General features: G+C 40.7%; 3 protein-coding genes across 6 annotated transcripts; 1 reads left to right on the top strand and 2 right to left on the bottom strand.

The window, feature by feature from the left end:
- Window positions 1–4,871: 4,871 nt before the first annotated feature.
- LOC133782912 (uncharacterized) lies at window positions 4,872–8,862 on the bottom strand. Of its 2 annotated transcripts, none has more exons than XM_062222360.1 (9): window positions 8,317–8,862; window positions 7,241–7,324; window positions 7,021–7,055; window positions 6,803–6,917; window positions 5,980–6,095; window positions 5,719–5,830; window positions 5,504–5,625; window positions 5,239–5,287; window positions 4,872–5,152 (listed from the first exon to the last, which is right to left on the bottom strand). In XM_062222360.1, the coding sequence occupies exons 1-9, from the start codon at window positions 8,512–8,514 to the stop codon at window positions 5,075–5,077; spliced, it is 909 nt and encodes a 302-aa protein (XP_062078344.1). In that variant the 5' UTR covers window positions 8,515–8,862; the 3' UTR covers window positions 4,872–5,074. The 2 variants fall into 2 exon arrangements, with proteins under 2 accessions (XP_062078344.1, XP_062078345.1); XM_062222361.1 differs by having other exon boundaries at window positions 5,980–6,041; window positions 8,317–8,858.
- Window positions 8,863–9,949: 1,087 nt separating this feature from the next.
- On the top strand, window positions 9,950–13,592 carry LOC133782913 (uncharacterized). Of its 3 annotated transcripts, XM_062222363.1 has the most exons (8): window positions 9,950–11,412; window positions 11,527–11,882; window positions 11,972–12,056; window positions 12,183–12,275; window positions 12,353–12,448; window positions 12,520–12,660; window positions 12,825–13,010; window positions 13,140–13,592. In XM_062222363.1, exons 2-8 carry the CDS (start codon window positions 11,824–11,826, stop codon window positions 13,266–13,268), a joined length of 789 nt encoding a protein of 262 aa, XP_062078347.1. In that variant the 5' UTR covers window positions 9,950–11,412; window positions 11,527–11,823; the 3' UTR covers window positions 13,269–13,592. The 3 variants fall into 3 exon arrangements, with proteins under 3 accessions (XP_062078347.1, XP_062078346.1, XP_062078348.1); XM_062222362.1 differs by having other exon boundaries at window positions 9,950–11,882; XM_062222364.1 differs by lacking the exon at window positions 12,353–12,448 and having other exon boundaries at window positions 10,251–11,882.
- A 4,434-nt stretch (window positions 13,593–18,026) lies between these two features.
- LOC133785824 (protein FAR1-RELATED SEQUENCE 5-like) lies at window positions 18,027–19,124 on the bottom strand. The gene has a single exon (XM_062225039.1). The coding sequence runs from the start codon at window positions 19,122–19,124 to the stop codon at window positions 18,027–18,029; it is 1,098 nt and encodes a 365-aa protein (XP_062081023.1).
- Between the last annotated feature and the right edge of the window lie 52,965 nt (window positions 19,125–72,089).

The following is a 72,089-nucleotide window of genomic DNA, read 5'->3' on the forward strand; positions in this document are numbered from 1 at the left end:
CAAGCGCTTATAAGTTTCATCGACCTTAGGGTCAGTCCAACATTAATGCCTTAGAGTCATTCAACGCTGATATCGATTAGATCTAATCTTCATTCGGCCCTGTGTTCAGGACGCTTATGCCGTTTCTGACTCTTAGGTCAGTGGTACGCGACCAGTGTCGTCCCTGACTAATCTATGCCATACACAAGTAAACAATATCCGCTAGCATTTAATATGCAATCAATGTCCACATTTATCAATCAACATGCCTTAACAACAATCATGCATGTCATATACACAGGGTGCAGTTTTCTTACCTCTGATTCGAGCGAGAATGAATAAAAGAACGACCCTTGAGAACAATCTGACTTTTAGCCCTTTAGCGGTCACCTATTCATAACCAAATATGGGACACCATCAATGAAATGAACATCAAAGGTTCCCAAAACAAGATCTAGCCTCCGGGACATGAATCCCCACTAATCCAGGTAGTAGGAACAATCCCGAGGCCTAAAACCAAGTTCCCGAGGTCAAAACACTCAAACGGGCTCAAAACTACCCAAGGGCTGCGGCCCTAGCACCTTGAGCTGCAGCCCCTAGCCACACCAGGAGCAAGGGCCGCGGCGCCCAGCAAGGCCAAAGCCCTCCTTCTACTTCTTCGAGCTAGGGCCACGGCGCCCAAGAACAGGGTCGCGACCCCCAACCCAGAACCATCCACAAACTCGGTTTCCATCATCCCAAACCCTCCAAAAACATACCTAAACACTTCCAAATCCACAAATCAAAGTTCCCAAGCTTCCCAATGATCCAAAACCATCAAATCCCGAGGCTCAAACGAACCAAAAACTCAACGATTCACAAAATTCAATTCTAAGCTTAGAAACTCTAAAACTCAAAACTTAAAACTTAGATTACCTTTGATTGGATTGTTTCTCATCAAATCCTTCGGTCAAGAAGCTTCTAATCTTTCCTAGGATCGCTATGCCTCGATCCTCGCTTGATTCTGACTCCTAGAACTCGAGATTTATTCGAAAATGCCTCGAACGGTAAAATGAACTAACGGGAAGAGAATGAGAGGTTTTCTAACGTACGGTTCTATCTAACAAGCTACTTCAAGCTTAAGTAACCTAAAATAAAACCTAGTGCTCGGGGTCTCGAAAACACCCCCCGGGGACACTATAGTCAAAACTCCCAGAATTTCCTTTTGATCTCAATAACTCCCAATTTATCATCAAATAACATTCTCATTACTCAATATCCCAATAAAAGACCTCCGTTATGACAAAACCGCTAATTCATAATATAAGACCGTCTCATGCCGAATAGCTCGAATATATCTCCATAATAATGGGAACTCATTCACAAATCACAATATGCAGCAAAATACACAATTATGCCCTCAACGGGCCAAATTACCAAAACACCCTAATAATCAAATGTGGACCCACATGCATGCATATAACATCATATTATAATATAATTCACATAAACATGCATATTATCATTTAATGGTATAATTAAACAGTTATGGCCCTCCCGGCCTACTAATCCAGCCATTAAACAGCATTACGGATTTCTGGGCATTACAAGGCATGTCTGCAAGGAAAGAAACATACGAACAGTCAGTCGATATAATTAGAGGTGCTTACTAAGTCAAGGAAATAGGAGCATAGAAATTATAAGTAAAGTACCCGAGCTACAACTACTGGTCGCTACATTATTTACAATACTACTGCTACACTCACTCTCTAGCTTGAAGAAGTCTGAATTTAAAATAGGCATGTATGTAAAGTTGTCGTCCTCGTCAAATAAATGACAGGGAATGGGAAAACTGTCTAAGAGTGAGAAGCAGTACCGTTCTCATCCGAAGACTCTAGAACAAGCTTGGGATGCTCAGAAGCCTTCTATTTGCCCTTTCCTGGTGGAGTCGGAGTAGTAGCTGCTTGCGGGACGCTGGAGGGTTCCCTGATGGTCACTCCCGTTGCCCTCCTCATCGGGGGTTGTGACACATCTTGGTGTTGTTCGAGGGCTTCTCCACCAGTGGCACTCCCCGCTGTTGATTCCCTCACATCTTGGTGAGGTACCAAAAGGCCGACCAGCCTCAAATTGGCCTCTGTGACCAGCTCTTTGACGCTTTTTTCTATATCGGTCATGCTGCCCATCTCTGGAGTAGGAGATGGTCGGTGCCATGGACCTAAATGGCATGAAAGTTTTAAGGGGTGTGCAGAAAAGCTAAAGGAAATTGAACGACCAAGGAATAAATGAATTACCTCCTTCTGTGAAGGCCAGGTTGTTGGCGACCAGGTCTGTTGTTAAAAAGTACTCCTGGAAGTACTTTCACACGTTGGACTTGTGGGTGGTCTCACTCAGGAAGGAGCAAGCAGATTCCTGGTGGTAAAAATGGAAGAACCTCGTGTTGTTGTGATTGGGGTCGGACTTGAGATCAAACAGATAGTTGATCTCATGTGGCATCGGGACAGGCTACTTTTTGTGACTGTACAGGATATAGAGAGCAGAAAACACTATATACCCGTTTGGTGTTATTTGAAAGGGAGTGACCTCGAAATAGTTGGCCACCCCCTGAAAAAATGGATGAAGAGGCAAGGTTGCCTCTACCTCAATGTGATATCTCGACTAGGCGCTAAAGGCGCCCCCAGGAAGGTTTGCCCGCTGGTTGATGGAGGGTTTGATTAGGGTTACCCCAGGAAGTCCGTACTTCTTGAGGTAATTTGTTACCATCCTAACAGTAATATTGCTAGGAGGCGCAACATACCATTCAACCTCCGGTCGAAGGATGTCTCGACAACGGGCTTTTGTTTGGATTTCTGGCTGGGATGTGTTTTCGGGTGAAGGGTTGGTCGAAGGATTTTCAGCCCGAGGAACAGGCTGTTTGGCAGGAGGAAAGGTTGTTTTCCTTTTCTTCCGAGCAGTGGATTTTACGCAACCCATGTTAGCTGGAATGGTCAAAGGTTTACTTGAAGAGTTATGAGAAAAAGGAATCTTCGGGATTAGTAACGACGCATGTTCCTAATCCTCGAGCAACTGGACGAGCAAGTCTTCGTCGATCAGCCTCTCACTTCCCCACAGGTCGTGCATGAAAATCTGCGAACAAAGAAGGGGAGATGAGAATCTACGGCCAAAGTACTGAGAAAATGGAAAAAGTTGGAATAACGTTGCTCGTGTATAAAAGCTAACAAAAACACTAAATTCTATGCGAACAGTTTGGAAATAGATTAAAAAGCAGAAGTGAAAAGTTTTTCTGAAAAAACTTTTCAACTCTGAGTTGGGGCGGGAAAAACCCAGTGTTTTCTATATGCTTAAAAATCAAATTTTTACTTCGATTTTACGCCCTAAATTAATAGTCCTAACTCCCGAACCGATTCCTAAGCCTCATGAAGTGTTATTTCTTTATCCTATTATGCTCGGACTTACATACCCATTTACCCCAAAATAGTTTCTTCCAAGAACTCAAGGTCTGAAATAGATATTGTATGGCATCTCAACGACTGAAAAGCTTGAGAAACTTACTTGGATGAAGATTGGAGTAAATCTCTGAGACGCTAAGTCAGGTGGCTGGAAAAAACTTCGTGCAATCGTCAAGATCGTCTGAGTTTCAGAGTTTTTTGCACCTTGTTCTTCAGTGTTCTTTAGGAGAAAGTAAAAAGTAAAAATTGATTTTAGAGGGTTATTTATATTGATAGAGGAGCACTTACCTAAGTAATCATAAGGGGTAACTTTCCAAGACATGGGTAAGTGTGATAGCCATCAGACCACTTTTGGGAAACTACAAAGATATGATTGGTTGCCTTTTTCGAGAAGGCATGGACGACTCTGACAGATTTGACAAGGCATACGAAAGGTCGGTTGTCTAAGTTTACTTTATGCTGGTCGTAATAAAATAAACTTGGGGGTAAATGTTTACCCAAAAACGACTTCTGATGACGTGACAACTTTAAGTGAATGAATTCTGTTCGACCATCGACTAGAGAGTTATTGATTTATCAATCCTCACGCTTAAGTGCGACCAGTCTGGTCGCATACTTTCATTTATTTCATTTTGGATATGCAATCTTGTAATATTTGTATTAATTATATTTTATTTTATTATCTTGATACGCAACTCTTAATTGTAATTAAGGCTTATCGGCCCATGTAACTTTCTTGAGCCTATAAATAAGAATCAAAAGGCTCATGGAAGGGACTTTTGAACTTTTGATCTTGGTATCCTGAGAGAAGAATATAGTGTGATTTTCACCGAAGTTGCAATCTTCTCAAGGCTTGTGAAACTCGTGAACCCTAGTTAATTGATCACAGTGTTGGGATTCAATATCAATAAGAACACTAAGTGGACGTAGGTCATTACCATCCAATTGGGGTCGAACCACTATAAATCGTTTGTGTCTTTTGTTTTCCATTGGATTTTTCTTCTTATTTTCATCTCATTCTCTATCGTTTATCTGACTCCGTGTCGTTGACCAATTTGAGGGTCAACATACATAATTGAGGCATTGGAACTACTTGACATCAATGAGAGACAAGGGACATATACTTAAATTTATGACATGATTTTTTATATATATATATATTGTCTTAACTTAATGGAATGACATTTCATTGTCATTACAGTTCAAAGGACAAAAACTAGAGCTGGATTAACTGTAAACAAGCAACAAAGATTGAATTTTACAAGTTACCACTGTACCATTCTACTATTCTTCTTAGCTAACCTCCCCATTCATGTTCATCGCCTCAGAAACAAGTATGTCACTCTAGCATTTCACACATATATATTAAGTTATTTTTTAATTTCTTACAAAGAAAATTTTGGTTATGTGTTAAAGCATTTTGATACTTCTTTGGAGCCAACATAAAAAAAAGCTGTGCCCAAATAGTTGAGTGGATGAGTATGTGGGAGTCTTAAAGGTTAAGCCTCCTATATATTTCTTATTAATACAAAAAGAAACTGGCTTTTACAACTGCCAAAAAAAGGATTGTGGTGATTTCTCATAAATAAATGGAATTTAGGTTCAAATATTATAATTTACATATATTAATAAAAATTTGAAAAAACTCCCAAGAGTAGGGAGTTAGAGATCTACATGACCTCTTTACCCCTCTGTTGGAGAACACTTCTGTGCACTGCCTCATCAGCTGAGCTAACAAAATAAGTAACCTGACATCAACAAAAAACACAAGTTGGGAATTAGTCATGAGTTCATGGCCTCAACTGATTTCTGAAAACAAACAATGAATACTTACAATCTCAAGGGAGCTGACTCTGTGAAGCAGGAACCCGTCAACTGGTGTCCTAAGAAAACAACCAAAAGGAGAGAAAGTCCAATAAGGAGTTGCCAGCATAGTAGGTCCCATATTATTTTAACCAAGCCAAACTGCTTTCTAGTTTTGTATGTATCCCTAACTACCCCACTTTCGAGGGTGGGTGTCTTATAAGTTTAGGAGATTTCGGTGGCTCTAGCGTTTCTTGGTATAAAAATGTCAACAGAGATGGAAGATGGATTTATACCTTTCAGATTCTGATCTTTCATTTGAAAATGAAAGGAAAGGTTTTTTGACATTTGGGCCCGGATTCTCAATGTAACCAATGCTACCTTGATGTGAGCAATCTTGTCCACTTATATATGCATTCTGGAATAAAAAAAAAATGATGGATTTGGGGTCAAAGTTATTGTTTTCAGTTTCACCCATAAATCTTGAGCATCAAGAATCTCCAAGTCTTACCACTTCAAATGTCATGAGAGTCTGCTGGAGAGTCTCGAAAACTTGGTTTGTCTTAGTTTCCTCATCCCTTTCTTTGCAGACAGCCAATGGGTGGAATCCAACAACAATGCGCCTGATTCCCAGAAGAAAATATAAGCAGCCTTTTAGCCTTTGCAATACTACTTATCACTTGTTAAATAAGAAAATTATTTATTTTGACATAAATGTTTTAAAGAGATAACATGAAAAACTAGGATTGAACTGATAGAGATTGAAATTTACCAGTTGCCACTGGTCTCTTCTAGTGTTCTTGTCAGCCAGTGTAATTGATTGTCCTCAGTCTCCTGGGGGTGTGGGGTGGGTATGGGAAGAGAGAGGTTCAATCGTAAGATGGGTGACTGTTTGTAGAACTTTAAAATTACAAAAAATACTCCACTAACATTGGAAGTAAAGTAATCATCACGTGAACAATGAGTTAGTTAAGATTATGAAAGCTGGCAAACGAGCAGTGAGCATTAACAAGAGGAAACTTAAGACGAGTCTAGTAACAATTGAAATGACTAAGCGATTGAGTGATAATGAAACGATAACGAGTGTCAAGCATCACATACTCCTTTTGAGCAATCTTTAAAGTCAAAGTGAACAAAATTTTGATGCTATCACAGACTCATGCACATTGTAATTGAACATAAAGCTCAGCAAGCTACAGTTTTATTGATTTTGAACGGCAACTTGAATTTAAATTCTATTTACTATTGTGTTTATAAACTTTTATGATTTTCTTAACTAAAATAGCATCTTTCTTATATGCTTCTTTTATTGTCTTTGTTCCTAAAGCAAGCCCTACTAGTTTAAAAGAGCCTTGTTAATCTATTTAACATTACAAAGAAAGAGCCAAAGTGAAAACTCAGCTAATTGCTTAATCATATTTTCCTAATTATCATGAGAAAGAAATATTTCACTTCCATGTTCTATATTGACAATTCAGTTGAGAGGAAAGCAACTATGATTGATTAGAAAGGTCACACATATTGCTAAAGGCTTTATAAATGTCTAGATAATCTGTAGGTTGATAATGAATAAACATCAGCATACTAGTACATACCTGTAATAAACCAGTATTCAGCCCAATAATATTTAAGGTTCTCCCATATGATACACTGACTTGCTTTAAGAAGTAACCCCTTTCTTCATGTGATTTTGAAACTCTAGTGGTGTACCTACATATATTACTTTCATGACTACCCAAACTGTGTGATACAGCTAAATCATTGCAAGTTACACAATCTGTAGAAGCACAATGCCAAGAAAAAAATGGCATACCAGGGAATCTTCGGCAAGGAGACCAACTGAGAAGCCTGTAGAGAAAAGTACATAAATATAATAAATTAACCAGTAAAGAACTAAGATTCTTTGAACAGTGCTACAAGCTTTTCCCTTAATTTTGTCCCATTTGCTAGTTTCATGTTTCAATTAGACAATTACTCTATATGACACATTTACCAAAAGTTGGAATTAAGTTCTGAAATTAAAATGACCTTACATTCTGCAAGAGCGGATCGTTTTCCCCAAGTTCTCCAATATTTACCACAAACCTTGCTTTGTAGGTCTTCACCACCCTCTCCATCTTTATAACAACAAATAAATCCAATCAGTAAATGATACAGAGAAAATTAGATGGAGAAAGAAAGAAGGGATTCAAATAATTTGATAAAATATTGATTTTGATCAAAGAAGAAGAAGAAAAAAGAAAAGGATGTCAAGTTTAAGACTTAGATATTGGAAACTCAAACAAGCTTGTAAAAGTAAAAACTATGAATTCAAACGTAGAATATATACTGAATAACCAAATCTTAATGTCAAAATGCATCCAAATTGTCCATTGTTTTTTCCTGGTCAACACTAAGAAAAACCCAACCCAATACCCTGCCTTCCATTACATTGTTGGATCCAAAACTACTGGGAAGAGGAGTAGCTCAAATGGTCAGCCATGTAGTTTGTTCACACAAGGTCTGCCTAGGTTGGAGTCCCTTTTGACTTTTTGAGTATCTATATGGTAATTGTTATAATTTAGTGGTCCAAATATTATAGGGTTAGGTGGGGATCCTATCTTCAAAACTAATGGTTTGATGAAACAATTCAACTTTGTTTTAGAACAAACCTTTACACCACTGTAATTCAATAAAGAAAACCTAAATAAAGTCCAGAAACCTTTCTAACATTTCACAATTTATGATGCAAAAGCTGTTTTTCTTTTCCCAACAAAAGTGATAGCAAGATTCTTTATGAAATCTAGTCAATAAGAAAAACAACCGGCAACTTCTCTCTTTGATTTGTCATTAGATACAAAACAATAGAACATATAATTTTGAATTGGCATCTCTTAAGAACCTAATTCACGCAAATCAACTACTCAGCTAAGCTTTTTCATTCCAAGATTTGCACAAGCCACACAACATAGTCTAAGCAAACCACAAAGATTACACATTTCAAGTCTCCAAACTGGAAGAAAAACAACCACCCAAACCAAACCCACCAGCATAAAACCAAACCACAACAATAAAATAGAAACCAAGATTATTATACATCTTCTTAAGAATAGAAAAAACAATAACCAACCTGTTCCAGAAGATGGGTCTGTTGGTTTACAGGTCTAAAGCCTCCTCTAACGCTTATAAAATACAAATCAAGAGGTCTACCCTCACTTCTGCCATTGTATACTGAGTTTTGAGGATGACCCAGTTGAAAGGCACAGTAGAGAGCGAAGCAGAGAGCTAGTTGAGCCACCAAAGTACGAACCCAACATGGTATCTCCATCGTTTCTGAGAAAAAAGAGAGATAGGTAACAAATCCGATGTCTACACTAGAAGAGTACTACATTAGTCTCTCTTCAGTTCAGCATTTTGGTATGCTTTTAGGCAGTTTCCATTGCCAAAATCATAGATCTAAATGTAATATATGCATACGCACACAAACACGTAACGTAACCCAAATGGTGTCATCCTCCAACTGGACTTTTAAGTTTTAACTTAAGTGGACGTATTGAAAATAAATTTGGAAGCTTTAATCAAATTACTGTGATTTTATGTCATATTTATTCATATCATGTGTTATGAGATGAGTAGACGAAGACGAGAGTGGTTTTGGATTGGACTGTATTAGTGACACTAATATTCACAGTTTCACAGAAATGGTGGATAACGCAGAAAATGCCCAAGTTAATATTTTATCATCTTCCACGTGTAGCGCATATCCCAAGAGTACGACGCTGTATTTTATTTTAATTATTATTTATTTTTAAACAAATTGTAATTCTAATTACCTTCTTGTTTTTTTTAAAAAAAATTTACCTTCTTGTATTTCTACTTTTCTAAATGACCATTGTAAATTGTAATGAATAAAAGTTACGTTTTCTCTATAAATATATAGGAAATTGCTCATGTGGAGCCGCTAAATCGTCTGCATCCGTGGATACATTTTTTTTGCACCATTAGATTAAACGAAGGGCTGTGATCTTTCCAAATATTTTCTCTATTTCTCTCAGAACTATTCTCTCTCTCTTTCCCTCACAAGTCTGAACCCATTCACACTTAAAGGTCATAACTATTCTCTCTCTCTTTCTCTCAGAGTTCTCTCTTTCTTCTCTTTCAGCTATCTCTGTTTCTCTTCTCTACAAGGTTTCATTTAATCAGTATTGACCTTATTTCTCCCCATCTTCGTCTCTCTCCCATTTCTCTAGTTGTTCCGAAGCTCTCATCGACACATGGGTAAGTTAAAATCTGTTATTATTTTCTTGCCTTTAATTTATCTTTTACTTTCTTCAATGTCTCTGAACCTGCCCATCTCTCTATGCTATCAGATGTTGAATATTAATTTACACCATATATGTGTATAAAGTATTATAGAAATTGCATTGTATGTGAGTTGTAATACACTGGTGAAAATGATGAACTCTTATTATATTAATCTATTGATTTGGGTATATAGTTTAACCCTGTGTGCTTATATAGTTTGGAAGGTGGACATAACTCGTGTGCCCATAAACTGTTTGAGATAATTCATCCGTTTGTATATATGTTGTAAGCCCTGAGTATAGTAGTTAGGAAGTTATACATTAGTTTGTATATATGTTGATATATTCTCTATCTAATGATATGCTCATATAGTTTGAACCCGCATGAGTATAAATTTTTGTATAAATATATATATATATATAATGTAGAGGCAGGCTTAATATATATATATATATATATATATATATGGGATGAATGTAGTTGAACAAAATAGTACATATAAGACCACATTAGCTAAAAAAATTGGAGAAACTTCCTGAATTAACTATTAAGCCTCTTTCTCCATCTCTCTATGATATCAGATGTTGAATATTAATTTGCACCATATATGTATATAAAGTATTATAGAAATTGCAGGTATTTGCAATAGTATTGAATTTTTTAATTTTTTTAATTTTATTGAATTTGAATTTTAAATCAGAACACTATATTTTTCTTTATTTAATATTTATAGTTTCCACTTCATTAATTTTCCTTCCTAATCCAAATTGATTTTCTGCAATGATCCACTCTGATACGGTTTATGTCATCCTTTGTTTCTCTACAAATTAATAAAATATCACATGATTCTTTTAATGTCTTACTAGCTAAAAACACAAGTGACAACCATATACATACATACATATATATAAAACTTCTCAATATGGGTATTAATGAGAAAGATAAGATCGTGTATATACAAACTTTAGAGCTGCACTTGGACCACTTTAGAGGTGTGCTATTCGTTTGGGATTAAATACATGCATATAAAAACCATATGATGATGATGATATATATATATATATCTTTTGTACATAAATAAACTCATACCCCCTTCATGATTAAAAAAATGACTAGGGCAGTTTCTTCTTTCCAAAATGGTGTGAGTTGGCTTACGCTAGCTATATAACTTCACTAGTATTGAAAGTTGCAATAGTATTGAATTTTTTTAATTTTATTGAGGTCAGTTTTTTGGTTAATATTTTTTGTTAATGTTGCAGAAGTCTGATTTCTTCTGTACTATTAGCTAGAGGATAAATATTTGTGTTTATGTCATGTTTCTTTTTTCTTGAAGGAATTAAATTTGTATTAAAATGATTATTGTATGGTTGTTAATATATTTCCCCATTTTATGTTACTATTGATTTGGTGATTTAGGATGGAAGTTTTATTATTGAATTCTATAATGGAATCAATACAGAGGCTGCGTAATGATTATGCTGTGTTGAAAGATGATTTGAGAGTAATTAAAGATGAATTACGTGCAATAACTGAACATGGGAAACATAGACATAGTGAGGCGAATTTTTTTTAGCGTAAAATGGTTGAAAAATTAATTGGGAGGAAGGAAGATGTTGCTTTTGTAAATCCTTTAGGTAAAGACAAAGCAAATGATTTTGATAGACACAAAGATGGTGTCGTTAAATGTAGTGGGGTTGATAGCAAAGTGGAAGATTTAAGTAACGGTGAGTTGAAGAAGTCTGTAGGAGATATTCAGGGGTTAGATGATAGCTCAACTAATATAGAATGCAAAAGGAAGACATGTGTTGGTAATGGAGAGGATAAATGTTTGGGGGGAAACTTCGAGAACTTTGATGATACTGTTTTCAGGATTTCATCCCAATTTGGAGAAACATTATTGCAGCGTGAAATGTCGATGAAAGTAAGTAATGGTATCTTTTCGTAGGTTAAAAGTTGATTATTATTTTTTTTTGGTATTTTTAGCTTTTTTAATTTACTTGTTGAACCTAATTGGTTGTTAATTTTGAGATTGTAGAAGCCTAGAGTTTGTACGATTAACCAAAAATGTTCAAAGTTGTCGAATGTAAAAGTAGGAAGCCAGTCAGTGTCTAGTAGCATTGGTGGGCTTGTTGATCGGAGGAAAAAAAAAACGGTAAATATGTAATTGAGTACGTTTTATATTTATTTGTTATTGTACCTTGTTTTATAATTTACTAGTTTATTTAATCAGGTGAAGACTAAATCACAAACAACTCCACGTGGAGTTTATTTTTCTAATGTTACAATTGGGCAGAGCCAAAGCATAGGGCCCTTTAAAATTCGCACTCCCATAATGGACGATGATATAGGAAAATTAATAGAATACATATTTGATGATAGTTTGAATTCGGAGTAAGTATATTTTTTCCATTAGTTAATAATAAAAAATTTCTATCTGATACCCAATATTATTATAAATTTGTTTTATAATTGTGGCACAGTGAGACACTGGTAGACACGGGGTTTAATCATCTCACGCGTGGTTTGGTTCGAACATTGTGTCCTGGTGTTTTTATTAATGGAGAGGTATGGATTGATAATGTTGGACTGTTTAGTTAGAAGTATTCATTTTATTTATATTTCCCCATCTAAACTAATATTCATGGACGGTAAGGGTAGGTTTCCAATGTTTTTTTCTTGTTTTGACCGCAGGTGTTGAATGTAGTATGTGAGATGAACACACGTAGGGAGCAGCAAGTTTCAACAGAGAGTCGTTCGTCATGGTATTTGAATACTAGAATGACGGTGAGTACTGTTCCCGTAGAAAAATTCAACATAATATAAGAGATATCGAATTAATTCTGAATATTTTTGAGTGACAGTGTATTGGAATTAGTATTCAGAACTTGTTTCCTCAAAGTGGTCGATCTGATTCAGCTCGTAAACTTTTTATTGGAGATTTGAATTTATGTGGGAAGGTATATTTATGTGTGGTATTTTTTTGTATTTTTGGGTTTTTTTATTAGTTGAATATTTTATTATTTTGCAGATTAAGATTCCAGTTCACAACGAGGAGATGCAACACTGGGTTCTCTTTATAGTTCATGTAGGTAATGGGGTTGTCGAAATATGTGATTCGTTCCTGCTAGGGCGAAAAGAATCATTATCACAATCTCTTGTTCCAGTGGTGGTGAGTTTTTAAATTTTTTGGGGATGTTTTAACCTTTTTTATTGTTGGGAGCAAAACTGAGGTGGGTTGTTAATTAACTAGAGAAGGTTTTCTATTTCGAAACTAAAGGTGTAGTATTTGACTATCATTACAGTTGATGTTATCTTGTTTTATCCACACTGTAGTTGCAGCAGCTTGATTTAGTTCTCCGAGATGAGTTATCACGATGGAAGGGACCTGTGAAGTCATTCACATGTTTCAAGGCTTTCACTAATAATGAAGTTGTCCAACAATCAAATGGATATGACTGTGGTATTCATGTGATAAATTGGATGGCACAACGCAACCCTTCTAACTTCAAACCGAAGGGTGTAAGTTTTTATGTTGTACTGTATTAATTTTTAAAGCTATCGAGTTTCTTAGTAGTTGAATAATGTTTATATTAAGTAATGGAAATTTGTTTTTTTTATTTCTTTCACAATTCACAATTTTTGTTAAAGTATAACTCGGATGATGAGAGGGCTCATGTTGCTGTTGGTTTAGTGACATCTCTACACAACAAAGTTAGGGATCAAGTAAGGGCTTCAACGAGGACAAAGACGAATTCTGCTCGATGTGTAGGGAAATAGGTTTGATGATTAGTAATTGTGAGTGAGGTGTGTCATGAAAAATATGTTTAATGGGGTGTGGGTCTATTGTCATGGGTGCTCCGCATATCCTTTTGAGCTAATTTATGTATTGTCATATACGTTTAATTTGATCTTGTTGCCCCTCTCTATATGTGAATGACAGGGTGTTTATTGTGTGGGGTGATGAATTCTGTGTAGATAGGTGTGATGTATTATTAAAATGAACAATGATGAATCAGCCCCTACTTTCATATATTGAAGACAAATAAAATATATTAAAAAAACTACCATGGCATATTAAGCATGTTCTATTATAGAGCTTCATATATTTGTCCCACTTTAATTAAGAATACACATTTATAAACACCACCCTGTCCTATTTCAAGTTTTTATATTGAAGACAAGAATCATGGTATAGCATAGCTGTAACGCCCTGGTTACCCCAGAACAGTTACGGTGAATGGTGGACCAGAAATTTGACCCGCTACCTGAGTCCTTTGGTAAAAAACGTGCTCTAAGTGTAATTAACAGGTTAAGGTGAAAAACTAATAAAAAGGAATGGATATTTTCATTACAAACTGCTCTGTAGAGCTAATCAAAACATTTACAAGTTGTTCTCAGTACAAAATAGTCATTATAGTTTCAAATTTACAATCCTACCGACCTAAGCGGCAAAATAGGGTAAACCCCCTAGTTCCTCTGAGAATGCCTTGGCCGCAGTGGTCAAGCAGCCGCATATGTACACATCACCACCTAAGCTCTCTACTCACAGCTGGGTGAGCTTTTCTTTCCCTTTACCTGCACCACATAGCACCCATGAGCCAAGGCCCAGCAAGAAAAGCATAATAAAGCATGATATAATATCAACAATGACCGTAATAGTCATTCAGGACCAACAGTCCAAACAAATAGGTGACAGTCGCAAAAGTCACTAATATGGGGACAGCCCCCCTCTAGCCATGTGACGTTAGGGTCACTCGGGATTAACTGATAAGTGAGCCTTTCATAAGTTTAACCAGGATAGGTGTATGGTGAATAGTCACCAACATAACCCTCCTCATGACCATAGAGTCATAACTCTGGAACAGCGTTCCCTAGCCATGTGACAAACAGTCACCGGGCCATATGCCCTGGCTCTGAATAACTAGTCTCAGACTAACCAAGCGCTTATAAGTTCATCTACTTTAGGGTCGGTCCAGCATTAATGCCATAGAGCCATTCAATGCTGATATCGATTAGATCTAATCTTCATTTGGCCCTGCGTTCAAGACGCTCATGCCGTTTCTGACTCTTAGGTTAGTGTCCCTGACTAGTCAGTGCCATATACAAGTAATCAACATTCACTAGCATTTAATATGCAATCCTTGTCCACACATATCAATCAACATGGCTCAATAGCCAACACGCATGTCATATATACATAGGGTGCAGTTTTCTTACCTCAGGTTCGAGCAAGAAATATAATAAGGACGACCCCTGAGAATGATCGATCTTTTAGTTCCTTAGCGGTTACCTAGCCACAACCAATTATAACCTCCATTAATGAGAATCCACATAAATAGGGTCTTAACCTAAGCACCACTCTCGGGACCTCGAAACATGCCCACACGGTGAGTAGATTCGATCCCGGGCCTTAAGGATTGAAACCCCAAGTCAAAAACCCTTAAAAACACTCAAAACAGGACTTAGAAGGAATAGGGTAGCGCTACAGCGCTCAACCCCTAGCGCCCCAGCGCTATACTCAGAATCACCAATATGCCAGAAAGCCTCCTGAGGAGCGCTGTAGCGCCCTAGGGTGGGCGCTATAGCGCTACCTCCAGACCAAAACCTCCCTGAACCGACCTCCTTCAACTCCTTCGATTTTAACCTGATTCCCAAGCTTCCAAATCCCATTCTTAATGCTAAATGAACCCAAAAACCATCCTAACACATCCCAAACATCACAAGCATAGGAACCCTAGCCAAAACTCCCAACAAAACCAAGAATTCACCCTAGAAATCTCAGCTGCAAAACCAAACCAAAACAGGGCAAACCAGAGAAATCTATGGTTAGAAACTTACCCAAAGCTCAGCTTATGATGCTCTTCAATGGTGGAACACACTCCCAAACTTCCAAGGCTTGCTTCCCAAGCTAGAATCCTCAAAATTGGTTCAAAAATCTCAAAGAAAGGTAAAGAGAAGAAGGTATGGGAGAACTCTTAAACATGCTCTATTTTTCACTATCTTCTCTCAGCCAACATCAGGTATATCTATCCTAGGGGTGAAATGTCCATTTTACCCCTAGGTCAATTAATAGTTTCTAAAGGCTCCCGAGGGCATATCTGGTACTTTCCTCCTATCTCGTTAATCATAATTAACGCTCTCCAATTCCCGCTATTCTTGATAATCTCAAATATCAGTAATTCACATCCCATTACCCTTTAATACCCGGTAACGCTCTAATCATTAAAATCACCCCGAGATTCAACCCAAGCCCCGACACTTAAACCTGTTGTGACTAAACCGCTAATCAGTACTCTAGGATCGTCTCATGTCGAATAGCTCAAACCAACCCACATTATAATGTGGTCTCAACACATATCATCGACATGCATACAATTACACAATTATACCCTTAACGGGCTAAATTACCATCACACCCTTGTAATTAAAATGTGGACCCACATGCATGCACTAAACATCATATTATAATATATTTCACATATACATGCATAATATCATTTAATGGCATAATTAAGGAAGTACGGCCCTCCCGGCCTACTAATCCCGCCATTAAACCACATCGGAGAATTCGGGGCATTACAATAGCAGTGGCTGTTTGCATAGCAGTGGTGGTTGTTAGTTGTTATGAAAATTATGGTATATGATGTCCCACTTTAATTACTAGTTGTAGTTGCCTTATAACACCTACAACTATATGAAGGTAACGTCTTCAAAATAATGTATGTTTTTTATTATGTTGGTGGAAACTATACTTGTTCTACCTACCATTAAAGGTACCAAATAGGAGCAAACCAATTTTATAGATTGTGCTGAGACATAGCATATGAAAATTATAATTATTGAGCCTTCCCATAACTAACAGATAATATTGTTTTCATTGTACAAGATATATATAACTCATTTTCAGATATAACATGTGTTGTCACCTGACAAACCGATGCAGAAAGTACCATAACGATTTATTCATCTGAAACTTGTATCTTACATCACATAGAACATTCAAACAACCATGTATATATAACAAGTATGGATGGAACCCATTAACAATGACCACAAACAAAGACTCATGCCACTCCACAGGCCAGAGGCACGCCCAATTAATGAATCTGATACAATGATATTCGAGCAAAGCTTTTATACACTAATGACCATTTTTTTGTAAATTTAAATTTATAAATTAATGGCATTACTCCCGATTCAGTAAGTGCAATTACAAGCATTCCCTCGTACATGATAACAATCCAAGACAACATTCAAAAAATGAACTAGCTGGGTCATTAAACTTTGCCATTTTTTCATAACTTAATTGGCAACCAAATGAGATAGAAGAGTACTTAATAAAGCTCCAGACAAAATATCATAAAGAAATCAGAAAGGACTTTGCCACCAATTGTTTCCCTCCTCAACTTGTGTTCCCACTTTATTCACTTTATCATTCTGTAGTTCATTGCCTAAATCGTCAACAACATCATTTTCTTCTTCATTCTCATGTTGTGTGTAGTCCATTGAGCTTTGCCCAGCCCATTCATCATTCAATCCCATTCCATATCATTGGTCATCTTCTTCTGCATCTTCATATTCATCTGACTCTCCAATCGGGTGATCCTTCTTCCATTTTATCGGGCAAGTCAACTTGTTATGTCCACTTTTCTGGCAGATACTACACTTGCGGCGAGTACCTTTTTTCGAGCCAGATACCTTTGTTGTACCCTTAATTTTTGTGAAGTATGGATCCAACACTGGGAATTGAAAATCCCTGTGTAGAGGCAGGTTATGGATAATTTCTTTGTCTCCAATCTCCACAACTGCTTTAAGCTTACTGCATAATCTGTCAATCTCACATTTTGCAATATGGTATGTCGACTGATTCCTCGATCCAAGATAGGCAAGTTCACCCAACTGGCTACTAATTGCACCAAATCTTGCCCTCTCCACCTCTCGTTTGTCTAAGGTAGCGTCCATATTGCCAACTGGAAAATTGTGAGTCTGTTTAGTCTCAACCATCCACCGAGATAGTATTAGTGCTCGAGGCATTGAAGTAATGTGTAGGCATTTTATTGAAGCAAATATATGCCGGCATGGTATCCCACATGACAAAAAATATTGGCATTTACAAACAAAGAGATCACGCTCCGGTGTTACATATACATGCCTCTTCACTTGTTCAGCAACATACTTGTGAAGCTTCAAAATTACTGCATCCTTTTCCTCCAATAGGGTTTTCACCATGTACCGACCTTCTTTCAACATCTGGTGTCGTACCTTGTAAAACATGTTCCGTGTGTAAAGATTTGCTAATTCATCCTCTATCTGTGGCAAATTTGTCATCCCGAGCTGGGGACTAGTGTGAAGTGTAATGTACTCATCCTTTGCTTCACGCTGTCTAATTAAAGATAAGGCCATGTTGACCGCCCTCACGAACTCGTACAACTTCAACTTTTGATTCACTTTTTTCTTCAACACCGCATTAATACCTTCACTTCATTGAGTAGTTGTCATTCCACAGAAGAAATTCCCTCTCAGAAATGTTTCAGCCTACTTCTCCTTGTCTGCATAAAGTTTTGCAGCATATTCAGTGCCTTGTATCCCAAAATCTTTCACTAAGTCGCACCATTTATCTTCAAACTCGTCCTTTGTGTAGTACCAGAATACCAATTTGGTAAACCTACTCGCAAAAGATGGATCTTTCACTTTTAAAACAGCTTTGTTGTGTAAATGCCAATAACACAATCGATGGGGTACATCAGGCATCAACTCCTCTAGCGTGTTAGCAATAGCTTCGTCTCCATCTGTCACTACTGTTTTGGGTAGAACACCTCCCATGCATTCCAGGAAAGCCCTTGTCGCCCACTTGTAGCTGCTGCCAGACTCATTGTCAAGAATGGCAAAGCCCAAAATGCACGTGCTATAGTGGTTATTAATTCCTATCCATATCAGCAGTGGCTTCCCATAACTATTAGTCTTGTACATCGAATCAAAAGCTACTGCATGGCCATATGTTTCATAGTCTGATCTACATCTCCCATCTGCCCAAAATAAATTAAGAAGGCGATTATCCTCATTGTACGAAAACTGTCCAAAAAAACCAGGGTCCTCATCAGCTTTATGCTCCAAATATCCGATTGCCCGCCCTGCATTGGAACCGATAAACTCAACTTTTGAAGCATGGGATATTCGATTGTAAAGATCTTTCGATGTGAATGGAATCTTCTCATAACCACCCATTTGCTTGGCCATGTACGACATGATGTGGAAAGTTCTTATGCCTGACTCCTTCATTATTTGTGCAGTCGTCAAGGTTCCTTCTGAGATTACCCAGTTGGACCGAAGGAATTGTTTATGGTTGTCTGCTACAACGTTGTGAGAATGAATTGGGATGAATTCTTTGTATATCCAATGCCTACTACCCTTCACCAAGTTCACTCGAAAGCAAACCTTGCATCCCACTCGACTAATTGGCTTAGGCTCCCTAGTTCTATCAAGCCTTCCCACATGCATTTCAGACCGCCAGCCCTCGCGGGAGCATACCCACTGACGTTGACGTACATCACCTGTAGTATTTTTTTGCATGATACTTTTACGTAGGCTGAACCCAATGAATCTTGCATATTCATGAATGAATTCTTCAGCCATGTCCAGTGATTGAAAAACATGGCCAACCATGCCATCTCTACTCAACAACAATGGGTTTTCGTGTTTTCGTATAAATCATACTTACAAAATTGGTTGGTATCCTTCATTTCGTCAGTTGCCATTTCTGTCTTTTCCAAAGTTGATGTCCCACCTTCATCAACTGTATTCTCCATGGCATCTCCACCACCTTCATCAACTGTATTCCCCATGTCATCTCCCCCACCTTCTTCTTCCTCATATTCTTCACAAAAGCGTAAGCCAAACCAATCCAAATCATTCTCTTCGATAATGTCTGTTTCAGACCTGTGAAACATAAAATTCTTCAACAGTTAGAAATTAAATTGTATTTTTTAGCCAAATATTCATATGCAAATCTACATTAAAATCAAACTATCCCACTCTTCACATTTCTCTTCATTAACTGTTAATTCCTATGATATTTTCTATTCCCCATAATCATAATTTCAGTCTCATTATGACTCGACAAGTTGAAAACGAATTCATAAAATAACTCACATATTAATTGAGCAAATAATATGTGAGTGATTTAGGGATTTAAAATATTTAATATATAATATGTGTTCTTTAGATTCGGTTATAATATTGTTTCAGTAACAGTGTTTCAATCAAGTGACCCTATTACTATATTACTATAGAAGTGTAAGGTCTCCCATAAAAGAAAATAGAAACACGTTATACACCTTATGTGCTACTTCATTTGTATAGGCCTACCGTCGTACTGGGCCAAATAATGGACTGACACTTAATACTACTCGGCCCAATATTACATTCAATATCGTTTTTCTTCTAATAATGTTCAGGACAGGGTCACGTCTTGATCCGTGACAAACTGAAGGCCTCCATGAGGCTTTCAGACAGGGCCAATCCAAAACTTTACAATTCCTATGAATCTGATGCATTTTTTCACCCACTCAACATTTCACCAGATATAAAATTAGTTACTGTCCAACCCACCCTAAATATAAAGCCATCACGTATTTGACATTACTCATCAAACCCTAACTAACTTTAACAACTAATTCATGTATAATAACATAACATATAGTCTTTTTCATTTACCGGTAGTCCATTGTGCATCCTCAAGTGTGACCTATAATTGAAATGTACTCCTCCTATAGGCGATCTTGCAGTGCATACAAAACAGTCGCCGAATGAGCAACAAAGAAAAATCTCACTCCGCCTCCTCCAATCCAGTTTTAACCAAAGGCGTTTTGTTATGTTATTCAATGGTTAAAAATCAATGGACCATTTTTAATAATATTTAGATTCGACTTTAAATATAATTATCCCATTGAGCCCATCAAAATATTTCATCAATCTTCCTCACCATCAGTTAATTACCAGCAATTAATTACCATGCTTTGTAATGTTGCCTTCCTGACACAATGACAAACGTCACTTAATCCCGTCTCACCTTTCCAAAAATTTGATAGAGATATAGATGATCCTTTTAAAGATATGACAAAACAACATTGGTTTCGGTGCAGTTTATTGACCCACGTTTATTCATCTTGACATGGATGAGTTGTTTCATCATAACACTTTTAAAATGTTATCTAACTCCTACAACAAGTATTGACCTTATTGTCCCATCACTTGGTTGTCAAATGCCATTGATGAAATGCATTTATATATTATTTTAATAGTTTGTCAATCCCACACATCAATAATCCGATTTTAAATGTCCCTTCCTTACAAAAACAAAATTATGTGTTCTATGTGAATGTATACTATGGAAAGAAGATACCACTTGGCCAAACTATACCAATATCAATGTCCTACTATTAAATTCAACGAAGTCACCTCTACTCCATGCCCTTTATTACTAGTTCATACATTTTATAGGGATAAACATGATGTTCTTATTTAATTAACCCGTTCCCAAAAATGTGTCCATATTGTAGGTGTAACATTTCTTATACCCAAATGAAAGAAATAATAATAAATTAAAATAAAGAGTAATTTTGATAAATCATTCATTATATAAAAATATGGTCACTGTTTTATCCCAACCCAACTGAAAGGTAAACATATCTTGAATCATTTAAATATATATTTATTTATGCATGCACATTTCATTTTAATTATAATATTTTTTTATAAAAAAATTATCATGTTAGTAATGATACTTAAATATATTTCATTTAAATTAGTTAATTCATTTTTCATTATATACTTAAAGAATTGGGTCATTAGCTAACGAGGCCACAATTTGTGATTATAAACTTAAAGGATAAAATAATTTTTTTTTATATTATTTGTGTCAAAATTTGTGATGGTATATTTAATGGCTACATTTTATTGTGTAGTGATTTTTTTCCCTCATATAGTCAGTAGGTTTTCAAATTTTGAAGAAATTAAAATTATTGTACATATATTTTTTTATTTATCTTATCCACCTATTTTTATTATATATCTTGGTAAGTGATTCGAATATATATTTTTAGGGAAATTCAAATTCTGTGCGGGCGTTTTTAATTTTTATTTTAATCAAAATCACGAAAGCTTTGTCAGTCAGAAAAAGTAAAGTAAGGGTATTGTCAATCGTAATTAATGCCTTGTTTTTATATAACACTACTGGGATTTGTTATCAAACTAGTGCATCATTAATAATAAACAGTAAGAGAGCAGATAATTTTTTGCTAGCCTGCTTTGCATGCACAGTCAACTTTTGCGGCTCACTAGCTATAATTCAAATCCATCCATACTTGGCTCTCTACATATTTAGCTTTATATTAAAAGTGTGTGTATGTGTTAAAGTTAATAAAGCTAGCTAGCAATTTTTTTTTTACGTAAATTTTTTTAATAATAACATAATGTTTAAATTGCTAAGTGTATATCCATATCCTTCTTTTTTAACATTTTTTATTTAAATTAAAAAAATGACCACAAACACAAAAACAAATTAATGTTATAGAATATAGAAGCGTGGCAAAAATTATAACAATATTAATGGCCTTATATTATCTTATTATATTATAAGGTCAAGTAATCTATTACAGATCCATACATATGTACTTAATTATATATTTACACACACACACAATCAATTTTATCTAATGATGATTGGCATATCGTCTCACAATAATCACAAATCTACTAGCTCTTTTTACAACGACAAATGAGGAATATAATTATGCAGTAGATTTGGTGAACATTGCCTTGACTTTAATTTCCTAATAGATATAAAAATATAGGGGACTTCTGCTATGCGGGCGTATGGAATGCCCGCATAGCTACAACTTTTTTGTTAAATAAAGCTGCCATAATAAGTAGATTTGGTGAGGAATATAATTATGCAGTAGATTTGGTGAACATTGCCTTGACTTTAATTTCCTAATAGATATAAAAATATAGGGGACTTCTTCTATGCGGGCGTACGGAATGCCTGCATAGCTACAACTTTTTTGTTAAATAAAGCTGCCATAATAAGTAGTTGTTGTTGTTTCATCTTAAAAATACATATCTCTATGAAACTGTGCAGTGAGCGAGTAATTAAGGTTCATGGAAGATGATTAAGCCCCTGTGGGCTCCCCTAGAGCTCCCCAGAAGGAAAGCCTTTGTTGGGTTTTGATAATGTGATTGACAATGCAGCGGAAGTATGACATAAGATTTCAATGCGTCTTAGCCTCCTAACCCACCATCTTTCATACTAGGGCTCGCCCAAAAAGAATGAGACAGGTGGATGTCTATGTTATTTGCTAGGATACTCAATAACACTTTTAAATCTCAACATATGAGAGAGTGTTCTTCTCACAATTTAGAGCGAACAAAGTTCTCTATTTTTCTCCGTTAGCAAAATAAAGTGAAATGCATTTGATGTCTTATGTCTTCTCACTTGATGTTATGTTCTATTAATATAACAATAGAAAGATGACCAATCTCTAATCTCATTGGGCCTATGCGTGGGCCACAATCCATTTGGACTGTGGTTGGCATCAACTATAGGGCTATGGGCCATTGTCATATTTTATCTCTATAAAATGCTATTTGTTGAGCTTTCCTTAAATTATTTTATGTGGTATACAATTATACCACAAAATGAAAATTGATTAAATTAATTTTCAATAAAATATTAATTTCACAAAATTATAAATATAATTTTATTTGCTTCATAAATAATATTTTAAATATTATTTCACAAGTAATATTAATTTGTGAGATTAAAAATAATACTTTATTATTTTTAATTATTTCCTTTTAATACCAAAATTCTACATTTGTGTTATCAAGCTAGTACGGGGACATTATGGACCTGTAGTTCTAAGCTCCAATAATTTAATTAATTTCACTAACTCTTAGTTCCATTAATTAATTCATTAAGTGTGATTTATTCCACTAGAAATTCATATTTGAACTCTCAAAACTACAGTCTTATATTATTAGAATGTAACGCCCTAAACTCCAGGGACTGTTACGGTGTGCCTTATAAACAGTGCTAATCGAGTCATGCCCTAATCACATGTTTCTCGTGCATTACATTTAAACATCCAACATGCATCAAGAATAACTATGCATATCACATATACACAGGGTGCAGTTCTCTTACCACACGGTGAGTAGATTCGATCCCGGGCCTTAAGGATTGAAACCCCGAGCCAAAAACCCTTAAAAACACTCAAAACGGGGTTCTGAAGAAATAGGGTAGTGTTGTAGCGCTACCCTCCTAGCGCCCCAGCGCTCTTCACAGAGCCAAACCGCCCCAGCACCCCCTTCAGGTAGCGCTGTAGCGCCCCATACTAGGCGCTGTAGCGCTACCTCCAGCCAGACACTGCCTAGAAAATTCTTCCTTCAATTCCACCATTTCTAATACATACCAAAAGCTTCCAAACATCAAATTAAGTCCCAAATGAACCCAAATACCACCTCCACATGTCCTAGGCACCACAACCCCAAGAACCCTGGCCAAAACTCCAATCAATTCCCAACTTTCCAACTCAAAAACCAGCTGAAACTTAACTAGAAAAACAGAGCAAAAACAAGAGTTCTAACGGCTAAAAACTCACCTCAATCTCAGCAACACACCATCTTCAATGGTGGAGCATAACCCTAGCTTATCACAGCTTGGTTCCTTGGCTTGGTTCCTCAAAAAGAGCTTGAAAATTCAAGGAGAAATGGGGGAGAAAAACCATCGGGAGAGAAAGCAGAAGCAACACTCTGTTTTTAACAAGCTTCTACAACCTTAATGGCTGATATAAATCTTTAAGGGTGAAAAGACCTAAATGCCCTCAAGTCTAAAATAAAACCTTAACAGCCACCAAGGGCAAAATCATCCTTTAGCACATATTTTGTTAATCATAATTAACACCATCCAATTCCCGCTATTCTCAATATTCTCAAATACCAATAATCCATATACCATTACCCTTTAATTCCCGGTAATGTTCTAACCATTAAAATCACCCCGAGACTCACCCCGAGCCCTGAACTTAATCCTGTTATGACCAGACCGAACACTTGCTTTTCATGATCGTCTCATGTCGAAAGGCTCGAACAAATCCACATATAATGTGATATCATTCATAACTCACCCACATGCACGAAAATACACAATTACGCCCTCAACGGGCCAAATTACCAAAATGCCCTTATAATTAAAAATACACCCATATGCATGCGTTTATCATCATATCATAATATAATTCACATAACACATGCATATAATCATTTAATAACATAATAAATCAATTATGGCCCTTCCGGCCTCCTAATCAAGGTCCTAAACCTTATTAGGGATTTTGGGGCATTACATAGAAGCTATAACTATAAAGTCGTCCATTGATTTAGTCATTGCATGAGTTAGTGACCATCTGCTAGTTTCTCATAATTAAAGCTAGGATTAATGTCTGTTAACCTCTCTAATTATGTCTTTATCAATTAGGTTCATTGATTATCTACTGAACATTATTATATAAATTTAATCATAGAATTTACTTTTTGTTCTCTAACAAAAATTGAGCGCTTTATGTTCAAGCCTGACATGGAAAAAATGAAATGGTTGAAAATAACACAAACTTTAAACTATTTGTATTAAAGGTCTTTAAACTATACATGTTTTGGCAAGTTGGTTCCCAAACATTTTTTTCTTTTTTTGGTAAATTGGTTCTCAAACTTTTATTTTCTTCTCATTTGTAACCCAATATTTTTAAATGTTACATTATGTTGTTAGGTTTTATTTTTTCTATTTTTTTCACTTTTTATAACAAAGGGCAAGATTATAATTTTTTTTTTAAATGGGGCATTATGTAACGCTCCAAAACTTTATTAAGATACCTCAATTTTTGTAGTGATTTTTTTTTTTTTTAAAATTATGCTCTTCTTGGGCAACTAATGCATGGTCTAAATCGACCTAAGCCCACAAGGAAACTTTCCTAAAATAATTCTTCAATTTGACAAGATTTCCTGATTCTGTAGCTACAGAATCGTGAGTTATATTTGGTAACAATCCATCCTTTGATGAAGGAATCAAGACTTCCATTTTAAAACTTGATCATGCAATAAAACTCAATTATATTGTCATATATAATGAGGTAATCGGTTGGAAAAAGACAGCTCAGAAAGATTTATTTTTATAATAATAAAGCCACACTATTTTTAGCAAACTTTCCTAATATAGAAAAGTTTGTCATCAATTATACTTTTATTATTTAAAACAAATAAAACATATATTAATAATATATATTTAGATACAGCCGAATATAATAAGAAAATACAAAATATTATTGTCAAATTAAATATGCCAAAAATAGAATTAACAATTTTTATATCTATTAGTAAATTAAAGTCAAGGCAATGTTCACCAAATCTACTGCATAATTATATTCCTCATTTATCGTTGTTAAATGAGCTAGTAGATTTGTGATTATTGTGAGACGATATGCCAATCATCATTAGACAAAATTGATTGTGTGTGTGTAAATATATAATTAAGTACATATGTATGGATCTGTAATAGATTACTTGACCTTATAATATAATAAGATAATATAAGGCCACTAATATTGTTATAATTTTTGCCACGCTTCTATATTCTATAACATTAATTTGTTTTTGTGTTTGTGGTCATTTTTTTAATTTGAATAAAAAATGTTAAAAAAGAAGGATATGGATATACATTTAGCAATTTAAACATTATGTTATTATTAAAAAAATTATGTAAACAAAAAATTGCTAGCTAGCTTTATTAACTTTAACACATACACACACTTTTAATATAAAGCTAAATATGTAGAGAGCCAAGTATGGATGGATTTGAATTATAGCTAGTGAGCTGCAAAAGTTGACTGTGCATGCAAAGCAGGCTAGCAAAAAATTATCTACTCTCTTACTATTTATTATTAATGATGCACCAGTTTGATAACAAATCCCAGTAGTGTTATATAAAAAGAAGGCATTAATTACGATTGACAATACCCTTACTTTACTTTTTCTGACTAACAAAGCTTTCGTGATTTTGATTAAAAAAAAATTAAAAATCGTAGAAGAAATACCCTATATTTTTAAGTTTAAAATTACTTCAAAATATATTGTAGGAAACATTTATTAAAATTCTGAATAGCTAGTTACATTTCCCATTTAGTAATACTTCATGGATAAAGTTATAAAATGGGTCAACGTGGCAGGACCCCCCATTTTTTTTGTACAACAGTCGAGTACTGTTTTACTGACGACCAATCTGACAGAGAATAGTGTAAACAGGGCAGGGGATTTTTCAATAACACTAGTGTATGTTCTACCCACTGCTTAATTGACGACATTGCCATTTTCCCATTCCGAAAGATGATCAGTAAGGTTGAGCAATTTTCAGGTATAGTACGCATGTCGTTAGCCGGTTTGCGAAATGGACTCTAACTCATCTGTGGATTCTTGCAATTTGGAGGTCTTCCCCGACAATATAGGATGGCCCACGTCGTTGGCCGATTATGACGAATTCACAACTGTCCCCTTTAAATTCCTTCCCAGTAATGCACTGGAGGTTATTAACAATCTCAGGCAGTTGGTTGACCAGCAGAAGCTTGAGCTCTTCCAAAGCAATTGTGACCGTCGTCTCTTGGAAGAGTGTAATAAATCCTTTGAAAATAAGATAAAGTTGTTAGAGGCTGAGCTGGTGGCGACGACCAATAAATGGGTTGCAGCAACTGAAGAATCGGCATATCAGTACGATACGTGGATGGTTGAAAGAGAACGGTTAGTGAAAGGCTTGCATGAATTGAAGGCTGAGGCAATGGCCAACTATGAAGCTTGCATTGAGATGAAGATGGGTGCTGTTCTCGGTTTCAGGCTGTTCGGGAGGAGTGATGAGAAATAATCAATTTCGGGGATCACCAACAAAGGCTCAGTGAACTCTAGGATCCTATCTACAAAACTTTAATATCATTTTAATTAGTTATTAGACTGTATTAATGGCATCTTTGTGTTTACTTCTTATGTGTTTGAAGTGTTGTAAAGATTTAGGGATTATGATGGTATTAGGGAATGACTAAACCAAAAATATTAAATATTAACGCTTGTTCTTAGGTCTTCTACATTAGTAGTGAGCTCAGCTCTGTCTCATTCCAATTTATCTACTGAAATGCTTAGCAATGATTTCATTAACATAAACATACTGAATGGTCCAATTTAATAACAAGGGTTAGAGATAACATAAATTATAGGCATCACACAATAGTAAGCCTTTATAATAAAACTCTTCACATGGTCAAGCGCAGTGGTCATAATTATTAGGCGGCAGGGACATCATGAGAAGTAACAAGACAGTGTATGTAGAGTGGCGTGTAGGTATAGGTTATAGTTTCAAGAACTGTGATTGGACTAGTTGTAAGGAGAAATATAAAAAAAAAAAATTTAGGCCACTTCACGTTGCCTAGTTAATACAGAGGTGTTGTTATTTTTTTTGTGTACAAAATCTCCCTTCCTCCCTATAGTCCATGTGTCAGTGGAAATTTAATGAAGGCCTTACAGGTTGTTTCAATTGAAGTGTACTGTGTACTCAATTGAATGATACATGATAAATGGAAAAGGTACTAAAATTTAGTAATATAAAAGTGGATAGTGGTTTAATAATTATAGATAAATTTGTCGAAAAATCTTCAGATGTTTGCATGTTAAAAAAAGAGTGTCTTTGAAATTATTTGAATAAAAAAGTAATGACATAAGTTCTATAGTAATGCGGTGAGTGTTCATAACGTTTTTCGTCAACTTATAATAAAATATCACTTAACACAGATTTAGAAAAATATATAAATATACGATATTTTATGTGATTCATATATAAAAATATATCTAGTTAACGAGTAAATATTACTGAAAAATGAATTATGTAAAAGATTTTACAATAAATTTAGAAGAGTATTCTCAGTATAAATTTTAGTGTATTTACAAATGAATTTATCCAATTTATTTATATATTGATTAATAAAATATATTCTCTCTTATTTCAGAAAGTTATTATTTAAATTTCAAAGAAATACAATTACTTGGATTCATTATCAGATTACAAACCATTGGTTAAACTAGATTATCGACCTCGAACATATCATAAATGACAAATAATAATGTTGTTATAATTTATTGGGGTAATTGAGGCGAAATTCCAGAAGTAGTAGATTTTGTAACACTTAACTTCCTCTAATTATTACATTATTTTATCTTATATATAAAATAATATACATATATATTTCTTATTACATATTAATATAAAAAGTAAAATAGTACTGTTTGGTTGTTTTTGTCGTTGCTACATGTACACCCTGATATTCAGCCCGAGTCTTTTATGCAACTTGAGTAAAGCTGGCTAAGAACAATACTAAGGGACCCACAAGTTGATATCTCCTCAGCGGAGGCAGTGTGACCCCCCAGTTAATAACACGAGCTGAAGAATACGAAACATTTAATTACGAGCTGGAGATGGATATAAATTACAGCCTCCTGCACACGGGTTGGTATTATATTCAGGTCGGAGTACTCTGACCACCTGCCATGCCCATGAGATTTTGTTAGGGTTGGATACGTTATCTTTACAAGTCCGTTATTAGACATCGCATGTCCATTTATCCATGAATTCTCAGACACGTAATATAAACGTGCGTAATCAGACATCACGTGTGAGATTATGGCAGACGGCACATGATCATTTTTACCTAATGACTAGACCTTAATGTTTATCCAAAAAACAGATGTGGATGACGTGGCAAGAATTGTTCAACACGTCGCCGACACATGGCAGAGATGCTGCTTGGCTGTCGACCACAGATACTTACCTTAACATATATTGCAATATTCATCATTTGTAGAAGAAAGGTCACAAAAAAGGATGTATATTCACGTGACGACCCCAACCCCTATCCTGTGATGGTTCCGCTATAAATACCAAGACCTTCGATAGAGAAGGGGTTGGGTTTTCTCGGTGTAATGCAAATATTCTGTCAAAATATAGAGAGGTATACATTAATAATATCGATTCGTGGAGTTGGGGGATTTTAACCTCCAAACCACGTAAAAAAGGAATGAGTGGTCTCACTATATCATTCTAAGCATCCTTAAGAGTCATCAATCCTTTTACGGTTTATCCTTAAGTACTAGTTTATTCCAGCTAATTTATGTAATACACTGTTGGTGAACAACCGCACCTACACTACAGTACCCCATATGTGTCTGACATTGATGTTGAGTGTTTAATTGTGGACATTGATTGCATATCAAATATGATCTTAACCAAAAAATTTACCCCAAAACCACTAATCATACTTAGTTATCATATACTTAGTTCCTCCACCTCCTAACCTGAAGAAAAAAGATGTTTGATATCAAATTATTTCTGAATAAAAACAAATTATTAATGAAGTTTAATTAATTTTGAAGGGTATTTCGAAATTCCCTTATTATTTTTAAAGAATATTTGCTATTTATTATTAAAACTGTATATTACTAATTTTAAATAATATTAGTATTTATATAAATTATAAATATATTACAACTCGCAATAGCTTCCACACCATTGGAGATGGTGGAAAATATCTCGATTAATGATACTTCTATTTGAATATTTATCGAATAACTTAAACTTAGTAATATGCTAAAAATTCAGGTTTCTTATTGGGGTTAATGTGCTTCGGTTACCAATTTTTCGAAAAACTTTACCGTTCAATTGATTTTACCAATCTAACGGCTGTAAATATGGTAAACGATGGCACACCTGAAAATGAAGTCACAGATTGATTAATTGGCCTATTATAAATTACTAATTGCAAGTATTTTTGGTTAAACAAAATTCTCTTCAACTTTTCTTTATAATTTGTTATGTGTTAATTTATTTTTTATAATTATTATTTCATAATTAAATATTGTAAAAAGAAGAATTAAAAATCCAATTTAATTAGAAAGAGTTGAATTTTATAAAAAAACTTAATTTTTATTTCAATTAAAATTAATTAAATATTTTTGTTTGTAGATAATAATATTTTTGTTAACATACATTTTTAAAAGAATAATAAAAAATTATGACAAAAATTTGAAAGTAAGTGAACGTAATCTTTTATAAAGTTCATTAAATAACTTTATTTTTCCCTTTATTTTAAATGTTATGTGATGGTTTTCAAATATTAACATCAAATTTGAACATCACAGTCGCCCATGAGCCCAATAATCCACTTGCAAGTCCGTGTATGACGTGTCATCATTTCCCTCAAGTGCACCCTTTCAATCAAAGCATATGGACAGGCGGCGTCAGTTATCATTACGTTTTCCCCGAAATGGTATTCAAAATATTGTTTACTTCTCATAGACGCTACCACTTACAGACGTTAGGAAGGTGATTAGACACCTTTCATTAGTGTCTGACCACTAATCAACACCATACGCCACAATTTTGATATTTCATATACAAAAACCTTTATTCTCTTCCTTGCATAACCATTATCCTCTCTCTCTCTCTCTCTCAGTCAACCTCCCAGCCACTCTGCAACTTCGATGCCTTCCACCCACAAAGGATCCCGAAGGGGCGACTTCGGTAGCCAAATCCCCAATAATTCTACTGATTCTTGGACATCAGATGGTTGCTCTGACTTTTCTGGGCCAGTTCAAGTTTCCTTCGAAGTGCCACCGGATATCCAACCGAAGAAAAAAGGATATGTCAAACGGACGCCATTCACAACGGAGTATATTCAAAGAAGGGGGGAGAAAGAGTCTGTCGTTGACCTCACCGCTTCATCTGAGGAGTTTGGTCCACCAGAACCTCGCCATACCAGTAAATCCCAGTCAAATATCCCAACTGCTTTTGGTTCAACCCATAATCAAGGTACGTAGTTATTCCCAAGTTCAATCACTGTTTTTGCTCACCATGTTAATAGTTAACTGTTTGTTATAACCGTGTTTAGTAAATTATTTCTGATTAGTTATGTTTGTATTATATTAGTTATTTAGTTTAGGCTTTTAGTTATTTTTTCTCTGGTAGTTGTATTTTTTTTCAATCTGTAATATGCGTAAAAACATTTTTTGTAATAAATTTGTTACCCAAAAAACGCAGGAGTTCCTCGCTGTAAACCAGATAATCAGACAAGTTCTTTTAGGCCAGGCAAAGGTGGTCGCACTGGAGATGATTCCCAACATGCTCTGATGTACGACGAAGACCTGCTGGAGGAGTTGTAGAGTCCAAGAACTTTACTTAGCTAATTATTTAGTAGTATTATAGTATGTTTAGTGTTATCATTGTTACTTTGGATTTTTGGTTCAGACCGGGAGTTATTTGGACACTCATAGTAGTACTTATAGATTTTCTAAGTTTAACCTATAGTTTAAGAATATTAAGTATAACCTAAGGTTTGATTAATGTGTCTGATATTAAGGAATATATTATTATATTATAAGGTTTAGACATCAACCAATAGGATTTTAAGCACATGTTTTGAATGGTAATTAAGGATTTAGTATTGAGGATTAAATTAAATAAGGGTAAAAGTTTGAATGTATAGGGTCAGTCAGCAGCTTTGAGCACGTTGAGGGCTTAGTCAAGGCTGTTTACTCCATTCAAACTCAGCTAAAAATGTGTAAATTCGTGTTTAAATATTCAGCGTATGCCGATATATCGCAGCTATAGGGGGCGATATGTCGCAGCACGTAGATACGGAAAACACGAATCGATGCACGGTCGCCTCGGGAACAAAGGTCCAGGCGATATATCGCCTATAGGGGGGCGATATATCGCCTCCACCAGCATGAATTCAAATACATTTGAATTCTTTTCCCTTCAGCCATTCAAACTCCTTCAACAGTCCAGCATCTTCTGAACGAGTCTTCAGCCTCTGCTGAACGATTATTCAAATGATTTTCACCTAAAAAGCCATTATTTTTATTCAAGTAAAATCAAGATATTTTCATTCCCAAACTCTATAAATAGGACCTAGTACCCAGCCATTATTCACCATTTGCTCTAAGTTCAGAGGCTGCTAGTGTTAAGTGAGTGAGAGAGTGTAAACACTTGGTTTGGGGAAAAACTATAAGCTTAAACATCATAAGCTTATCAAACACTTGGGAAGTAAGTGAGTGCTATAGTATTTCGGTGGATGTTAGATTGATCTTGCAATCTTTGAGGTAAACCCAAAACTCTAGTCCTTTCTGTATTCTATGTTATTTCTTTTCTCAAAACCTTCTACTCAGTCCCCTAACCTTATTCTTATTTTTGGTTAGGGAATCCAAGTTCTTAAGCACTTAAGTGGTGGTAAGCATATTTTCGTTTAATGGTTTAGTCTTCCTATTCTCTTTCATTTCATCTCCTTTCTTTAGACTCACCCTTGTTCATTGTGGTTTTAGGAGTGTTCCAAAAGTCCTAACTCAGTCCATTTTATCCCGGTAACTTTGGTAAGGAAAATAGGCTAGAATTAATATGTTATGTGCTTATGTTATCTATATGTTTATGTTATTAAAAGTGTTATGATATGTATATGTGTATGTAGGCTTGGGCATATGACCCATATGACTAACAAGACCCCAAATGGGTTATGGGCATATGACCTACTTAGCTAGTAGGACCCCATTAACCCCATGGGCATATGCTTGTTTAGTCTATGGGACCCCAAGTAATAATGGCCATTATAATAAGTGTATGTTATATGTATTATGTTAAGTCTTTATGTTTTCTTATGAAATTGTGTATATGACTATGTGTTAGGTTTTTCCTTGCTGGGCATTAGGCTCACTCCTTTCTGTTTATGTGCAGGAAAATAAGCTTAGAGGCGGTAAGATTCGTGATGCTTGGGAGGATGTGTATCGATGATGAATGGAGTCAAGGGGCCGAGCGTTATCGATTCAAGGATGTAGTCTCCTTTTATGTTTTTTATGGTTTTACATGTATTTTCCGCATTATTATGTAATGTCTTTTATTTTAAATCTTATTTTGTTTTAAAGACAATGGGATCCCAAAATCCTTCTTAGTATTCTGTTTCTTTGTAAATAACTCTTATTTTCAAGTTACTCAATAAATTATGGTATTTTCGTAAAATGTAAGTTTTTATGTATAGTTTCGATAATGGTCCAATTAGTCTAGATTAGTGGGTCATTACAGGAGCCCATGCTCTACATGAGCCCTGATATCTTCCAGGCAATAACAATCGCTAACATGCGAACAATCCAGGAGGAGCTGGCTAAGTGTAACCAAAAGCTGAGTGACATATGCGAGCATCTCCCACCAGCAACATATGGGGCTGCAGCAGGTAATTCTAAGTTAAAGGGGGTGACCGGTAATCAAATTACTATGACACTACGCTGTTCCCCAAGATTACTCTCCCATAAGTCAGGTTAGTGTTGCACTTCCAAGCATGAAAAACCTAGAGAAGTACCTTTAGGTTGTTTTGTTTATAATGCATACTGGGTATCCAAAAACATCGGACTTTTCCTAATGTTAATTAGTGGTTTGTGCTTTTGTATGCATAATGCTTCAAAGTCAAATAGCACGACTTTTGTATGGTTGATGTTTCCGACTAGATTAGGAGGACTTTTGTATGCTTAGTTTCATACAATCTTCTTCATCTTCCAATGAACATTAACATGTCTAGTTTACTTCTACCTTTGGCTATGAGATTTTGTCACCGTACAAGTTTAAAACTACTGTCAATGATGATTGTTCGCTAATAGGGCCTTAAATGTCGTCTTAGTTCCTATTTCATGTAATATGGCCAATTAACTGTGTTTGGAATATGTAAATTGAGTTCGATCAATCTCACCATTGAAAAAACTTAACGTATAACCAAGTGTTTACCGAGATTTTCAGAAACCACGCTAATAGATATTAGCCAAGAATAAAGATATAGAATGTAGAAGATTAATACAAGAGTTTTACATGGTTGGGGCGTTAATAAGCCTTAGTCCACGAGTCAGTTGTATTAGAGCTTGGAAAGTCTTTTTCAATGGAGTTTTTCTCTTTGTTTTGACAGAGTAACTGTATACCAGTCGAAAAAAGCCCCTTTTCCCAGTGTTCTATTGCCTGCATTTATAGGCTCATGGGAACACTGGGTCTGGGTCGGGTATGACCCGGGCCCATCAGAGATAGGGATACTCTTGGCTTCTCTGGTGGAAGCCCAATATAAAAGATTAAACATACATAAATTCAAGACTGATTAAGGCCCAATAAGGTGGCCCAAAAACTATATTTCGCCCGACAAAACGGTGCTTTTGGCTTGGGCACTTCGAGTTACGAGGCAGATTCAGGGGACAAGATCAGTCAGAGTACTTGGTAGTGCAAATCTGAAACAGTGGCGTGCAATCCCGAGGTGGCCTTTTCCGCAGGTGAAAAGTAGGGACAACCCCCACGCGAAGTGGGGCAGCTTCAGGGTCCCGGATGCTTTTCTTTAACAACCAGGGACGACCTAATCCGGGTTCGTTTACCTTTGTCCCTCTTCATTTACCGCAGGCTCGGACCGTTTACCAGTGTCCATGACCGTTTACGATTACTTCAACGCGATCCTGAGCTCTGTACATCTCCCGGACAATTGTCCTGGATCACCATCCCGGACACTGTCCGGGCCCCAGGATCTCACTAGGGCCGTGCCCCTTGGAAATTCTTGTACCAAGCGGGCCTGGGCCAGGCCCACATTCAAACGCCCAGTCCATGGGCCTCGACCGCCGTCCCAGGCCCACGTCAGGAAATGGGGATAACATTTACCCCCCAAGCCTTCGCCTGGGGTTGCCAGGTGGAGGCTCTCTCCTTGCTCCCGGATGATCCACAGTTGCCTTCTCAGTTCCCAATTGGAATCGTGGGTCCATGACAGAGGGCAGTGACGTTGGCCGTATGCTGGGCCCGGACCATTTACCAGTGTCTGGGTACGTTTACCTTTGTCCCGCTCCGTGATAGGGGTACATGTGTCACCAGGTGACTACTGCATGGATGGGTCTCGACCTTGAAGGGTCGCCTAGCCATCTCAAGGGTCGCTAGGCCTAGGCTAGTGTGTCAGCACAGATCACGAAGCGTCCCATCCACACGGGGGTCCATCATTAATACTTTTGGGTTGAGGTGGATCGTAGGATGGGGCGACCTTTGGCATCCGTCCCTCCTGGGCCGTTAGATCTGAGATGGCGAGGATCCAACCTGAGAGGGCTCATAAATACCCCTGCACGATTCTGGACCGTCCGATGGGGAGACACCTGTCCGTTGGATCAGGGGCCAGGATTTGGGCCTTTATAAATACCCCGCAGACGCTTATTTGACATTTTTACACTCTCGAACCATCTTAAGAATTGATCAGCTTTGCCTAAGCTTTGCATGTCCGATATCGCCGACGACATCCACCGCCGTCTGTTAACTCTACGCCGTCGTCTATTTCCAACACCCCCAGCGCCTATCCATCCGCCTATGAGCACGCCCTAGGAGTGTCCTATCAACGAGTTGTTGAACCGGCTTCACCACTTCAAAAACGAAGTTCTGCCATTCTTATCGTCGGACAACCACCATCTTCTACGGCCAAAAACTCACAGTAAGTCCTTCTGACCTTCTTGATGAATATATGAACTTGGGATGTTCTTTTAATTCACTTGTTTAGGCTGCTAGAATTTGAGTACATTTAGGAGTTGTTAGGAAGGCCGCCTGGTTCGGGTTGCTCTGTATCTGGATGCTTCCCGGACAGATGGCGGAGCCTTAGTAGCTCTTCTTCCATTCCCAATCGGGGTCTCGTTGTTCCTTTGTGATCCCGGACCCGATCCGCAGGGGATCCAAGCAGTCCTTAGGAGACCCCCCGTACCTTAACCAACTTCCTTGGGTTTAGGTACTGACTGCTTGGCTTTGTTTCTTTGTTCCCAGATCATCAACTATGGCAACGGGCATCACTCTCCATTCTAAGGAAGAAGTCAACAGGGCCCCGGTCGTCATCTCTGGGTCTTGGACACCCAAGGGTAACAGGTGGGAGATGGACGTGGCGCCCAACCTGTTTCGGAATTACCGGATGATGTACCTCCTGGAGAAGCATCTGAGCATAGAATCGACCCCCGGACTCTTCCACAACCACATGGCCAGGATCGAGGAGCGGGCGTACACGTCCGTAGAGGGATTCGGGGCCTGGAACGCTGGCCACATCAGCGTGGGAGCCACGCTCCCGCTCCACGACTACTTCGTGCGATTCCTGACGTACATGGGGATCGCGCCATTCCAACTCCTGCCGCAAGTGTACCGGCTACTCGCGGGATGGTGAGTGTTCTGCATCGCGAAGGAGATCGCGGAGCCGACCCCTGCGGAAGTCTTATATTTCTACAAGTTGGAGCCGCAGGTCAACATCAAGGACAAGACCTTGGATGGCTTCTACAGACTGAAGCCGTGAAGTAGCTACCCTGCTCCCACCAGCTCCTGGAAGCATCCCCCGGACGTCCATCATTACTGGTTTATGACGTCCGGGTTCCTCGTGGAGAAGAACCCTACACTGCTGCTGGATTTCCAGCGAGTGGGTAAATGCTTCCCCGATCCTTTTTCTCGTTTTTATTCTCTTTTTCTCCGTTTCTCATCATGTTCCTCCGGGTGGCAGGACCTTTCGCTCAAACTCCCCTCACCAAGTTCATCATGGAATAGAGGAAATTCTACTCCGGGTTCAGTGCGGAGGACCTGGACGTAGGCGACTACGTCAACACGGACAACCTCCGATTGGTTGGGATGCTCACGGCCACCCAAACCATCGTCATCCCGAACCTTCGGGCCATCGTTTGCTGGAAGAACGTCGTCATCCGGGAGAAATTGGCCTTGGACCACATTGTAGAAGTGGAGAAAGCAGCACGAGCTGACGCGACCCAGCGCAAGAAGGACCAGGCCCAAACGGAGGCGGCCACTTCAGAGGAGCTGGAGGAGCTCTTCGAGGACACCCTACCGAACATTGGGACTCTCGGGGCTAGCGTATCGGGGCAAGGTAACTCCCCTTTAATCTTGACTTATGCTCCCTAAGTCGGGGACTTAGCTAGGGATAGGCTAGTACTCCAAGGCCCCGCGTTCGGGGACGACGGGGAGACGAGACCTTCGTCTCCCGTCCCCGTAGGCTCGGAGGTCCTTATGTTCTTATCCGGGTTCCTTCAGTACGGGAATTTCCTAAACCCGGACGACATGGGGGATCGAGTCCATTCCTTCGCATTAGAGGAGTTGAGTCACGCCCGGGGCATAGATGAGGGTTCATCTCGGGTCATTATTAATTCTGATATTTATTTTTTTCTTTTTTGTTTGGTTTGCCATACTAATTCCCTTTTCTGTGCTTTTACAAGAGACTCCGGTATGTCTACTCCCGCCAGCAAAATGAGGCGGCTCCTCAAGGACAAGGCGGCCAGAAAAGTTGCCCAGAAGGCGAACGAGGCGACGGGCCCGGAGCCCAGCCTCAACAAGGAAGTGTCCGGGATAGAGCTTCATCCCGGTGGGGGGGCCCTTGTCGCGGTCCCCATTCAAGCTGTGGAGCTGGCTGCAGTCTCCGGCCCCGCCCAACACCCGGTGATTGACTTGGAGGCGGGTGCAGTGGCCAGCCGAAGCTCTGGGAAAAGGGGCCTGGATGCTGGCGCCGAGGAGGCTAACGCCGGGAAGAGGCCCCGGATGAGGTGGGTTGGCTCAGCCGACAAGTCGCACGGTGAGATTCAGCTCGCCGCGAAGGGGGTCCTCGCCCTGCTTGTTCTCCCCATACGTCTGACTCTTCTCGAGGAGGAGGAGTCCGCTGCGCGGGATGAGCAGTCCCAGCTGATCAACCGGACCTGGGAAAACGGTCGAGGCTGGAGGGACGAAACATACAGGGCCCTGACGATCCGCCGTCAGGTAGAATTCGCGGAGCGTCCGGCCGCGTTCAGCTCTCCTCAGCCGATCGTGGATCGGCCAGCCGCCGAGACGGGTTTCCGTCCTAAGCTCGGGTAGGACACGGCCCCCTTGGCGACTGACCTGCTGGACCAGGTGGGGAACACCATGTCCAATCTCCAGCTCAAACGGTACGCCACGATTGCCAACCCGGACGTGCTGTTCATCTCCTAGGCGCTCCGCCACCAGGCCACTGCGGTAAGTTCTACTTATCTTTTTCTTTCCCCTTCTTGTTGATAAGGTTGATCTGTTGATAAGGTAACTTTTCTTTGCTCCAAGTTGATCTGTTGTCCCATCGGAGTGCCGACCTGGTGGCCGAGTTGGCCGTGAAGATGGAGACGGCCAAGTTGGAGCTGGAGGCGGCTGTGAATTAGAGGGAGGCCGCCAAGGGGGCCCTTGGCCGGGAGATGGCCCGTGCCCGGGCAGATCGTGAGGAGTTCGACCGCGTCAAGGCCGGACTAGAAGAGGCTTTGTCTCGGAAGGGAAAGGAGGTCGGTGAGAGGGCAATACTCTTGGAGGCGGCCACGACTCAGTTCGTCCAGGACAAGGAGGAGATCCAAACCCTGAAGGCCCGGGTCTGCGAACTGGGCGATTCTCTTCTCGAGGAGAAGGCGACGCATGAAGCATCCTGCAGCGAGAAGGAGGAGGCAGAGGGCATGCTGGAGGTCAGCTTCGAGGAGGCCATTTACATGGCCTGGTGCAAGGACAAGAGTATGAACCTCCTGGTCTTCCCCGATCCGGAGTCAAAGCGGGCCGCGTTCGAGGCCAAGGAGAAGGAAGACGCGGAGCTCCTGGCGGATGAAGCCTAGGCCCGGATCCTGGCCTTGTCTTTTTTTTTTCTTTGTAATTTTGACTTGTTCGGACGCGTACGAGTTCAAAACACTGTTATTTTCTCCAGTTTTTATATATGTATTTCTTTCTGTTATTCCGAGTAGAAATTTCATTTTATTGCCGCGCCTAATTGATTATGAGGGTTTGATCCCGATTCCAACGACCTGGACTAGACCAACTGACTAGCTTGTCGAGTTTTCACATCTAACCGTCAAGTTTTTAATCCCGGCTCCAACGGCCAGGGCCAACGGGGCTGAGTTTATTTTAGAACCTTGTTCTCCCTTTATCAGTTGTAGGCCACGGCTTTGCCCTGGGGCATACCGGATGCTTCTCTCTCCCGGACATCACTCGTCCTGAGTGGGTCGAGCCTTGGGCTCGGTCCTTTATGATTTTATACCCCCGGACATCGTTCGTCTGGGGTGAGACTGGCCTTGGGCTCGATCCTCTTAACTTTATACCCCCGGACATCGTTCGTCCAGGGTGGGACCGGCCTTGGGCTCAGTCCTCTTAACTTTATTCCCCCAGACATCGTTCGTCTGGGGTGGGACCGGCCTTGGGCTCGGTCCTCTTCAATTTTATACCCCCGGACATCGCTCGTCTGGGGTGGGACCGGCCTTGGGCTCGGTCCTCTTCAATTTTATAGCCCTGGACATCGCTCGTCCGGGGTGGGACTGGCCTTGGGCTCGGTCCCTTGAACTTTATACCCCCGGACATCGCTCGTTTGGGGTGGGATCGGCCTTGGGCTCGGTCCTCTTCAATTTTATACCCCCGGACATCGCTCGTTCGAGGTGGGACCGGTCGTGGGCTCGGTCCCCTTAACTTTATACCCCCAGACATCGTTCGTTCAGGGTGGGATCGGCCTTGGGCTCGGTCCTCTTTAATTTTATTCCCCCGGATGTTGCTCGTCCGGGGTGGGACTGGCCTTGGGCTCGGTCCTCTTAACTTTATACCCCCGGACATCATTCGTCCGGGGTGGGACCGGCCTTGGGCTTGGTCCTCTTCAATTTTATACCCCCGGACATCGCTCGTCCGGGGTGGGACCGGCCTTGGGCTTGGTCCTCTTAACTTTATTCCCCCAGACATCGTTCGTCCAGGGTGGGACCGGCCTTGGGCTCGGTCCTCTTCAATTTTATACCCCCAGACATCGCTCATCCGGGGTGGGACCGGCCTTGGGCTCGGTCCTCTTAACTTTATACCCCCGGACATCGTTCGTCCGGGGTGGGACCGACCTTGGGTTCGGTCCCACGGGGTTCGTATCACCCGGACCTCGTTGGTCCGAACCGGGACTAGTCTAAGCTTGCGCCCCGCCGGGTATTTGCTTATACCCAAGATACCCCCCGCAGGTGAGCGGAGACTGGTCTGGGGTCACTCGGGAAAGATTCTCATTGTTTTATAATATTTCTTTATGACATTTTGTACACGCCATTTTTATTATTAAAAAGGGGTCGCCCTGAGGCGTACATCGTTTGCAATGGATATATTAAATTGGAACACGCTCTCCCGAATACTGATAGTATTTACGGAGATGCTCCGCATTCCAAGCTCGCGGGACTTCTGAGCCATCAAGCCGCTTTAAGCGGTATGTCCCGGGGCACACTTCGTGTTGGATCTCATACGGCCCCTCCCAATTTGGGCCCAGAACCCCCACTCCTGGATCTTGAGTAGCAGGGAAGACTCTCCGCAAGACTAAGTCGCCGGCTCCGAACTTTAAGCTCTTGACTTTCGAGTTGAAGTGCCGCGCGATCTTGCCTTGGTACATCTTCAGCTGTATCTGCGATTCCTCCCGGATCTCCTCGATGAGATCTAGTGATTCTTGGAGTAAGGCGTGGTTCTGGGCGCGGTCATACGTGTCTCGTCGGTGAGACGGGATGGTCGTTTCGATGGGGATGATGGCTTCGCATCCATAGACCATGGAGTAAGGAGTGTGGCCGGTTGATGTCCTCTCGGTCGTCCGGTAAGCCCACAGTACGCGGGGCAGTTCCTCAGGCCATTTGCTCTTGCAGGCCTGGAGCTTTTTCTTCAGCGTCCCTTTTAGGATTTTGTTCACAGCTTCTGCCTGCCCGTTTTCTTGGGGCCTAGCGACCGCGGAGAAGCTCTTGACGATACCGTGTCTTTCGCAAAAATCTGTGAAGTGGGCGTTGTCGAACTGCTTCCTGTTGTCAGATACAATTTTGTAGGGGAGGCCATAATGACACACTATGTTGTTGATGAAGAAATCCAATGCCTTCTTGGAAGTGATGGTGTTCATGGGCTCCACCTCAACCCACTTGGTGTAGTAGTCCACGGCCACGATGGCATATTTCACCCCTCCCTTCCCGGTTGGGAGCGATCCTACAAGATCGATCCCCCACACCGCAAAGGGCCAGGGGCTAGTCATCAAGGTTATTTCTGTCGGGGGGGCCCACGGAACCTTTGCGTACCTCTGGCACTGTTCACACTTGCAGACGTAATCGATACAATCTTTCTTCATGGTCGCCCAGGAGTATCCTTGGTGCAGGATCTTCTTGGATAAACTGGGCCCGGCTGTGTGATCTCCGCAAAAGCCTTCGTGCACTTCATGCATGATGGTGCTTAGCTCAGTCCCGGACACACACCTGAGGTAAGGCATGGAAAAACCCCAACGATATAGTTTTTCATCCATCATGACATATCGGTGGACTTGGTATTGGAGCTTCCTGGCTGCGGCCTTGTCGGCTGGTACCTCCCCGGTTGTCAGATAGCGGATAAGCGGTCCCATCCAAGACGCGGAGTGGTCGACGGCGTGGACCACGGGGGCTCTGATGCTTGGGACGGGGAGATGATTAACGGGGACTTGCCCGGCCAGTCCTGCTTCGGCGTCGGTGGCCAGCTTTGCTAGTGTGTCCGCGAAGACATTTTGCTCTCTGGGGATCTGGCGGATTGAGTGCTTGGCGAACGCCTACAGCATCTCCCTCGTCTGGGTCACATAAGCCTCCATTCTCTCTCCTTTAGTTTGATATTCCCCCGAGATCTGCCGGAAAACTCCCTGGGAATCGCTGTAGATTTCCAAATTTACTGCTCCTACCTCCTGGGCCAAACGCAGCCCGGCTAGGACAGCGTCGTGCTCCGCTTCGTTGTTTGATGCCTTGAACTGGAAACGAAGGGCGTTTTGTAACTGGTGTCCCTGTGGTGACACCAAGATGATCCCGGCCCCGGCTCTGTTCTCATTCGAGGCCCCGTCCACGAAGACCTTCCAGACGGACGTCGCGGGGACCTCGGGATCATTGTCTTCCTGAGACATCCCGGAACACTCAACGATGAAATCGGCCAGGGCTTGCCCCTTGATGGACACTCTAGGGATGTAGGATATATCGAACTGACTTAGCTCCATGGCCCACTTCAGGAGTCTTCCCGATCACTCGGGCTTTTGTAACACTTGCCGCAGGGGGTGGTTGGTCAGGACCTTTATGGCGTGGGCCTAGCAGTAAAGCCGGAGCTTCCGGGATGCCATCAGCAAGCAAAAGGTCAGCTTCTCAATCAATGGATACCGAGACTCAGCATCCAACAATCACTTACTTACATAATACACAGGGAGCTGCGTCCTCTCCTCTTCCCGTACCAACGCTGCACTGATCGCGTGCTCTGTCACTGCTAGATAGAGGTACAGAGGTTCCCCATCCACCGGTTTCGCCAGGATCGAAGCTTGGGCCAGGTGTTCTTTTAGTTTACGAAAAACTTCTTCACACTTAACTGACCATTCGAAACTCCGGCTTCGCCAAAGGACATTGAAGAACGGAATGCATTTGTCCGTGGCTTTGGAAATGAAACGGCTCAAGGCGGCTATCCGCCCTGTCAGGCTTTGTACGTCCTTATGCTTCCGAGGGGAGGCCATATCAATCAGTGCCTTGATCTTATCTGGATTGGCCTCTATTCCCCGGAAACTCACTATGAAGCCCTGGAACTTCCTGGATGCCACGCCAAAAGTGCACTTTTTGGGATTCAGCTTCATCCCGTACTTTCGAATGACTGCGAAAGCTTCAGCCAGGTTGTCCGCATGTTTCCTAGAAGTCTTGGACTTGATCAGCATGTCATCGATGTAGACTTCCATGTTTCGCCCTAGCTGGGCCCGGAACATCCGATTGACAAGCCTTTGATAGGTTGCCTCGGCGTTTTTCAGTCCGAAGGGCATGAATATGTAGCAGTATATCCCCTTATCGGTCTGGAAACTGGTGTGCTCCTGATCTGCCACATGCATAGAGATCTTATTGTAGCCAGAGTAAGCATCAATGAAGCTTAAGGTCTCGTACCCGGACGTAGCATCCACCATTTGGTCGATCCGAGGCAGCGGGAAACAGTCCTTCGGACAGGCTTTGTTGAGATCCATGAAGTCGATGCACATTCTCCATGTCCTGTTTGGTTTCGGCACCAAGACGGGATTGGCCAGCCACACGGGATACACAGCCTCGCGTATGAAGTTCATAGAAGACGGCTTCTCAACTTCCAGCTTAAGGGCCTCGGCCCTCTCCGTCCCCAAAGGCCTGCGTTTCTGGCAGACCGGTGTCGCGTTTGGGTCAATACTTAATGCATGGCAGATGATGTTGCGGTTGATCCCAGTCATGTCTGAGTGAGACCAGGCCAGGATATCCTAGTTTTCTTTGACTTGGGCGATGATGGCAGCCCGAACATCTGCCTGCAGACTTTTTCTGACTTGGATGATCCGGGTTAGATTGGTGTCGCTGATGCACACCTCCTCTATCTTGTCCATTGGTTCCAGGACGTGGTCGTCCCCTATCCTCAGGTCCAGGTCATCTTCTTCCCGGACGACCCTCTCAGTTGGCGGGGGAGGAATCGGGTCGACGAAGTCCTCAACAGGTTCTTCCCGGACCATATATATTGGCCGGGCCGACACGTGGTAGCACTTCCGGGCGCTCTTCTGGTCTCCCCGGACAGTCCCCACCCCTCCGTTGTCGCATGGGAACTTCATGCAAAGATGACGGATAGAGGTTATGGCTCTGAACTCGACCAATGCGGGCCGACCAAAGATGACATTGTAAGCGGTGGGGCAGTCCACCACTACAAAGGTGCAGAACTTGAACGAGTGCTGCAATTCACTTCCCAGCGTAACGAGCAGCTGGATCTTTCCCATGGGGAGAAGTGCGTCTCCATTGAAGCCGTAAATCTGGGTAGGGCATGATGCTAGATCCGCTTCAGTCAAGCCAATGGCGGTGAAAGCGGGTTTGAACAAGAGGTTGACGGAGCTCCCGTCATCCACCAACATGTAGGACACCAACTTATTGGCGATTTGAGCATCTATGACCAGCGAGTCGTGGTGCGGAAAATGGACATTACAGGCATCGTCCTCCGTGAAGGAGATGGGGAGGTTCATCAATTTAGGGCACTGAGCCGGGGCCTGGGCAAGGGCGCATACCTCCTGATCGTGTTCCAGCTCGCTTAGGTAGCGCTTTTGGTCGTTCCTGGACGGTCCTCCCAGGTGAGGTCCGCCCAAGATGGTGGCCACATGTCCGTCAACCCGAGGGGGTGCGGCCCCGGAGGGATAAGGCATGCCAGGGCTGAGAACCTGTGCGACGGGGGCCCCCTGAGGGGCCCGCGCCATGGGTCCCTGTGCATACCCTCCCTGAGGCGGGTAAGCCCGGGGCGTTCCCGGGACCGTGGGTTGTTCGGGGCCTGCTGACAGGCCCCGGACTCCCACAGGCATCCTAACCCACTGGTGGAGGTGCCCCAGCTTGATGAGATTTTTGATCTCATCCTTGAGCTGCCGGCATTCTTCGGTGGTGTGGCCCACATCCTTATGATAGGCGCACCTTTTGCTGGTATCCCTTGGATTTCTTCCCCCCTTGAATATGGGGATAGGCTTCCGGTAGTGAATTGCCCTTTCTGTGGCCAGGTAGATGCTCTCCCTGGTGTCCACCAGATTGGTGTATTCTGAATATTGGGGCTCGTAGCCCCTCTTTCCCTTCTTGACCGGCTCGGGCCGGTTCTGGCCTTTGCCAGATCACTTCCCCCGGGAGGGGTTCACGCTCGCTTTAGTCACTCCTGCCTGTGACTGCTGGGCCCTGGCAGGGGCGACGCTGTGCCCTGCCGGCGTGACTCCATACCCGGAGAAGTGGGTGGATTGGGCCGGGGCATACCCCGAAGTGGCAGGGCCATACACCATAGGGGTGTAGCAGATTCCAAGCGCAACGGCCGGTCCCGGAGCGACGGGGGGCGCGGCATAGGACTGCGCCGGGAACTGCGCCCTGTAACCCGGAACGCCTGGGCACTGGGCTGTGGAGCCGGAGGCCACCCTTAAGCCTGAATCTGAGCTTCTTCCCAGTTGATGAATCCTTGGGCCCTCCTGATGAATTCTTCCAGGGTAGCGGCCTTGCTATGCTGCATGTCATCCCAGAGGGGGACCCGGCCCGGATCCCGGACTACAGTGCCACTAGGCGCTGTCCGTCATCCACTTTCATCTTGGAGGCTTCTTTAGTGAAGCGCTAGATGTAGGCCCTCAAGGTCTCCGTGGGGAGCTGTTTGATATTTGTGAGGGCGCTGATCTGCATGTCCATCCTCATGGCGGCCACGAACTGCTTGCGAAACACTGACTGCAGCCCGGACTTGGATTGGATGGATCCCGACTTAAGTCTCTTCCACCACTCTTTGGCAGGACCACCCAAAGTGATTGAGAAACAGAGGCACTTGCCGTCATCATTGATGTGGGCCACTGTCATGAGCCGGTTGTATCGGGACAGATGGTCCCTAGGGTCGGTGTTTCCAGTATAGGCGGTGAGGCTTGGCATCTTGAACCCCTTGGGGAGTACAGCGTTCAGGATGTGCTTCGTGCAGGGCTCTTTATCCTCCTCATCGGATTTAGTGTCCGTGCCTTCCTGCTTGCGGACCAAGCGGTCCGTGACCTTTTTCAAAGCGGCCAGTTGCTCCATGAGCTGCCTGGCCGTGCCGTCTTCCAGGGGGATTCTTTCGTTGATGTTGTTCCTGAGGTCGCCACCTCGGGGGAGAATCTTTTCCTTACGGGCTCGCTCTCTCCGAGCGTTCAGTCCGTCGCGTAGGTCTATCCGGGACATATCGTCCCCTGAACTGAGGGCATGATGCTCCTCGCTGCGAGGTCGCTCCCGACGGTTCTTGTTAACCGAGGCACTTGAGTGCAAAGATCTTTCTCGCCCGTCTCACCCTGGGGCGTGCCGGGGCTGTGCGTTTCGTGGCCACATCCCCTGCGGATCGATCAGGTGGCCTCGTCCTGGGACGGGGCGCACCTTCTCTTTCCTAGGGAGCGGTCGGGAACGGGTCCCAGCCTTCGCAACGGGGGTGGTATTTTCTCGGGTCTTCCCACCGGCCTTCTTTTTCTCCTTGTCCGGGTTTCCTGGGGCTGGCTCAGGAAACTGTTCCGGGGGAGGGGCCTGCCTTGCTTCTTCGGGGGCCCCGACTTGGGCTTGCGGAGCGGGCTGTTGCGCTCTCGGGAGTGGGCTAGTTGTAGGATTGGTTGCCGGACCCTGCGCGGCTATGAACGCCTGCAGGGCTTGGAGGGACTCTTGCATCCGTCGATGCGCCTCCGCTTGCTCAGCGATCCTGGCCTCCTGATCCAGGACTTGCTGCCTCAGTCTGGTCAACTCCAGGTCCTGCTGGTTGGGCTATCCTTCGGGGATCTCAGGATCCGCAGCTTCGTTGTGGTACTCCCCCTCATTTTCCTCTTCGTAATATTCCTACTCATTCTTTTTTCCGTATTCTGTCCCACCCTCATAGTCTTGTGACTCGTCATGGTGAGATGTTTGAGGAGTGTTCTCAGGCGGATTCTGAGGAAGATGCTGGGAAGGCAACGGATCTTCATTGCCCTGCTCTGGATTACTAGGGTCGAACGTGGTGTGTCGTGTGTTCACCATTGTAGTAAAGGCTTGGCGTTAGCACTAGCTTTCTTCAGCTCTCAATGAAAGCACCAAAATGTTTACCGAGATTTTCGGAAACCACGCTAATAGATATTAGCCAAGAATAAAGATATAGAATGTAGAAGATTAATACAGGAGTTTTACATGGTTGGGGCGTTAATAAGCCTTAGTCCACAAGTCAGTTGTATTAGAGCTTGGAAAGTCTTTTAACAATGGAGTTTTCCTCTTTGTTTTGACAGAGTAACTGTATACCAGTCGAAAAAAGCCCCTTTTCCCAGTGTTCTATTGCCTGCATTTATAGGCTCATGGGAACACTGGGTCTGGGCCGGGTATGACCTGGGCCCATCAGAGATAGGGATACTCTTGGCTTCTCTGGTGGAAGCCCAATATAAAAGATAAAACATACATAAATTCAAGACTAATTGAGGCCCAATAAGGTGGTCCAAAAACTATATTTCGCCCGAAAAAACGGTGCTTTTGGCCTGGGCACTTCGAGTTACGAGGAAGATTCAGGGGACAAGATCAGTCAGAGTACTTGGCAGTGCAGATCTGAAACAGCGGCGTGCAATCCCGAGGTGGCCTTTTCCGCAGGTGAAAAGTAGGGACAACCCCCACGCGGAGTGGGGCGGCTTCAGGGTCCCGGACGCTTTTCCTTACCAACCAGGGACAACCTAATCCGGGTTTGTTTACCTTTGTCCCTCTTCGTTTACCGCAGGCCTAGACTGTTTACCAGTGTCCGGGACCGTTTACGATTACTTCAACGCGATCCTGAGCTCTGTACGTCTCCCGGACAATTGTCCTGGATCATCATCCCGGACACCGTCCGGGCCCTAGGATCGCACTAGGGCCGTGCCCCTTTGACATTCCTGTACCAAGCGGGCCTGGGTCGGGCCCAAATTCGAACGCCCAGTCCATGGGCCTCGACCGCCGTCCCAGGCCCACGTCAGGAAATGGGGATAACATCGACAATTACTCTCCTCAGTTATTTTATGAGCAGAGATTTTATCCATTTTGTTTTCTCTCTAAATATCCAAATTCTATATGTCAGAATCATATTGACTAAAAAATAAATTATTTTAATATTTAACATTAACATAAATTGACAAATATTTAAAAAAATAAAATAAAAAAACCCTAAAAAATGATTACAAATTGAATAGACAATTGCGTTTTTTTACGTGAGATGTGAAATGTTGGGAATACAAATTTCGCAAAATATTTATACATAATATTAAAAAATTAATAAACCCTAAAATAATATTTCATTTACTTTTTGTCAATCTCCTTCGTGTCCCAAGCCAATCTGTTGTGCTACCATCATCTGAGGCCCAACACCTCATAAATTAATTTGAGTTTGTAAATGAATTTGGATGGTTTGTTGAATAATTATAGGCTTCAATGCAATGCTTGATCTTGTGATATATTTTTTATATTTCAGTTGCATAAGTGAATTTCTAAATTAATATTTTTGTAACAATTGTTAATAAAAAAGTGTGTGGTCATAAAAAAATAATAAATACATAGACCACCCTCGATATATTATACGATTTATTTAATTTACAGGTTATTTTCAATTTCTTTTACAATACTTGTACTAATGTCATAGTTGGCACACATTATTTCTCCTCTCACACCATTTCAAAATAAACCCCTCTTAAAATTTACAAAAGAATAATATTATGTATAGTCAATGACGATAAACAATAGTATTTTATCTTTTATCTGTAGTTGTCATGCTTCATAGTAATTTTTTCTCCATAAGCAAGTTTTTATTTAGTTATTTTAATGATGTCAATGTATAAGGATAGTTATGTCAATTTACACATGGTTATCAGTGTAAATGGTTAGTTAAAAACCAGAGTTATTATTGAATGGTTTAGGCCTATTTTGGACCGTTACACCTATTTTAACAAAGGCCAGGTGTACCTGTTAGGGTTGGGTAGGTTGTCAATTAATTTGTGGGATAAAATATATAGATTTATCTTCATTCATGGTGGATGTTAACATATTTTGATATTGTACTCAACTCTTGTGAATCTGGTCTCAAAACTCCATTCCCAACCTTCATGAATTCATTGTGTAGACTACTTGTACTATCGAAGAGATTCGACAGTGGTGGTGGCTGGGTACAAAAATATTCTGTGGACAGCGGTGGTCGCCGAATACAAAAGCGCAGGCGCCGACCAGCTTCGAATCCAATCGTCGGCAAGCAGAAATTGCAGATCCGTTTAAAGGTGTATGTTCTTCAAATGAAATCACTTTCCATTTTTACTTCATCCATTATTTATTTACTTAATATCCATTCAACTTAGGGACAAAAAATTTTGTTTACAAATGTAGCTGGAGGAAAATTAGGGACCTGACAAACTGACCAAAACCATCCACTGTGTTATATATATATATATATAAAGCATATATCTTCTCCAAACTAATGCAACAAAGTTTAGGAAAACAGAGGGAGGGACACAAGGATGACATCCTCAAGTAAAAGCCATATGTCACAAATGACAACTTTACTGCACTCTTGAGGTGGGGGTTAGAAAATATGTTTAATTCGTCTTAGATTAGGGAATACATATTTGGCCATGTACGAATCACCAATTTATTTGCACTGTTTGTTGTACCATTAGCTTAATTTGTCTCATCGCATTTTGGATTAAAATTTTAACTGTCACTTCAATCTAGCTTAAATTTGGTAATCAAATTTATCAAAACACGGAACATGAAAAGAGGAATGACCATGTCCAATGAGCTAAAGATGAAACTGGCCTTCAAGCGTGTATGTAAGTTGGAGACCCCCATCTCCTCCTCCTCCAGCTCTGGCACCAAGGATTTCATGGTGGGGGGGTCCGACCACAACTCAGACATCATTGTACACCAAGGACATCATGGCATTCGTAGATAGAACAAATTAAGGAGAAGGAATTCAATGGACCACCTTTCATTTGAGGTACTCAATTTAAGTATATATAGCTCTAATTTCATATAGGCATGTTAGCTGTACAAACACTTGTTCCAACGTATTATTAAAAGTCATTCCTAGTCCTTACACCTCTCGTTTGGTTTTACATGTTTCTATTTTTATGCATACAACATAAAATTTGGCCATTTGTATTGGGAAGGTCGGTGTGGTTTATTTAAATTATCTTAAAATTGAAAATTTGTATTATTATGAGGAAAAAATTAATTAATATACCATGTCAGGAGAAAGAGATTGATATTGACGGGGTAGGAGATTGTGAACTAATCATCGAATGGTATGCTAAGCTCCCAAAATTTAGTAAAAGATAGAGTTAGAGTGACAGGATTACAACCTTTAGTGGACGGCATAAACCAATCAGAAATGGATGTTGCACTATTACAAGTACTTGCCGAGAAGTGGTGGGATACAACACATACGTTCATATTCGAGGAATTAGGAGAGATGACATTGACCCCCAAGGATTTTAGTTCAATTTTTGGAATACCAGTGCATGGTAACCCATTGAAAATGGATAGACGCATCCACAAAAAAATAGAACTACTAACAAAGTTAGTAGGACAACCATTAGCAACCATTGGCAGAAGAAGGGTGAAATTGAGTTGGCTATACAAAGCTTACCGCAATATGGAACTAAGAAATACTGAAGACCATGATATTTTAACTAGGGTCTTCATACTCGCACTACTTGGGTACACTTTGTTTGCACGTTCTAATAAGATGGTGCACTTGTACTACTTACTGTGTTTGGCTAGTATAGGAGATATAGGATCTTTCAATTGGGGGGGAGCTGCATTGGCTTTTATGTACCAGCAAATGGATGACTTATGTAGACACAACGCACACTGCATGGGAGGCCTTTGGAAAGCATGGGAGGTAATACAAAATCTTTATATGAGGCATGTTTGTGTTGCCATTTTTCTATTCATCATAGAATGTGTTATACCCAGATTTCGAGCTATGTTAAATATGACCTTGAAAGTTGGATTCGCAGTGAGTGGACTCATAAGGTTTAAAGTATGCTACAGGATTGAATATCGAGCCTTCAAGGCTCGATACGACCTCGAACGTGGTGACCTCGAAATATTCATGATCTCGAAAAGTAGCCTCCGAGATCGATCTATCATCAGGGATGATATCGGATCAAGGGTTCCGAGCCTGACACGCGTATGACCTCGGAGCCATGTGACCTCGGGAGATGTCATTAGCTCGAAAGCTGATGAGAAATATGAGGGACTAAGGCCTTAGAGAGACATGATTATGACTTTGAATATCCACAAGTGTTATCCACAAGAGACGCAGTCTGCATTTATTGTTGTAAATCCCATAATATCATGGGATATTATTTGGTTAGTTATACGCCCCCTGGTCTTCAGGGGACGTTTCCTTTTATATCTAATTATAGGCATTTAAAGCCATTTATTTTATTTACCCAAAAAGAGTAACTACCCAAAATATGTGGGATAGTATTCTGCAGCCTTCTCTATAAATAGAGAGGTCATGCACCATTGTAATGGACCGAAATTCTGAACCTTGAGAGAAAACTCTGAAGAATTCATCCTTGAAGAATTTTCAGAGATAATCTTAAATTTAATAACAGAGACTCGTGGACTAGGCAGATTTAACTGCTGAACCACGTAAAAATTGTGTGTTTGTATTGTCATATTTTAATCGGCCATTATCAGTTATTGTTTACGTGCTCTCCTTTCACTGTTGACGAAAAACGGCGTCAACAGTTTGGTGCTTTCATTGAGAGCCTTAAGCATTCATCACTGAGAAAATCATGGCCACAAACAATTAGAACACACCTGAGGAAAGTTACCCAAGACGTCCTGGAAAACAACCAATGGAGATCCCGGATGTTGAGGAGAGAAGTGGGTCCTCTGATTCCCGGGGACCACCCCCTCCACCAAGGGATGAGGATATGTACTACAATCCGGAGTGGTACGTTCCTATTGTGGAACTTGAAAACCAGCAACTGAAGCAGCTGTTGGCAGAGGCCAACAAACAAAATGAGGAGTTGAAAAGGATAGCCGCAGAGGCGCAGGTGGCTCAGCCCCCGCCTCCGCGTGAAAACCAAGTCCCTCCTCCAAGGGACGTGCATGTTCCTCCCCGGAGGCCCCACGGGCGTCCACGAAAGGATGCTGCCACAAGGAGGCCGACTCAACCTCCGGCACCAGCAGATCCATCCGCTCCACCTAGGCCCCAGAGGAGTACTCGGGCTCGGGCCCCGGCTAACCCTCCTGTGGAAGTGCCTGTGGGAGCTGAGAATAACCGAACCCCTGCAGAGGCTCGGACTCAGGTACCTAGGAGCGCACCGAATGCGACTGACCCATCTCGGGCAAATTCTAGACCCTCTAGGCCGCGACAAGGGTGGCAGCCACCGTCGCCTATACGGTTCCCTCCGTCACCCATAAGATATCCTTCGCCCCCCTGCAGGAACGCTCAACCCATTCGAGGTCAGGATGAAGGGCGTGCGGGGGAAAGACAAGAAAACAGGGAGACTTTCCAGGAGCGGAGAGGCGCCCTATCTGAGAGAAGTCAGACGTCTCGGTCTCGCACTGCGGAGATGAGGCGACGTGGGAAGAATCCATCGCGAAATAACCAAGCAACAAGTTTTACCAGTGAAGATTCCGGAGATACCAGGTCGGTCAGTAAGCATGACCGAGGTCGTAAGAATACTAGAAGTCGCAAGAATCGTCCCGACCTGCGAAATCACCTGAATCAGAGTCGGGGGAATGGAGATCAAACAAATCTGGATCTGAGGGATCGCTTGAATAGGCATAGAGATCCCTCACGGAGACGCGACCCTGGAATCACGATCAATGACAAACAATTCCAGACAGTACCTCCTACTGACCCAGTCCAAGAAAGAATCGATCAGCTCGAAATAGCCTTTAGGATTTTAAAGAATGAACGAGGAAATGGTTGATATGAGGACTCTGATGAGGAGCTCGAGCCGTTTTCTCCCCATATTTCCAACACTCAATTTCCTCAAGGGTTTCAAATTCCTCACGTCCCAACGTTTGAAGGAAAGACCGACCCGTGTAGTCACCTGAGCACGTTCAGCATTATCATGAGAGCCAGTAACGTGGGTTACGAGCTCAGGTGCATGTTGTTTCCAACATCATTGGCAGGACCTGCCAAAAGTTGGTTCAAAAAATATAAGAGACACTCAATAACCTCATGGGAGCAGTTTTCTAAAGACTTTAAGAACCAGTTCAGAGCAATGGTGGGGGTCAAACCAGAAGCATCCACCTTAACTAACGTCCGACAACAACCGGGCGAAACATTAAAAAGTTACCTAACAAGATTTAATCTGGAAGTAGCCTGAGCTCGGGACGTAGATGACAGTGGGCACCTAATGGCTATCCGAGCTGGTGTATTACCGGGAAGTGCCCTTTGGGACGACATGCAAGGGAAACCGGTAAGGTCAATAACCGAATTTAACAGACGAGTGCAGAGGTTTGTCAATGTAGAGGAAGCGAGGTCGACGCTCAAAGTGACTCCCCAGTCCGAAACTACAACGATAAACATCAACTCTGCCTCAACCTCGGCGGACCCAGCAGCTCCAAAGCCTGCCACGGAGAACCCCTCCAAGAGAAAAAAGAACGAAGGAAGTAACCCTGAAGCTAAGGGAGGAAAGAAAAAGAAAGGGGAGAGGTATTTCTCCGTGTATAGAGTATACACCGAGCTCAATGAGTCTCGGGAGAACATATACCTGGCTAATGAAAACCAGGTCCCCTTTAGGCGTCCGGACCCGATGAGAAATCAAAAATCCAAGAGGGATTCCAGTAAATATTGCCGGTTCCACAGAGACACCGGGCATACAACAGATGAATGTCGACAATTGAAGGACGAGATCGAAGGGTTGATCTCGAGAGGTTACTTCCGGTAATATGTCAAAAACCAGAGTACTGCTCAGACGGCTGCGAGCCAGAGAGTAGCCGCGCCTCCGACGACACAAAACAATAACTCCCAAACTCGGTAAGAGGATAGGCCCTCGCCGATAGATGGAGAGGATGTAATAACCATCTCGGGAGGGCCTCACCTCGCAGGAGGAGGCAGGAATGCCCAAAAGAGATATGTTAACGAGTTAAAGACAAGGGACGGGTCTCCTTATGAACCCGAGCCTAGGGCACCAAAAAGTCAGAGGATTGAAACACAACCAATAACCTTCACCGAGGAGGATGCCTCCCATGTCCAGTTCCATCATCATGATCCGCTGGTCATTACTCTTCAACTGGCCAATAAAAGGGTCCACCGAGTTCTCATAGATAATGGGAGCTCAGTCAACATCCTTTATAAAGCAACCCTCGAAAAGATGGGACTCTCCCTTCGCGACCTGAAAGCATGTGCAACTACTTTGTACGACTTTTCAGGAGAAGGAACTGCCTGCATGGGATCCATTGAGCTCCCCGTGACCTTGGGAGACTATCCAGTCTCGGTGACCAAGATAATGGAGTTCGTGGTTGTAGACTTACCATCTGCCTACAATGTGCTGCTCGGGAGACCCGCCCTGGTCGGGCTGGGGGCAGTTTCATCAGTAAGGCATCTGGCCCTTAAGTTCCCGACCCCCAGCGGGGTCGGGACATTGAAAGGAGACCAATTGGCAGGGAGGGAATGCTACAGCATCTCCTTGAGAGGAAAGAAACAGACGAGCACACAAGCACTCGTCATCGTACAAAACAAAGATGGAACGGTCTTAGAGATTGACGAAGAGATTGATCCGAGGATTGAGGAGAAAGTTGACCTCGAACCTTTAGAGGAGCTCGAAGAAATTCAGCTCGAGGAAGCTAATCCCTCGAAGAAGGTGAGGGTCGGAAAACACCTCCAAGACGAGGCAAAATAACAATTAATTTGTTTTTTGAAGAAAAACCAGGATGTCTTCGCGTGGTCCCACTCAGACATGGTGGGGATAAGCCCGAATGTAGCAAGCCACGCACTAAACATAGACATAAGCTTTCCTCCGAAGCAACAAAAGCGAAGACAGCTGGACGAAGACAGGAAGAAGGCGTTAAAGGAGGAGGTTGACAGGTTAAAGGCAAACCGATTCATTAGGGATGCTTTTTACCCTGACTGGGTAGCCAATCCGGTGTTGGTCCCAAAGCCCAATGGGACGTGGAGAACCTGTATTGACTACTCAGATCTCAACAAAGCTTGCCCAAAAGACTGTTTTCCGTTACCAAGGATTGACCAGCTCGTGGATGCCACGGCGGGGCACGGCCTGATGTCGTTCATGGATGCATATTCTGGATATAACCAGATTCCCATGCATGCCCCCGACCAAGAACATACGAGCTTCATCATGGATAAAGGGCTATACTGCTATAATGTCATACCATTCGGGCTCAAGAATGTTAGAGCCACATACCAGCGGCTCGTAAACATGATGTTTTCAGAACAAATAGGGAACAACATGGAGGTTTATGTTGATGACATGCTTGTAAAGTCTCAACTCAACAAGAACCATGTTGATGACCTCGAAGAGTGCTTTGGCGTGCTCAGGAAATACAACATGAAGCTAAATCCTCAGAAGTGCACTTTCGAGGTATCTTCAGGAAAATTTATGGGCTTTATTGTGAACTCTCGTGGAATCGAGGCTAATCCCGACAAGATCAAGGCCCTGATTGACATGCCCTCACCTCGAAGGCACAAAGATGTCCAAAGTCTGACTGGCAGGATGGCAGCCCTAAGCAGATTCATCTCGAAATCTACGGATCGTGGTCTTCCATTTTTCAACTTACTGAGAGGGGGTAAGAAGTTTGAATGGACAGAAGAATGCGAGCTGGCCTTTCAGGAGCTCAAAAAGCACTTAGCGGAACCACTCATCCTGTCAAAACCTGAAACAGGAGAAGTATTGTACCTATACCTTTCGACCACCGAACACGCGATAAGCGCAGTGCTCATTCGAGAAGAAGAGAGGGTGCAAAGACCCGTTTACTACATCAGTAAAAGATTACTGGGGGCAGAGTCAAGATATCCATTGATGGAGAAACTCGCGCTCAGTCTAATTCATTCATCCCATAAGCTCCGCCCCTACTTTCAGGCACATCCCATCCATGTGTTGACTGATCAACCACTTAGGCAAGTCCTGTCTAAACCAGAAGCTTCAGGTCGACTTCTTAAATGGGCTGTTGAGCTCGGACAGTTCGAGATCACCTACCACCCGAGAACGACCATTAAGGCACAGGCATTGGCGGACTTTATAGTGGAATGTACTGGTATAGCCGACGACGAGGTAATAACCACGGCCCACGAGCTGTGGAAACTTTACGTTGACGGTTCGTCAAATGAAAATGGAGCAGGGGCAGGGGTCATTTTGGTTACCCCCGCAGGAAGCAGATTTCATTCTGCCCTAAGATTTGGCTTCAAAGCGTCGAATAATGAGGCCGAATACGAGGCTTTACTCGCGGGACTTCGTATAGCTAAGGAGCTCAAAGCTAAAGCTATACATTGCTACAGTGACTCCCAGCTAGTGGTTAATCAAATCTTGGGAGAATACCAGGCTCGCGGCACGAGAATGGCAGCTTATTTGGAGAAGGAAAAATCTGCGTTAGAGTGTTTCGAATTCTATACAATCGAACAGGTTCCCCGCGAGCAGAACTCGAATGCAGATGCCTTAGCTCGACTCGCCACATCCACCGAAAATGAAGAACTAAACGTTGTACCCATAGAACACCTTTTGGCACCAAGCATTAACGAGCCAGAAGTGGAAGATGTGTATATGATCGAAACAGAGCCAACCTGGATGACCCCAATAGTTGATTATCTCGAAAACGGATTTCTTCCAAAAGATCGGAACCAAGCTCGAAAGTTGATGTATCAACTTCCCCGTTACACAATTTTGGATGGAAGGCTATACCGAAGGGGGTATTCCATGCCGTTACTTAGGTGCGTAACCCCTCCCGAAGCTAAGAAAATCATTGAAGAAATTCATGAAGGGTTCTGCGGAGATCACACCGGGGGGCATAGCCTGTCCAAGAAGATCATAGGCCAGGGATATTTCTGGCCAACCATTAAAACGAATTCTTTCGAGTATGTGAAGAAATGCGATAAATGCCAGAGATTCGCCACGATACCCCGAGCCCCACCATTCGAGCTGACCATGTCGACATCCCCATGGCCTTTCGCGGTATGGGGCATCGACCTCATAGGCTCTCTCCCGACTGGCAAAGGCGGAGTGAAATATGTTGTAGTCGCCGTGGATTACTTCAAAAAATGGACGGAGGCTGAACCATTGGCAACTATAACCTCAAAGAAGATCCTTGATTTCGTAGTAAAGAGCATCGTGTGCCGATATGGAGTGCCGAGGAAGATCGTATCCAACAGCGGAACCTAGTTTGATTGCGACTTGTTCACCAACTTTTGTGAAAAGAACGGTATAATAAAAAGTTTTTCATCGGTAGCTCACCCTCAGGCGAATGGCCAGGTCGAAGCTGTAAACAAAACCCTCAAGAGTTCTCTGAAGAAAAAGTTGGAGGAAGCAAAGGGACGATGGCCCGAAGAATTTCCCCAAGTTCTTTGGGGATACAGGACCACGACTCGAACATCAACAGGGCATACCTCGTTCTCTCTAGCATACGGCTGCGAGGCAATGTTGCCCATTGAGGTGGAAATCCCAACGATCCGAACTCAGATTTACGATCAAAGTTCAAACCACACTCAGCTCGAAGAAACCTTAGACTTGATTGAAGAAAAAAGAGAAGAGGCTCAGCTGAGAAATGCTGCTTACCAGCAACGAACTACCAGATATTTCAACAAGAGGGTTCGAGATCGAAAGTTCGGAATGGGAGATCTGGTGTTGAGACGCGTATTCTTGGCAACTCGAGACCCAGCAGCTGGAGTGCTCGGGCCAAACTGGGAAGGACCGTACCAGATAGAGTCAATCATCCGTCCTGGTGTGTACAAACTTGCGAGATTGGACGGGAGCCTGGTACCGCGAGCATGGAATGGCGAACACCATAGACCTTACTATCAGTAGTGTAGGAAAAGTGTTGCCTGTAACCATGATTTTCTATCTGTATTAGTTTGTTTGCTTTTGAATTCCATCAAATAAAAGATCTATTTCGTTCAATATGTTATCTTTTTATTTTTATTTTTGCAATCTCTCTTAATTTAATAACCTATGGTCACACTCATAGGATATTAAGGGGGCATCATTGGTATATATACACAGCTTAAAAAATAAAAAATATACAAAGTATTTGGATATAACCAGATACGCGAGCTTAGATAGTTCGGACATAACCGAATTATCAAAAATAAAGCATTTGGATATAACCAGATACGCGAGCTTAGATAGTTCGGACATAACCGATTTATCAAAAACCGAAAACGTTTGGAGTTAACCAGATGTGCAAACTTAACAGGTTTGGAACAAACCAGCCAAAAAACTAATCGATGATAAGTATGAACCTAAACCTACTTCGAGATAAATCGAGAACGAGGCTGGAATGTCTTAAAGAAAAATAGTTTCGAACTCTTAACCTTGGAGCAAAGACTGAGGATGAGGAAAAGTGACTAAGCAAAAAAGATATAACCAAATCATTCACATTACATACCATATAAGTACTTTTGGGTTCATGGTTAAAGTAATATCCGACTTTGAAAAATAACGAGGTCGGAAGCGGATAATTTGAACAAATTGTGCATGAATGCATTGAGCTTCAAACCTAAATCCACAATATGTTTGTATGAATAAATAAACATAAATGATTCATCCATAAAAAATGTGCAAAATATTTCGAGCCAAGAAATGTAAAGCATATATAAGTAATATTTAAAGAAATTGTATCAACCCCGTGGGCATAAATTAAAATAATTACAAAAATAAGGGGACGCAGCTCCAATAGATGGTTTCCCCAAGATCAGATTTAAGGAAGAGGAGTCTCCTTGGCCTTCTCAGCATCAGCAGCACCGGATTCCTCAGGACGAATAGCATGGCTATCCTCCTGAGCTCCCTCCGAAACGGCCTCCCGAGCAGCTTCTTCCTTCTCGAGCCGAGCATTCTACCTGTCAAGAAGGGTCGCCTCGTGAGGACCTAAGAAGCTGGTGTCCAGATCTTCATTGTTGGCCCACATTCGGTACATGGCCGAGTCAACCGCTTGATCCTTCTTCTCTTTGTACTCAGCAAGGAGACGAGCTTTTTCGTCCTCCATGATATCAAAGGTGGCAGCCTTTTCCTCTTCAAGCTTCTTGTTGGCCCCCTGTAGCTGGGTGATCTCCCTCTTATGCTCCTCGAGCTCAGTTTTCAGCTTCCCGAGCTCGGTGGCCATGTCCTCACGTTCCTTAGCTCCTGCCTCAAGCTTCACATTCGCTGCCTTCAGATCATCGCTCGCTTTGAGGTGGAGATCCTTCGCCTCTTGAGCATGAGACTTGCTCGAATGAATCTCGTTGTTCAACTTATAATTGAGCTGGGTGGTAAAGGCAAGAGACTGAAAAAGAAAAAAGTCATCATTAACACCAAGTCTGTGTGATTATAACCAAGAAGGACTGTAGAAGGATACTTACCGCAGCAGCGAGCTCGATACTCTTCTCATAGAGGACAGTACAATCTTGGGTATCGTTCAAGCATTGCCATTGGGGAGCTTAGAGACTGCCAAAGCTCTGGCCGATCCGGGACATAACATCCGAGACCAGCGTAGACTCATGAGACCCAGCAGCATTGTCGACCACATATGCATCCATGTGGGTGGAAACTGATAGCTTCTGAGCCCGAGAAGCAGAAGGCGGACCTAAGGATGACTGAACCACCACAGGAGGTTGGGGCTCAACCAAAACGGAGGGACCGACCAGCGAAGTCGGCGCCACTGCAGAGGCAACGACCTGCGAGGACGGCGCCGTTGTGGAAGCGCCGGCCTGGGAAGTCGCCGCATCGATGGAGCTCGAAATCGGCAGAGCAGGAGGAGGTGTTTTCTTGGACCTCTTGGGGCCCTTGCCCGGCCGGTCGGTTTTCAGCGACCCCGCTCTGGGACGCTTGCTCCTCTTGGCGCCACCATTTTCGATGATGTTGTCGAGGTCGGAGTCCATCTTGCCTACACAAGTCACAACACAGAGTGAGTCAGTAAAAGAGAAGCATACAAGTTGTTTCAGTATCACAGACATATAAAGTGATGATAGAGGAAACCTAACTGGAACTCTCCCCCGAGCTCGAGCTTGAGGACCATGAAATTCCCCGGTTTTCAGAGGAGGCGGGGGGAGTGCCTTCCCTATATGTGGGTGATAACCTCGAAAGGTCCCTATAATCGTTGGTCCCGTACTGAACAGCTATCCCGTTCCACACCTCGTCTGTGGTATACATGGTGTCGTATTTCTCGAGCCCACTATCAAACCTATGTACACAGTCATCTACCCAACTCCATATGTAGAAGTGGTATCTATCCTGTGGGCATGAGACTAACCTATTGGGCTTATGTTTTAGTAAGGTGGGGGACCACATTCTCGAGGTAGGGAGGGCTTTACCTTTATCCGAATCTGAGCTCGAGGCTTCATCATTAGCCTCATTCCCCGACAGCGGACTCCTTAGGCGAACTGGAAGTGGCGGCCTCGTTTCTCTCCTCGGAGGAAGGGCGCCTGTGGGCAGGGGCACCTGCTCCCAGTGTTCATATTTTTTATTGGACCAGTCAAAGGTGGACTGGCCCTCTCCCAAAAGTCCACATTTTCGGAGCCTATCCTCATGTAAAAGGTACAGGAGAGACCTCCTTCCATGGGGGAGTTCGAGCAGGGTCTCTCTGTGCCCCTTCATTGTATCGTCAGGAGTGGGACACTGAAAATTGGCTGAAGGGCAAGACACATTTAAGCTAAGTATGGATTTAAGAGCTAAAGTTTCGAGCACAGAAATAAAAATAACGAGAAAACTTACGAATCCACCTGAACGAGTAGTGTCGAGACGGGGACAGACCGTCTGTCCAAAAGAAGGTCTTTTTGAAATCAGGCGGATGATTGGGAAGATCTTCGAAGACCTTCTTCTCTTTGGGATAGCTCGAAAGATAATAAAAGCCATCCCCTCCCCGAGCTCGGGAGGGGTTACTTTTCAGACAAAAGAGATATAAAATCTCCTGAGGCGAAGGTCCTTTCCACCCCATCTCGTGGTATAAGGACCTCAGAGTAGACAGCACCCTGTAAGAGTTGGTGTTGAGTTGGAACGGGGCCAACCCAACGAAATCCGTGAAGTCCTTGAAAAAAGACTTCAAGGGCAACAGTGCTCCCGCCCTCATGTGTTCCTAGCTCCATGCCGCGTATTTCACCTTGGCGTCGTGGCCCCCAGGGGCGAAGCAGCTTCGTTCGTGATCGGTCGGAGCTCGACACTTTAAAGAACCTGATAAGCTGCGGCCATGGAAAGCCAGGATTTCGGTTATCTGACTAGTTGTGGTAACTGAGCTCTAGTAATGCTCAGCCTCGAACATTTCTCTCCTCGGCTGCGAGGAAGAAGGTTCCCCCATTAGTGAAAATTGAAGTTCTCCTGGATTAAACGCGATGGTGACCTTTAATGCAGGGTCGAGGGGAATCGGCCTAGGCCCCGAATTGGATTCTGGATAGAGGGCCTCCCGAAGAGTTCTCCTCTTCTTCTCTATAACCTCGTCTATCTGACGGCGATAATGAGCTCAAATATCCTCCTACTCGCGCGCAATCTTGTACTCCCATATCCGACGTTGATTCCGGGCGAACATCGTTTCTGGGCTCGGGGTTTTTGGCTCGTAAGGGATTGCCAGCAACGACCCCCACCGTCTTTCCAGATTCTGTGACATCTAGCGAGAAAGAAAAAATGGTGAGGGCCATGCATGCAAGAATTATGAGCTCGATGGAACGAGCTCGGAGTTTAGGAACAAAACAAGCTATATATTAAGACCCTTCTTAGAGAGTCAGGGCGTGCGTTCCACGAAAAGGGAAGGAGAGTGGATAATTTTTCGAAAATCCCAAAAATCAAGGGAAAAAAGAGTGGCGGATAACCAGAAAGGGCAGCCTTGGGTTTCGTGCATTTGTCAAGGCCAATGTTTTTTACCCGAAATCTTGGTGTACAAGAAACGTCTCTTAAAATTTTAAAACCCAGAAAACAGGAATCTTGTTCAAACATCAAAACTGGGTATGAACCAGTGATGTAAATTCTGTGTTGGGAGTCTAAAAAAGCACAAGAGCCTATCGGATAGAAATCTCCTATCATATTATGCTAAGGATGTAAACTAGTACATACACAGACACAGCAAGAACAGCATGAACAAAAACTAACAAAATGAAAAACAAAGATTGCATACTTACACAATAATGGCGATTGCAGAGAGATCGTTGATTGAAGGAGAGGTTGCAAATAAGAACTCACGGACTCGAACAAACCAGGGTTTCTTTGTTTCTTTGGCTGAGAAAACATGCACGGGATAGAAGCTTTATAGGAAGGTCTCTGGTTTCGTTTTTCCTCTTTTCTTGCTCCTGGTGAACGGAAATAAAAAGAAAGAAGATGATGAATGGGGTCTCAAATATATAGATGGAAAAAGGGGATTAATCCGGGACGTTGAACAAAATCCTTGTAAAATCCAACGGTCAGGGGTCAACGACAACATGGCGCCGAAAAGGTGGCAGACGGATGATCGTGGGCATGTTTCCAAGGTACTCAAGTACCAAAAATGAGCAATACCCAGCTGACGCGTGTCCATTTTCAAAAGTGTATGACGGTACGGTTCTCAAAGAAAGTAGTTCAAAAGTTTCCTTCTCTCAGGATTCGAACAAATACTTTTGAGGGGGCAAGATGTTATACCCAGATTTCGAGCTATATGACCTCGAAAGTTGGATTCGCAGCGAGTGGACTCATAAGGTTTAAAGTATGCTACAGGATTGAATATCGAGCCTTCAAGGCTCGATACGACCTCGAACGTGGCGACCTCGAAATATTCATGATCTCGAAAAGTAGCCTCCGAGATCGATCTATCATCAGGGATGATATCGGATCAAGGGTTCCGAGCCTGACACGCGTACGACCTCGGAGCCATGTGACCTCGGGAGATGTCATTAGCTCGAAAGCTGATGAGAAATCTGAGGGACTAAGGCCTTAGAGAGACATGATTATGACTTTGAATATCCACAAGTGTTATCCACAAGAGACGCAGTCTGCATTTATTGTTGTAAATCCCATAATATCATGGGATATTATTTGGTTAGTTATACGCCCCCTGGTCTTCAGGGGACGTTTCCTTTTATATCTGATTATAGGCATTTAAAGCCATTTATTTTATTTACCCAAAAAGAGTAACTACCCAAAATATGTGGGATAGTATTCTGCAGCCTTCTCTATAAATAGAGAGGTCATGCACCATTGTAATGGACCGAAATTCTGAACCTTGAGAGAAAACTCTGAAGAATTCATCCTTGAAGAATTTTCAGAGATAATCTTAAATTTAATAACAGAGACTCGTGGACTAGGCAGATTTAACTGCTGAACCACGTAAAAATTGTGTGTTTGTATTGTCATATTTTATCGGCCATTATCAGTTATTGTTTACGTGCTCTCCTTTCACTGTTGATGAAAAATGGCGTCAAGAGAATGTTGTATAAAACATTAATTTTTAATATATTATTGAAACTTAACAAACAATTTTCTTCTTATAACAGGTTTGGGCAAGGGAATACCTACCATGTGTACGTGTTACACCACAATCGATATCATCAAAAGTCTTTCCACGAAGCCTTCTATGGAGTAATTGCCCTCCACCAACAATGGGGATTGCAGTCCTATTGAAGTACTATAGGGAAAAACTAACAAATCTAACATTGGACGAGGTAAAATCAAATGTATGCTATGCTAGCGTATAGACTGTAATTATGAAACCAATTTCACTAAATTTCTAATTTAACCAGGTTGAGCTCTGTCCATGGGGAGATGAAGAAATTCAACCTTATTATGTTGCCCTAAGTCAGGTAGCCAACTCTAGTCGAATCTTACTGGTTGCCCCGAACGGAGCAGAGTGGTATTTGGGGGAGCGAGTTTCAATGCAAAGTTGTGGAATTGTTCCCAACCGAATACCACAACTACCACCCAAGTCAATGCTTGTTCGAGAAAAACTGGTCATAATTACAAAGCCGTGGTGTTTGTCTGGTAAATCAGCATCAGAATTCTGGGAAGAACAAACAAAGGAGAACTGTGAAAAGTACAAAAGAGAAGTTTTGTGTAAAATAACACACCACAAGGTATGTTATTCAATTTGATGATGAAAGTTAAATTCAATATTATAACTCACTTGGTATGTGTACTGTATATTTTTGTATTAAAAAATATTAATCTCCCTTTATCTCGCTATGCCACGAACTCCAAACATTATTTATTTTAATTACAGTACAAAAAGACACATCTATGTCTCTGCTGCATCCTTCATTCCAGCATTCCATAAAATTTTTCTGAATACTTATCGCAATCTTATATATTTTTTTCAAATTCAATATTAGGTAACACAGTCAACACCAAAAACACTTCTACGAAATATAGATGCGGTTCAAAGAGAGTTAATGCAGCAAATGATTAGAACAACGACTGCCTTGAATAATTACAAGTCCACACTTGAAAATGTCCACGAGGAAATGGTACCTTAAATCAAATAACAATCCACAACATAAGAATAGGAATTATATTTAAATCAAAACTAATTGAAATTAATCAAATTGCATGTTCAATGGACAGGTGAAGACAACGAAAGTGATTTCAAAAGGGACAACTAAGGAGATTAAAAGGACTCCATCAACAATTCATATACTGGGCCCGTGGGGCAGCAGCTACAATAAAATTAATACTCATACATGTTCTTCCTTCACTTTTAGAACATAATTACAATAATGAAGATGTTTATTAATGGACATTTATATGTGTACTTTAAAAACAAGTATTGTTTCCCAAATTTTCCAGTTCTGTATTATTAATTAATATGACCACTTGTGCTAAAGTTTTGTATAATAACCAGTTTTTGAATCCAAGTAACATCCAAAATTAGTGACTGCTTCCTATAGTTGTTTAACAGTTACATGGTTGAAATATCAGCCACGCGTGTGGGTCATTGGTTAAGTACAAACATCTAATATTAAATATTTTTCAACAATTTACAGCCTCAACAACACTAAGCTTTTCCCTAATTTTGTCAATTGAAATTAAGTAACGTTCACTATTATTTCTAAAAAAAAGCTACTCCAAAGATTGTAGACTGTACAAACAAAACCAAAATAAGGTATATTAACTATAAAATAATTGATAAATTGTAATATATTACAAAACTTAAATCAACACATTCATTGATTCCAATACATTTCAATATCTTCTTTTTCTTCTTCCTTAGCGTAGCTTTGTAACTAATGCATTCTTTGCATTTGATAATTGTGTGCCTATCCACATTACTCACAAAATTACAAAACAAAGTTAACAAACGCAGGACGCTTTCTCTATTATAAAATCTCTTCTTTTGTTCAGTGAAGATGTCAAAATTATTGCCCCTATAACCTTCTAATCAAACTCCCGCAGTACCTAATACAATTGAAACATTAATTATTAGTAAAGGTATATTTTCACACAATTTTTTTTAAACATTCAGATACACTAACATTTAATGGTCCTATTCGAATAGGTACTCCAGGAACATAGTCATCGACCACATCATCTGCTTCATCACCTAACACTCCCTTCACATATTCTTGTAGAAGCATCCTTGTGACATACACACTGCAATCATAATCAACGCATTTGTATCGATGGGAAATAGGTTCACTTATACTAAATTGTGTAAAAGAAAAATCGGATCTGTAAATTTTTTTGAATCGTTCACTGAATGCATTGTCCATGGAGCATAGCTGTTAACAAAAGAGACAAAAAAAAAAAATTCAAAATGTGTAAAAAAATGACAGTTCATAAATTTTGAAACATTTGTAAAAAATAAAATTATACTGTGAATCAAAAAACTACACAATATATACAAACCATCGACATAATTATGCCACCACATAATAAATACGAAGGAATGCTGAAGTTATCAAACACATTAACTTTCTTCTCAAACAAATTGATTACGGCTAGAAACCAATGTCTTTTAGCAAGCAAAGGCACGTAAACCTGCCAGATAGTCATCAATAAGAATTACTAAAATCTCATAACAATAAAATACGAAACCATAAATTATATTCATAAAAGTAATCAATTTAACCTTTTCCAACTGATTAACCTCTCCACACCATTCAAACCATGTCTTTTTATTACTTATAGTACTATAACATAAACTGTCTGGTTGCTACAAAAAGAAAATTAAAAAAACCAAACAATATTGTCATCAACATGGCATACAAAAAGAACAACAAAATTCTTTTAACTAATACAAACCGATAAAGCTGTTGGGATCCACCAGAATCTCATCTTTTTCCCATTCTTTTCCACTTCAACCGCTGATAAAATATCAATCATACAGTTGACAACCTTCAACATTAAAAAACTTGTCATGTATTAGTTAATGTGAGTATAAGTCTTCATTGACCAACCTCAAAATTAAAAATTTATTTAACATCCTCACTCTTGCGCTGCATAGTTGTTTATCTCCCAAACTCAAAAAATCAGACCTCCGCCCAACTACTTTGTCTCCCAAGAAAACTATCTCCCTTGTAAATGAAAAAATGAGTTCAAATAATTATATCATCTGTTTAAATGATAACATGGCCAAATATTTAAATACAAAGCATTCAAAAGCTTACTCCGGAGGTAATTTCGAGTCCATCACATAGTTCAACAACTTTTTCTCAGAATCGTTCAACAACTCCAAATTTGACCACTTTGTTCGGCTTAAGAGGTCTCCACTAATGCAACAACGATCCAAAGTATACTAAATTCAAACACCAAAAATTAAGTAGATTCTAAGATCATTCCAACTACATGTATTTGTATTGGATTTAGTACACCAAAATCAAAAAAAAATATAATCAACAATACCTTCCCAACAATTTTATCAACTTCGCTATCTTCAATGTCATACATATCACAATCAAAACCACTACCTCCAAATTTCAAAACCAATTTCCTTTCATCCTCAAAGTGCCATTTTATTTTTTCATCAGTCGTCGACAATGAAATCCTATCACAATATTTGCTCTCACTAACAATATTTGTAAATTTTTCCAGTTGCATACATAAATCATTCCCTTCTACACAACCAGACCAAATATTAGTCAACAACACTTTCTCACTATGATTAGATACACCACTCTTCTCCCTACCCACTTCAGGATCAAATAAAATCTTATCATTCAAACTATTACCATCAACCTTTAAATCATTCATTTCTAGAGTAAAAGTACCATTATTGGAAGGCCCTCTCCAATTTCTACACCCAACTCATCGCAACGAAGCACACTAGGCAACTTATCAACTTCGCTTATCTCATTTAAATCAACTAAACAAACCTCCTCTGACTCAAGTTGAACATTTTTAACCCCCCCCCCCCCCCCCATCAACATGATCAAGTTTTCGCAACTCCAATTCCACTTGTAATGTTTTTGATTTAGATAACTCAACCTTTCCCAAATTCATCGATGGCGTTCCTACACTAAATTTATCTTCCAAACGATCCACCTCCACCATATCTACATTTGCACCATCCAATTTACTCAATTTCTCACTCACAATGTTACATTCACTCATTAACAAAGATGCCTTCTCCAAAAAAACTTCAAAAGAATTGCCCTCTTCTCCTTCTCTAACCTCAGACAAACGAAGCTGGGAAACACCATGTCTAAGAGATGCAATTTCCTGCTTCAATTCCTTCACTTCACTCTCATGTGAATTCAATGCCAACAAGATGTCCCCTAACTTTTCCCTATCCATAGTTGCCTACAATAACAAAGAATTTCTTTCCATAATTATAATTATTATATAATAATTTAAATTGGTTATTGACATTTACAGATCATCAATGGTGTCACATTAAAATAATAATTGCTTCACCAAAATATCAGCTTCACCTAACATATTGGCGAAACCCCCCAAAATTGGGTAATATATTAACAACAGTAAAAACACTAATTTTAAATGACTTTCATTCCCAATCAAAACGAATTGCAGTTTATTGTTAAAGTTTAGTGACATATCATAACCCAGTAGTATTGGAATATGTTGTCCCTAGTTTTATATATAAAAATATTATACATAGCAATAACCACATCAACCTTTTTCAATTCATGGGAATATATTACAAATAAGTTTTCACAGACTACTTCGGAAAAAACCAACAAACCAAAGGGAAGTCATGCGAGTAAAGATTTGGAATGGCATGATGTTTCTAATAATGCATTTCTTATAGATGTTCTATAGAACAAACAACGTGAAATCATGTACATATACAATAATAGAAATGCTTTAATACTTAACAAATCCTTAGCAAAAGTTAAATCCACTCAAGTACATAAATAGTAGCTCTTCATCAACCTAATAACATAAATGACATCTTGGATGCATAAACATCATTCTTATTTAATTTAGCATTTTTTTTCCTGCAAACCCCTCGCATTGAAACATAACAAGCAAACAGAATGCCAAACTAAAATCACTAAACACACTAGGTAATGGCTAAGTTAAGTTGTAAATCAACTATTATTACTGGTCTTAATTTTACAAACCTGCTACAAATCTAACATCACTACGGACCACACAAAAATTACCCCAAAATAACAGAGTCGAACCTGCTTCGGTGCTTCGACAGAGAAACTTCCCTCTCCGACTCCGCAACCCCTAAATCCACAAATAAGAAACCACCAGTAGCCTTGCTTTGAAACCCCGTCTGAAATCAACCACAGCCTAACGTCCCACTGCCAAACACATATATGGTTAATTTACATTCGTATAATAGGTGGAAACTGTGCATTTCTTCACAGGATTTTGTCTTTATTTGTTGTTCAATTAAGTATATATTTAGTCCCTACATTACAAAGAGAGTTAACATTAATTTCTCTAATCAGTAAGAAGATATCAAAGCTTGGAGAGAATAAATGAATTAGTAATGGGTTCAATCCATAAACATGCAAAGATAGTCTATGCATTACAAAGAGAGCTAACAATAATTTAAGCCAAAATCTTCATAACCCACCTTAAGTATCTGTGACAAAACTTTTGACAAAATAAAAAGTCTATAAAATAACTGTCTAAAAAGTATAAAGGTGGGTAAGAATATATCAAAGCTTGGAGAGAATCAATGAAAAATAATACAAATTGCAGAGTAGAGAGAAACGAACTGAGGACGAGAAGAAGAAGAAGAAGAATATGGGTTACATTATGAGAGTACGAGCTGCATCATTCTTCAAAGGGGCAGTGGCGGCGACGAGAAACACTGAAAAGAAAAAACTCACCAAAAATTTAGACCCTGCATTTCAAAGAGAGCTAACAATAATCTATCAAAGTTTTTAAGCCAAAATCTTCATAACCCTTCCATAACTAACACTACATACATAATTTTCTCAACTAAAATTAAATAAAAAAAAAACACAAAAGTCTACTGAGTACTTCAACCCTAGCTAGCCCCCTTTTTCCATCCAAGTGAACAATATTTTCTATGATTATATAAAAATATATATATTTTTATTAGGGTTGAAGTTGTATTATTATAATTATTACCATATAAGAGTATTAGGGTAATGTCACTCCTTCCCTAAGGTGATTTAGGGAATATTATTTTGGATATATATAGCTCATAATAAAATTCTCATATTATATAAGAATCTTTATTATTTATCTTACAAATGATGTCATAATAATAAGTTGATTTGGTTTTGGTATATACATCATAATCAGGTGGGGAAAGAATAGTGGTTAAGATAATATTGGTGATGATAATAATGATCTAAAATATAACTCCTATGACAGATGACATGCTTGTTGATCCAGGCCATGAATTAGTGAAGATATATATAGCTAGCGTAAGCCAACTCACACCATTTTGGAAAGAAGAAACTGTCATAGTCATTTTTTTAATCATGAAGGGGGTATGAGTTTATTTATGTACAAAAGATATATATATATATATCATCATCATCATATGGTTTGTATATGCATGCATTTTAATCCCAGACGAATAGCACACCTCTAAAGTGGTCCAAGTGCAGCTCTAAAGTTTGTATATACATGATCTTATCTTTCTCATTAATACCCACATATAAATATATATATATATATATGTATAGGGTGTTGCTCAAGTGCAGCTCTTAAAATTCAAATTCAATAAAATTAAAAAAATTAAAAAAATTCAATACTATTGCAAATACCTGCAATTTCTATAATACTTTATACACATATATGGTGTAAATTAATATTCAACATCTGATATCATAGAGAGATGGAGGAAGAGGCTTAATAGTTAATTCTGGAAGTCTCTCCAAATTGTTTAGCTAATGTGGTCTAATATGTACTATTTTGTTCAACTACATTCATCCCATATATATATATATATATTAAGCCTGCCTCTACATTATATATATATTTATATATTTATACAAAAATTTATACTCATGCAGGTTCAAACTATATGAACATATATAGTAATTAGATAGAGAATATATCAACATATATACAAACTAATGTATAACTTCCTAACTACTATACATAGGGCTTACAACATATATACAAACTGAGGAATTATGTCAAACAGTTTATGGGCACACGAGTTATGTCCACTTTCCAAACTATATAAGCACACAGGGTTAAACTATATACCCAAATCAATAGGTTAATATAATAAGAGTTCATCCTTTTCACCAGTGTGTTACAACTCACATACAATGCAATTTCTATAATACTTTATACACATATATGGTGTAAATTAATATTCAACATCTGATAGCATAGAGAGATGGGCAAGTTCAGAGACATTGAAGAAAGTAAAAGATAAATTAAAGGCAAGAAAATAATAACAGATTTTAACTTACCCATGTGTCGATGAGAGCTTCGGAACAACCAGATAAATGGGAGAGAGATGAAGATGGGGAGAAATAAGGTCAATACTGATTAAATGAAACATTGTAGAGAAGAGAAACAGAGATAGCTGAAAGAGAAGAAAGAGAGAACTCTGAGAGAAAGAGAGAGAGAATAGTTATGACCTTTAAGTGTGAATGGATTCAGACTTGTGAGGGAAAGAGAGAGAGAATAGTTCTGAGAGAAATAGAGAAAATATTTGGAAAGATCACAACCCTTCATTTGATCTAATGGTGCAAGAAAAAGGTCTCCACGAGTGCAGACGTTTTAGCGGCTCCACATGAGCAATACCCTAAATATATATATATATTGCTTTTGGTTCTTAACAAAAATTTGAGAAAAGATAACATTTAATTTTCATTTTCCAACTTTCTTTCTCTTATTATTATTATATGAAATTCCGTTTTTAGTAATTACCAAATTAATTAAACCATGTGAATTAATTAAAGTACAGAATGGTAATTAACTGTTTACACAGATAGCAGTTCTATCGAGACAGAATCCGAACTTGTCACGACAGAAACTGAACACAATAAATAGACAGGGCAAAACAATAAAGAACACACTGCATTTTTAGAAGGTTCAGAAACCCTTTTGGATAACCTACTCCTTGGGGCCACGCCCAGAGAATAAACCACTTAGTAAAAAAACAATGTGTACAAAAGCATTGACTTAAACAATGTAAGACTCCATCTTAAACTATTGCCGCAATCTTGTTGTACTCTTCTCTACGAATTTGATTTGATGAAACGTTGATTCTCTTGAACTCCCTTCAAAGAATAACGAGTGCACACTTCCTCCCGAAGTGAGACTTAGATAGAATCCTCTCCCGAAGATCCTTATGAACACGTTCACAATAGACACTATCTGATTACAATGGACTAGATAGATATCCACAAGTACACTCAGCACTCTCACAAAGATTAAGATGAACAAACTTAATCTCTACAAATAAAGATACTCTTCAAAATAACATAATGTTTACAAATATTGAAAATGGAAGAGATGAAAATTCCAAAGG

The sequence above is a fragment of the Humulus lupulus genome, chromosome 6 (genome assembly GCF_963169125.1).
Source record: "Humulus lupulus chromosome 6, drHumLupu1.1, whole genome shotgun sequence".
Taxonomy (NCBI): domain Eukaryota; kingdom Viridiplantae; phylum Streptophyta; class Magnoliopsida; order Rosales; family Cannabaceae; genus Humulus; species Humulus lupulus.

Bases quoted from the DNA above. Each gene is read 5' to 3' on its own strand.
- LOC133782913 (XM_062222362.1), top strand. From the start codon at position 11,824: ATGGACGATGATATAGGAAAATTAATAGAATACATATTTGATGATAGT. The intron at 12,057-12,182 runs GTATGGATTGAT...TTTTGACCGCAG, and splicing joins GTGTTTTTATTAATGGAGAG to GTGTTGAATGTAGTATGTGA. The intron at 13,011-13,139 runs GTAAGTTTTTAT...TTTTTGTTAAAG, and splicing joins CTAACTTCAAACCGAAGGGT to TATAACTCGGATGATGAGAG.
- LOC133785824 (XM_062225039.1), bottom strand. From the start codon at position 19,124: ATGGCTGAAGAATTCATTCATGAATATGCAAGATTCATTGGGTTCAGC.
- LOC133782912 (XM_062222360.1), bottom strand. From the start codon at position 8,514: ATGGAGATACCATGTTGGGTTCGTACTTTGGTGGCTCAACTAGCTCTC. The intron at 7,056-7,240 runs GTAAGGTCATTT...TTTTCTCTACAG, and splicing joins ACGATCCGCTCTTGCAGAAT to GCTTCTCAGTTGGTCTCCTT. The intron at 6,918-7,020 runs GTATGCCATTTT...TAATATATGTAG, and splicing joins TCCTTGCCGAAGATTCCCTG to GTACACCACTAGAGTTTCAA.